Below are 60,948 nucleotides of genomic sequence, written 5' to 3'. Positions count from 1 at the left end.
GAGAAACTTGAGGCGCAGGTCGGCGAGGTGCAGCAAGAGCTTCAGGCTCTCATGAAAAAACATGAGAGTTTGGAGCTCGACTCGAAGACGCGAGCGTCCGAGCTTGCTGCGGCCCTTAAAACTGCCAAATCTGCCAAGGCCGAAGCCCAGAAGGCCCTCCAGGAATTGGATGCGGTGAAAAAGATAGCGGCGGGTAAAACAATCTCTATGCAAAGCAGACATATAAAAGTAAACTACTTGTTACTTACCCGAATTCGGAGCTCTCCAGGGGCATTCACAGATCTTCCCCGCAGCGTATCCGATGCCGCCGCATTCTACCGAGCCGAGGAAGGCAGCTCGACGGAGAAGGTGTTCTGGTCTCAGTACACTGAGGCCGGACACCTTGTGCCCTTGAGCGACCAGCTGAAGCAGCTAGTCGAGCTCCACAAGGCGGCCGAACAGGCCCTGAAGGGCTTCATAGTTCGGCTGTGGCCTGGAGAGGCCCTGCCTGGGAGCTACTTCGGACTGGTGCGGCGGCTGGTGGAGGCTTGTCCAAGGCTCGAGGTCATCAAGCGCTCTGTCTGCATCGAAGGTGCCCGTAGGGCCCTTGCCCGTGCAAAGGTGCACTGGGGTAAGCTGGACGGTGAGAAGCTTGTGAGGGACGGGCCGCCGATGGGGAAGGAGCATCGCAAGCCCGAGAACTATTACAAGGATGTTCTGGCCGGTGCCCGCCTTATGGCGGATGAATGCACCAAGGATGTAATTTTTGAATGAACTCGCTCGTGTTATCCTGTGCGCTGAAAACTTGTTCATATGCGCTAAGCAATGCTTGAATTTAAAATATTACTTTCTGTGCGGCCGTTTAAAAAATTGAGAGATGGCCAGTCGTCGGCTTCTGCCCCCATGCCACTAGTGCTGGGGTGTTCGGGATAAACCTGGGCACTCTTTTTCCCATGATTGGGTCCGTCGAGGGAGGCGCTCAGCACAACGAACAAGGCAATCAGACTATAATGCTTGAACACTCTCACTTAGCCATATAACTCTATAATTTTAAATTTCGGCGAAGCCCCTAGTATTCGGAAGACCGAGTTCAGGGCGCTATCCACGCCTTGGCCGGACAAAGCCGGTTCCTCACTCGAAGCGGCATAAGTCTTTAAGGACTCGAAAAACCTCTCGAACAGCGACCGGTCTCTCGCCTCATCATGAGAGTCAGTTTTAGCTTTCTCTACTGAGGTGCTCAGCCCAGCTCAACTGGGGCACAATCGCAGTAGTTCTCCTAGTGCTACCTTAGCCGATATAGCGGAATGTAAGGCACCAAAACATAGGAGCCGGGCAAACCCAACTATTGACCCAAATCATGATTCGGAGCCGATGCATATAGTGCTATAAGTTCGGGGTGCCGCACTTGTGAAAGTGTACGGACTTCTCACGCCATATTGATGGGTACTGAAGCCCCTGGCGTATTTTTGCCGTACCACAGTGTACGGATGCAACATGTTATTGATAAACATATATATAAAAAGAGGATAATGCAAAAAATAGACAAAAAGCTATGCATTGTTTATAGAAAGGCTGCTATGAAAGCAGAACGATACAAATAGTGCGATAAGCAAAAGAAATTGGACTATTTAACATGTCCTGGCCAGGGGCAGGCCACGGAATTGTATTAAAAAACAGGTATACTACTCGCAATAGAGACCACCTGGGAGTTCCATAATGCGGCGTGGCTTGTCTGCTTTCCTGGATCTTGCATCGTTTGTGCGGCAGTTGAATTGCCGAATGGGTCATCCGAAGTATGGAGTCCTGAGAGTAAAAGAAAAAAAAGGAATCCGGCAGCCCCTGGTGTGGTTTAAGCCGTATTTCGGGCGTGCCGTGATAGTGCCCCTTCCCCTGTGCCCATGGTATTTCAAGAGCGTAGTTATGTACGCGAAGCACTGGTTTCGCTATATCGCGAGGGCTAGGGTTGGGGCTGCATTGCTACGCTAGCTCAGAACATGCCAGGCGGTCTTGTTGTAGGGTACTCCGGGCGCGCTTGACAGTGTCCGGCTTTTTGAAGGCCGAACTGGAGAACTGCCTAGAGAGGCTGCCTTGTACTTCTGCTGCGAGCGCTGCCGTGTGCTCCTCCGTTCGGAGGGAGCGTTCAGTGTTCCCATTGACCGTGATTACTCCTCTAGGGCCTGGCATCTTGAGCTTGAGGTATGCATAGTGTGGTACCGCGTTGAATTTTGCGAATGCGGTTCGAGCAGTGCGTGATAGCCACTGCGGAACGGGACTATGTCGAAGATTAACTCCTCGCTTCGGAAGTTATCCAGAGATCTGAAGAACACTTCCAGTGTGACTGAGCCTGTATAGTTGGCTTCTACACCTGGTATGACACCTTTAAAGGTCGTTTTGGTGGGCTTGATCCTCGAGGGATCTATGCCCATTTTTCGCACTGTATCCTGGTAAAGCAGGTTCAGGCTGCTGCCGCCGTCCATGAGGACTCTTGTGAGATGAAATCCGTCAATGATTGGGTCTAGAACCAATGCAGCGAAGCCGCCGTGGCGGATGCTAGTGGGGTGGTCCCTTCGATCAAAGGTGATCGGGCAGGAGGACCATGGGTTGAACTTTGGGGCGACTGGCTCTATCGCATATACGTCCCGTAACGCACGCTTCCGCTCCCTCTTGGGGATGTGGGTTGCGTATATCATGTTCACCGTCCGCACTTGCGGGGAAATCCCTTTTGTCCACTGTTGTTCGGCGGCCTGGGCTCCTCCTCGTCGTCGCTATGCAGCCCCTTGTCTTTGTTTTCGGCTCTTAACTTGCCTGCCTTCTTAAACACCCAACAGTCCTTGTTGGTGTGATTGGCTGGCTTTTCGGGGGTGCCATGTATCTGGCACAAGCGGTCGAGTATTCGGTCCAAACTGGACGGGCCCTGAGTATTTCTTTTGAATGGCTTTTTCCGTTGACTGGATTTGTAGCCTCGGAATCTGGCATTAACTGTCGTATCCTCGTTGCTGTCGCTGCTAATGCGGCGCTTTTGTTTGTTCCGACGCGACCTGTCGCTTTTGTCCTTGGTATTCGAATTACCAGGGTTCTTGGTTAAATTGTTGCTGCGAGCTAGCCAGCTGTCTTCTCCCGCGCAAAAGCGGGTCATGAGTGTCGTGAGGGCTGCCATAGATTTCGGCTTTTCCTGTCCCAGGTGCCGGGCAAGCCACTCGTCACGGATATTATGCTTGAAGGCCGCTAAGGCCTCTGCGTCCGGACAGTCGACTATCTGGTTTTCTTTGTTAGGAACCGTGTCCAGAATTGCCTGGCCGATTCCTCTGGCTGCTGAATTATGTGGCTTAGGTCATCAGCGTCCGGTGGTCGCACATAAGTGCCCTGGAAGTTGTCAAGGAATGCGGCTTCCAGGTCCTCCCAATAACCGATTGAGTCTACTGGCAAGCTGTTAAGCCAATGCCGGGTCGGTCCCTTAAGTTTGAGTGGGAGGTATTTGATGGCGTGTAGATCATCACCGCGGGCCATGTGGATATAAAGGAGATAATCCTCGATCCATACCGCAGGATCTGTTGTGCCATCGTACGATTCGATGTTTACGGGTTTGAAGCCCTCAGGGATTTTATGATCCATTACTTCATCTGTGAAGCATAGTGGGTGTGCGGTGCCTCTGTATTGGGCTATATCACGACGCAGCTCGAAGGAGCTTTGTCTGTTGAGTTCGGCCCGGCCGGATTTATTGCATCCGGAGTGACGATCACCGTCACGTGCCGTGGGGCGCCTGCGCGATCCGTAGATCGATCTTGTTTGCCTTGCCTTGTCCTCCAGTATGTCGCGTAGGTCGGGCGCATTTTCCCGTGCCTTGGTATGCTTGACGCGGCGTCGGGGCATGGCTTGAGCGGAGGGCCAAGAGGCCTCTCTGTTGCGGCCACGAAGTGGCCAGTCGGTCATGTCATGCGCTGGTGATGTAGGTGCTTCCTCCTCTAGTCGGGGTAGCAGCCTGCGCTTTGGGTAACTCTTGGAGGGGCATTCGAGTTCATACTCTTCGGCCGCAAGGACTTCAGTCCATCTGTCAGCTAGCAAATCCTGATCAGCTCTAAGCTGTTGCTGCTTTTTCTTGAGGCTGCTTGCCATGGCCATAAGCCTGCGTTTAAAACGCTCTTGTTCGGCGAGATCCTCTGGCACGACGAACTCGTCGTCGTCGAGGCTTGCCTCGTCTTCGGAGGGAGGCGTATAATTATCGTCCTCAGCCTCTTGGTCCGCCGCCCTCTCATGAGGGCTGGCTTCTCTGTCCTCCTGTGTTGAATCTTGCTGGAGGGGGTGTTCTTCGGCGCTATCCGGAGTAGTATTATCTCCCGTGCCGGAATCACCGTTTTTGCTTTGGCGGGATTTAGAGCGGCGCCGCTGACGCTGGCGCTTGGGCTGTTTCTTAGAGGTATCGTCCCCTGCTGTTCCATCGCCATCTCCATCTTTGGAGTGTCCACCATATATATGTCATATGACGAGGTGGCCTTCCAGCGCCCTACAGGTGCTGGTTCTTGTTCGTCTCCTGCATCGTCGTCCATGCCGTCGATGTCTTCGGAGTCGAAGTCAAGCATGTCGGTTAAGTCGTCGACAGTGGCTACCAAGTGGGTGGTGGGTGGGTTTTGAATTTCTTCATCGTCCGTATCCCAACCTTGCTGACCGTAGTCCGGCCAGGGCTCTCCTGATAAAGAGAGAGACTTTAGAGAATTCAGGATGTCGCCGAAGGGCGAGTGCTGAAAGATGTCCGCGGCAGTGAACTCCATTATCGGCGCCCAATCGGATTCGATCGGCAGGGGCGCGGGGGGCTCGGAGTTCGGAGAGGAATCCGGCTCCTCGGAGTCACGGGCCATGCGGAGTGCGGGGCTGGAGTTCGGCTTGATCGCCTCTGAGATCGCAGCCCCTGAGGCAGTGTCCAACCGCTGATCCTCGATCGGCGCGGTAGGCTCCGAATCAATGGTCGGAACTGATGCGTGTGCGGCCTCCAAGGCGCTGTTCGGCGGCAGAGCTATATCATGCCCATCGAGACAGTGCGGCGCGCTTGGCTGTGGCTCGAATCCGTCGAAAATCAAGTCCCCGCGGATGTCAGCCGTGTAGTTTAGGCTTCCAAACCTGACCTGATGGCCTGGGGCGTAGCTTTCGATCTGCTCAAGGTGGCCAAGCGAATTGGCCCGCAGTGCGAAGCCGCCGAAGACGAAGATCTATCCGGGGAGAAAAGTCTCACCCTGGACTGCATTACTGTTGATGATCGAAGGAGCCATCAGGCCTGAAAGCGACGACACAGAGGAACTCTCAATGAAAGCACCAATGTCGGTGTCAAAACCGGCGGATCTCGGGTAGGGGTCCCAAACTGTGCGTCTAGGCCGGATGGTAATAGGAGGCAAGGAACACGATGTTTTACCCAGTTTCGGGCCCTCTTGATGGAGGTAAAACCCTACGTCCTGCTTGATTAATATTGATGATATGGGTAGTACAAGAGTAGATCTACCAGGAGATCAAGGAGGCTAAACCCTAAAAGCTAGCCTATGGTATGATTGTTGTATGATGAAGTTGTCCTACAGACTAAAACCCTCCGGTTTATATAGACACTGGAGAGGGTTAGGGTTACACAAAGTCGGTTACAATGGTAGGAGATCTTGAATATCCACATCGCCAAGCTTGCCTTCCACGCCAAGGAAAGTCCCATCCGGACACGGGACGAAGTCTTCAATCTTGTATCTTCATAGTCCTGGAGTCCGGCTGAAGGTATAGTCCGGCTACCCAAACGCCCCCTAATCCAGGACTCCCTCAGTCCTCATCATCATCATCATCATCATCATCATCACTTATCCACCGAGTATGGCCATGCATGAAACCATGCATGAGCAGGTGCGCCTTGAAGTTACCACCCTCAAAGGGGTCGAGCCTGACTCTTCCTTTGCATTTTCGACATGGATATAAAACATCCTTCAGTCTTTTTTCATACATGTCATCCACAGCGGATTGCCAGTATCTTTCCACCTTCCTTCCATTGACCTTCATGATCACCTGCGCGGGAAGCAAATATTTTAAACACGTATATATGCATGCATGGATCAAATTCATACAAAAATTCGGCATGACCTTCCCTAAATATAGGACATATTGAGTTTGCATGCCCGAAATTCGCCGAAACAGAATTGAATCGACATTTCGGCATAACATAGGCAACTCATGTCACTCACAGCCACACACAATTCGGTATATTCATATTGCACATAGTTTCGGTCCTAATCGCAAACACAATATTTCCATTCTTGCACAACTCTTTTTTTGCTCACCAATTTGTCGAGAGGAATATCGGGTACCTTCTTATAATTAGCTAGTAGCTCTAGATAGAGCTATGAGAGGGAGGGGGGAGGGCATTAATGGAGGGGTGGTGGAGGGGCAAAGAAGAGAAGGGGTGAAGGGGCAAAAGAAAGGAAGAGGAAGGAGGAAGGGCATTAATGGAGGGGGTGGTGGAGGGGCAAAAAAGAGAACGGGAGGAGGGGCAAAAACAAGTAAGAGAAAGGAGGGAGGGCATTAATGGAGGGTGAGAGGAGGGGCAAAGAAGAGGGGGAAGCATTGAAGGACAAGCAAGTGCAAGAGGGAGGGGGGAGAAAGAAAGGGGGAGGAAGAAGAGGGGGGAAGGTGGCAGATATTTTGGCTGGCGACCATAGCAGTAGCGCTGGGCACCAAAGCGCGCTACTGCTATATGTGCCAGCCAAAATATCTACTGGTACATAAAACTAGCTATAGCGCTTGCCCAAAAAACACGCTACTGCTAAAAGATTACACATAGAAGAAGTAGCAGTAGCGCTTCTTGGTGGCACCGCGCTACTGCTATTTTCTTAACAGTAGCGCTTGTTAGGGTACCAACGCTGCTACTATTTTTTGGCCGGGGGGTGTGGTGTGGCGAACTTACCAGTAGCGTGCCTTCTAGAAACCAACGCTGCTGCTAAGTTCTACCAGTAGCGCGTTTTGTAACACATGCTACTGCTAATTATCAGTAGCTCCAAAAAGCATGCTGCTGGTAAACTTCTATGTATAAGCCTTTTCCTAGTAGTGGGAGGCTTTGCTCGTGCCGGGTTCGGCTGTCTTGCACTAGTTGTTGAGGCCGAGGCGACGCATCTTGCCGGGTCGGCTAGTCTGGCCGGCTTGCGGGGCTTGGCCGGGTCAAGCGACCCAGCCAAGCGCGTGCCGGTATTGAGGGGCAGTGCCAACCCTGTTATTTTTGAAGAGGATCCGGGTTCCGTTGCCTGCCCGGGGTCCATCCCCCCGACAACCCTTGACTCGCAATTGGGGCTCAAACCTTTTCTGTCCGAGTTGCAAGTTCACCATCAACTCGCAACTAGGGCCCAACCTTTTTTGTCTGAGTTACAAGTCCACCCTCGACTCGCAACCGAGGTCCAACCTTTGTTGTCCGAGTTGCAAGTCCACCCTCGACTCGCAACTGGGGCTTAAACCTTTTTTGTCCGAGTTGCAAGTCCACCATCAACTCGCAACTAGGGGCCAACCTTTTTTGTCTGAGTTGCAAGTCCACCCTCGACTCGCAACTGGGTCTGAATTTTTTTAGTCCCAATTGCAAGTCCACCCTCGATTCGCAACTGGGGCCCAACCTATTTTTTGTCCTAGTTGCAAGTCCATTGTCGACTCGCAACTGAGCCTCGCCCTTTCCTTGTCCAGTTGCATGTCTACCCTCGACTCGCAACTGGGGCCCAACCTTTTTTGTCCTAGATGCAAATCCAAACTCGACTCGTAACTGGGGCCCAACCTTTTTTAGTCGCAATTGCGAGTCCATCCTCGACTCGTCACTGGGGCCCATCCTCGACAGCAAACAAACCGCAGATGAGCCGCCCACGTAGCTAGGATATGTGTTTTGTTTTGTTTTGTTTTGTTTCATGTTTTTTCTGTTTTTTACTTTGTTTTTTTTCTTCATTGATTTTCCTATCCTTTTAATTTTTCTATTTTTCAGAAGTTGATCTCATCTTTTTGCTTATTCTTATTCTTTTGCTCTTTTCATAAATTCAAAAATTTCAATAAATGTTCCAAAATTCTTAAATTTGTTCATTTTACTAAAAGTGTCTGTGTTTACCAATTTTTTTAAAAAAATTCAGAATGTATTCTTTTTTATTCTCTTCTTATTTATCTATTTTCTCTATTAGATTTTTTCCCTGTTCGCTTTTAGTTCAATGCATATAAAAAAGTTCGCTTTTTTAACTCATCGTATATGAAAAAGTTCACTATATACTAAAAACATGTTCAATGTCTATAGCAAAAGATTTAGTGTGTATTCAGAAAATGATCATCAAATATTAAAAGATTTGTTCACCGTATATTAGAACATTTTCGGTATTTGGTAACATTTTTTATAATTTGAATTTTTTTAATGTAAATTCATGAACATGTTTTTTGAAATATGTTTTGATCAAACTTTGTTCCTTACTGAAATTAAATATAAAATATAAGAGTGAAAAGCGAAAAAAATCAAAAGGCAAAAAAAATCATTGGTAGTGTAGAAGCTAGTGATGAGAGACGTACTTGTAAATGTATAGTGATCAAACGTCAAAGCTAGCAAATACTCCTCCTAAATATTTGTGTTTCTAGACATTTCAACAAGTGACTACATACAAAGCAAAATGAGTGAATCTACACTCAAAAATATGTCTACATACATCCGTATGCTGTAACCATTTAAAATGTCTAGAAAGACAAATACTTAAGAACGGAGGGAGTAGATATTAGCACTAGTGAGTTTTTTTTTTTTGTATGAGTAGCTAGCGACCAGATTTATAAGCCGGCCACCCAGGCGGACACGGGCGAGCTGGTTTTAGTTTTGGGCTTTGACAAGACAAACAGAAGAAACAATGAAAAAAAGTGACGCTGACATCATACTTAGATGTAAGGTATTATCTCACATCTAGATGTGACATAGACGGGCCTTATGCAATTATGCCATGATCATACTCGTAAAAAACTGCAATTGAATCGATACACAATTATAGTTTGCTCACGATGCCATGTCATCTTTTATTGAAGAATGCCATTAGTGAAATTATGAATCCCAGTTCAGTACTCCCTCCGTCTGAAAAAACTTGTCCCTTAAATGGATGTATCTAGCACCAAATTAGTGTTAGATATATCAATTTGAGAAACAATATTAGGACAAGCTTTTCAGACGGAGGAAGTACATCGTTATTGCTTCCAACCTCTATCAAACAATTTTTATAATTCTTTGATTGTGCTTCTTTTGGTGCAATCATTACTTTAAGACAACAGTTGTTTTAATCCTCGCACTAGTGGGGTTTGTAAGACTGATAATCTTACTAGTTTCGTTAGGGGCCGATTCATGTTCTTTATTTGTGTATGCAATTATGATCATTGGTAGCAATTTAAAACTCTCACTGTTTCGATAAATCTTAAGATCATCCACTTGAGAAAAAATGCTGCTTGACTACAAATTTTTGCACTTGCAGGCCGAAGAATTCCTAGATTGGAGGAAGCACTAAGCTCCCTAGATTTGTGCCTCGTGGTGCGTCAAGGGCTGTGGGCATTGGGCTCGCCTGTAAGAGTGGGTGTCATTGGTTAAAAATTCTTGTTAGTTTTTCTTTTATTATTTTTTCACATTTTCTTCCTTTTGTATTATTTATTTATTTGTTCACATTTTAAGTCATGACCATTTATTATTATTTTTGGATGTTTTCTTAAACCTTAATTTTTTAATTCATGATTTAAAGTTTGTGAACATTTTTAAAAGTTGTCAACTTTATCTCAAATTTGTGAATATTTTCTAAAATACATGGTTTTCCCACTACATCATTTTTAACGTTTCATTTTTCTAAAAGAAAATCCAAGGGCACATTTTGATTTCACAAACGTTATTAATCTATGATAGCAGGCTTTTTACAAGATAGTAACGAGCGGGAAAAAATGCTAAGCAAACGAGTGGAGCAGGGAGCCGAGCTGAGCAACTGGGAGCTTCATGGGCCTGACCATGTAAACTTGATTATAACAATTCGACGGTTTCAGCGTGGAATAGGAGCACACAATGATCACCAGCTGACACAAAGGTCAAAATATGTAAGGACAGCACAACCACGTACTTCCCCAATGCCTCTCATTCAAACCAAGTGAGTTTATGCACATGTTTCACTATATAGGAAGACTCATCTTGCTCGAGATGTCAAGGAAAATGGGTAAGTGCAGAATAAAATCACATGTAACTAAAGATGTCAACTGCATGCCATATATATAGTTATAGCAATTTTTCTGAGAAGAGGTAAGCACCACTTGACTATAACTACAATATAACAACGTTAAGGAGTGAGGGGAGCTTCTAGCCAAGCATATATACATGGGGGAGGGGGGGGGGGGGGGGGGGTTGAGAACAAGTGAATGAGTTTGTACTTGATAGATAATACTATTTAAGTCACTTTACAAAAGGATTGTATATATAAGAGGGGCATGGGGGCGTCGCTGAAAACAAGTGAATGAGTTTGTACTTGGTAGATAAAACTATTTAAGTCAATTTACAAAGGGTTGGATATATACTAGGATCATTATGAGGGGGGGGGGGGGGGGGGGGGGGGTCGTTGAGAACAAGCGACTGAGTTTGTGTACTTGGTAGATAAAACTACTTAATTAAGTCAATTCACATAGGGTTGGATATATAAGAGGAGCATCTTCCAGTTAACACCTTCCAATCCATGGAAACATTTCAATATCAATTAACCCCCCCCCCCCCCCCCCCACCACCACCACGTGCGTGTGAAGGAGAGAGATATCGTCATATTGTTCACATATCGAGAAGATGATAGGGTTGCATAAGGTTATGATTAATCATTATTGTTAGGCTTATATAATGCAGATGCACACAACACACGGTCGGTAAAAGGTTCAAACATGTGCGATGAGACACATATTGCTAATAAACACTTATAAACACATCTTCTATGTCTAACTAGCTAGCCCTCACTAATACATTTCTCTTAACATGCAAGTATGCCACCTCAGCATGCAATATGCATTGAAAAAGGCCCACCTGAACAAGCACTCATTTACAGAAAAAATCCACCTCGACATGCAAGAATGCATGATATTTTTATTATATTATGCTATTTATATTTAATAATTATTTTTAAAATATACAATAATCAAACACAATAAATCATTGGTATTATCAGTTTTAATTATCATATTAGTACTCCAAATATTTATGCTCCATAGAAACAAGTCTCATTGAAATATTTGCAAAGCATTCCTGCAACAATGTGCGAATTATGATCTAGTCTTATAAGTGTATTGGCCATGTGAAGAACCAAATGGGTATCAGGTATTTTCTTATTGTCGTTCATTACAAGCAAGAGGTTTTGTACCTATGTTTCATAGCCATCTCCATGTTATAGAGTAAGATCGGACTACATCAAGAATCAATGAAAAAATGAAAAAAAATAGAATATTACCAAATGTTGATCTATCATGAAGAGTAGATTCTTCTACAGAACACTTGGAAAAGAGGCCCTCGTGTCATCCGCTTGGTCAAGGTTTTGTCAAGGTTTAATGATTTGTTTGTTGTGGAGTTATGACCAGATAATGCGAAATATCGGAAACAAGCAACTATTAGGCAAGGCAAAGAACAAGCTAATCTGCAAGGTAGGCAGGATGCTGTGTTCTGTAGTGCATCAAGGATCATTGAGTATGTTGTCTGGGATACTTTGCAGCTTAACTCCTTAAGACTTATCAAAAATATGATGGGTCTACATTAACCTGTTGCCTTGTTGGTGACAGGAAAGTATTACAAAAACACTGTAGAAGGCCGAGACTTGTTATGCTCTATCTTTGTGCTTCTCAATTTGCATTTAGTACAAGAGTGCTTTAATCAGCCGGTATGGCAGTGGGTTTTGCAATTTTTTAAGATTTTCCTTATTTATCGTTACTATTGCCATATATTATTGCTGGTTAAAAGTTCTTTTCCTGGCGTCAAGAGAGAAACCAAAACATGTACAGTAATATGGAGTTTCAACAAGTATAAATCCTGGCAAACATACCCTGATGGTACTAGTTGTGGCCAAGTTATGTACTGCTGTGTTTTAGCAGATGTTGACTTGTCTGCATCTGAATATGCGTCACTTTCTACATGTGTAGTATTGTTAACTCAGCTTAATCTGTCACTAGTGTAATCCTCAAACATATGACTACACAATACATGTCAAGCCTGCCACTTTTAGTTCTTTGTAGCATGTGTTGTGCTGTAAATTCAGTTAAGCCTGTCAGTGGCATAACTCTCAGGGAATTTGTGGCTGCTGACAGCATCAAGCCATGTCATGTTTGCTTACCTATGTACTCCCTCCGTTCCAAATTACTTGTCACAAGTATGTATGTATCTAGATGTATTTTAGTTCTAGATACATCCATTTCTGCGACGAGTAATTTGGAACGGAGGAAGTATAAATAATCATCATCTGGTGCCTTGTTGGTGTGGTCATCATCTATAAACAAGCAACATGGTGGAATGGTCGCTGGTGGTTGTGTGCTCTTGTGCAACCACCACAGTGTGCAAGATAGGCAGGATGGTAAGTTCTATAGCCCATGAAGAATGAAATATCATCGAGTATGTTATCTGGGCCTTATATTCTGCACCTTAAACTCCTTAAAGACTCTCAAAAGATCTTATTTATCCTGTTTCTGAATCAACGTTGTTACCTTGTCGGTGTCTGTTATGAACGAACTGATCATAATTCAGCGCGACAGCGGGCAAGAAAGTCTTACGAATACAGGAGTGGTGTAGCAGGCTGAGACCTGCTATGCTCTAATATTTTGTGCTCCCTTCAATCTTAATTTAGTACAGCATTACTATGATCAGCTGGAACAGCAGCAACACTTACAATGTCATGTTTTCCCACTTTTCCCTTGTTTACTGTCTTACCATATTCATTGCTGACACAAGAGTTTACTCCCTTTTAGGCATGAATGATTAAAGGATTTTTGTCCTGAAGTGAAGAGAAAACACCAGATCATGTACACTAATACGGGATCTCAATCAGCATGAATCGTTGAAACTGTACCCGGATGGTGGCAGTCGAGGCCTCCCAAATTCTTCTTCTATATATCTACTATTGTTAGATGCTTACTTCTCTGACGCATCTGAATATGTGTCCCTGTCTACTGTAAATCCATTGTGGTCTGCCACTTAACTTAACCGGTTAGGATGAGCGCTGGAATTTGTTGAGATCTGATCGTCAGAGCACCATGCCTTAAACACATCTGAGATTGGTAAGATCAAAGAGCGAAGAGGTAGTAGTTGTTCCTTGTGCAGAACAAGAACAATGCCATTTTCTTATATTTGCCTCATCAATCACTTCACTTGGCAGCTGGCCTCAGATCAGAGGACCGAGTGCATGACAGACCTTGAAACATATATCTCGATTTACAAACCGTGGATACTTATATCTCGATTTACACATCATTCATTCACGGATAGCCAAGATGGGAAGGGATAAAAATGGAGAAGCAGAACAAGAATGTGCTATTAGTGCTAATCAGTTTGGCCCCCAGCAGACGATGTGGTACGCCTTGTGCAGCTTCTCCTCCTCGGAACGCCTGGGCCGCGCAGCCCTGCCGACGACGGCCACGCTGCCGCTGGCGGCCTGGGAGGAGGAGGAGAGGGACGCCGGGACGGCGCGGCGGCCGATGACCACGGCACGGTGGTAGAGCGAGCGCAGCGCGTAGTCCCAGCGGCACAGCCCCGCCTGGTCCTTGAGCGCCTCCACGGCCGCCATGCTCGTCGCCACCACCATCGACACCCCCTTCTTGGCCGCCGACGAGCTCATCTCTGTCTTGTGCTTCCTAACTCTGCTTCTTGTGTGCTCCGGTTGAGTAGACGCTCTGTACCGACTACCGACGAGCTTGGGCGAGGCGTTTATATACGCGCGCGTGGGGACTCTGCGTGCAGCGAGAGACAGGGGAAACAGGGGGCTTCCGTCGCTGGTTTCGGGCCAGTAGACTGCTGACCAGAACCAGGGTTCCCAAAAACCGGGGGTCGGGTTGGACCACCAGTGGGTAGGTGGGTAGCTTCGACAAAGTGAGGGCGAGCTGTGATGTTGATGTACTGGTACGACGACCCCGCTTGTGACGTCCACTGAGAATTCGTATTCACGCGGCAGATACGGGGAACCAGCAGATGGGAAATGAGAAACGGGTTGATCGTTCCGCTCCACCGCCTGGCCGGCGGCGAGGGCGCGCGTGGTTTTCGCTCGTGCAAAAAGCGGGCACAGAACCTTTCAGCGGTGCGAATATGCCTGCCGGCAGTAGTACACCACCGGCGTCCAGTTGCACGCCGCCGCGGAAGAAAGAAATGCGGCGCAGTACACAGGTCGCATGCCAGGTGCACCGGGTCGCGTCGCACCCACTGGTCTCCCGTCTCCCCGCTTTGGCGTCGTTCCTTGGTTCACGGCTACGCGCTGTGTCGTTCGTTCCTCGCTTCAGCCCGGCCGCACGGGCCGAAACCGTGGGCGCTCGAGCGTCTCCTTCACCTGAACGTGGAACCCAATAAAATCGCTTGTCAGTGTACGCTCCGGTCCACCGCGTTCGGCCCAGATGAACGGGTCAGTGCTCCGTGCTCTTCTATAAATAGATCACGTCGATGGCTTCAAGAGAAATAGAGCTCAAGTGCCCCTGCACTTCTACTTCAAGCTGGTCGGCTGCATCAGCGCGTCCGTGTCAGCAGGCCGGCATGTGCAACGGGCGGGGCTGCAAGCGGGAGTCCGCCGTCCGCGCGTCGCTGCGCCTGGGCGAGCGGGCGACTGCGTCCGCGGCCGGCGGCCTGGGGCGAGGCCGGCGCTGCGCGACGACGGGGCCTGAGGCTGGCGTTGATCTTACGGTGGCAACGAGGACGAGTCCGTCCAAGGCGGAGCCCATGGCGCGGGAGCCGCCGCGTCCGGCAACGGGAGCTGAGGCCGAGATCGCCAGGACGGAGAAGCTCCTGCACTTGCTCCTATGGGGGCCGAACTAACTGACCCCCCGACCACCCGGTCTGTCACGTCTGCAACGATCCGTGCACCAAGACCCGTCTCAGTAGGGTGCAATGTTTGCTAAAAATTTTGTGTGTGATCAGTAGGGGGGCAATGTTTGCTAGCTGTTCGATACATGATCTTATTTAGGACTTACGAGCGGAGGTACAGCCTACGGACTGGATTTGTGTATTGTAAAGTCCATATGGCCATATGGGTATCTGATCTAGGAGTACTTGGCACAATCGGAAATCTCTTGTACTACATACTTACCGTTTTAATAGGATTTGATTTGATATGCAAAGTTTTACCATCTTCCAACATATATGTCCAAACATGCTTTTTTATAACTATATAAGTGAGCAACATCAATGAATAATAGACAATACGTGAACGCTGAGAGAAACAGAGTACATGCGTTCCATCCAAGTCCCAAACCCTGTGCCACCCTGCTTTGGTGCCACGGAGGAAACCCTAGTCCGCCGCCTCCTCCCTCCTCCCTCCCCCCTTTCCATCAACTAGCCGACACCAGAGGAGCCGTCGGTGAAGCCCATGCCAACTCAAGGGAAGGTGGCAGCGAGGCACTTTGTTCCTCATGAGGAGTTCTGGTTGACAGGTAGGGGGTAGCGGAGCTACTACATGGCGTCGGCATGCGCGGCATCGTTCCCTCGCGCAACGGCGTGGCACAGCTGGCATATATAGGTGGCACGGTGGTGGCTTCCCAGCGGTCGGTGGTGACCGGTGGATCTGGCATGATGGACTCCAGATCTGACATGGTAGTGTTGGAAATATGCCCTAGAGGCAATAATAAATTGATTATTATTATATTTCCTTGTTCATGATAATCGTTTATTATCCATGCTATAATTGTATTGATAGGAAACTCAGATACATGTGTGGATATATAGACAACACCATGTCCCTAGTAAGCCTCTAGTTGACTAGCTCGTTGATCAATAGATGGTTACGGTTTCCTGACCATGGACATTGGATGTCATTGATAACGGGATCACATCATTAGGAGAATGATGTGATGGACAAGACCCAATCCTAAGCCTAGCACAAAGATCGTGTAGTTCGTATGCTAAAGCTTTTCTAATGTCAAGTATCATTTCCTTAGACCATGAGATTGTGCAACTCCCGGATACCGTAGGAATGCTTTGGGTGTACCAAACGTCACAACGTAACTGGGTGGCTATAAAGGTACATTACAGGTATCTCCGAAAGTGTCTGTTGGGTTGGCACGAATCGAGACTAGGATTTGTCACTCCGTGTAAACGGAGAGGTATCTCTGGGCCCACTCGGTAGGACATCATCATAATGTGCACAATGTGATCAAGGAGTTGATCACGGGATGATGTGTTACGGAACGAGTAAAGAGACTTGCCGGTAACGAGATTGAACAAGGTATCGGGATACCGACGATCGAATCTCGGGCAAGTATCGTACCGATAGACAAAGGGAATTGTATACGGGATTGATTAAGTCCTTGACATCGTGGTTCATCCGATGAGATCATCGTGGAACATGTGGGAGCCAACATGGGTATCCAGATCTCGCTGTTGGTTATTGATCGGAGAACGTCTCGGTCATGTCTGCATGTCTCCCGAACCCGTAGGGTCTACACACTTAAGGTTCGATGACGCTAGGGTTATAAAGGAAGCTTGTATGTGGTTACCGAATGTTGTTCGGAGTCCCGGATGAGATCCCGGACATCACGAGGAGTTCCGGAATGGTCCGGAGGTAAAGATTTATATATAGGAAGTCCTATTTCGGCCATCGGGACAAGTTTCGGGGTCATCGGTATTGTACCGGGACCACCGGAAGAGTCCCGGGGGCCCACCGGGTGGGGCCACCTATCCCGGAGGGTCCCATGGGCTGAAGTGAGAAGGGATCCAGCCCAAAGTGGGCTGGGGCGCCACTTCCCCTAGGGCCCATGCGCCTAGGGTGAAAGGGGAACCCTAAGGAAGAGTCCCAAGGAGGGAAGGCACCTCCTAGGTGCCTTGGGGGGGAGGGAAACCTCCCCTGGCCGCCGCCCCCTAGGAGATTGGATCTCCTAGGGCTGGCGCACCCCCCCCCTTGGGCTCCCTATATATAGTGAGGGTAGGAGGGCCTCTTGAGACACCCCTTATGCCTTTGGTGCAGCCCCTCCCTCTCTCCCAAGTTCTTCTCCTCTCCCGTGGTGCTTGGCGAAGCCCTGCAGGATTGCCACGCTCCACCACCACCACGCCGTTGTGCTGCTGCTGGATGGAGTCTTCCTCAACCTCTCCCTCTCTCCTTGCTGGATCAAGGCATGGGAGACGTCACCGGGCTGTACGTGTGTTGAACGCGGAGGTGCCGTGCGTTCGGCACTTGATCATCGGTGATTTGGATCACGACGAGTACGACTCCATCAACCCCGTTCACTTGAACGCTTCCGCTTAGCGATCTACAAGGGTATGTAGATGCACTCTCCTTCCCCTCGTTGCTGGTCTCTCCATAGATAGATCTTGGTGACACGTAGGAAAATTTTGAATTTATGCTACGTTCCCCAACAGGTAGCAACCCGGTGTGCCTCGCAACTGCTTGAGGCTGGTCCTAGCGACTAACATGCATGCTAGTGCGGCACGTCCACAACCACCCGTAACTCTCTCATCGGCATTGTGAGGCGGCTCTCCTCCTCACAATGGGTTACAAGTTGATGGCTTGTTTCCTTCCCTCGCGATGGCGCTGCTCCGGCGGTATTCTAGGGCTATGGACCAGGTCAGGGAGAAATCCTTGCGCGACAAGAGCCGTTGCAGATGCCGATGCCGCCTGTGAGTCTTGGTTCCTCTTGGAGACGTCATCTTCTCCATGTTCGTGTCGTACCAGGGGAAACCTTAGGCAGGCTCACTGGCTAGGAGGAAATGTGTTGGAAATATGCCCTAGAGGCAATAATAAAAGGATTATTATTATATTTCCTTGTTCATGATAATTGTCTTTTATTCATGCTATAATTGTGTTATCCGGAAATCATAATACATGGGTGAATACATAGACACCAACATGTCCCTAGTAAGCCTCTAGTTGACTAGCTCGTTGATCAACGGATAGTCATGGTTTCCTGACTATGGACATTGGATGTCATTGATAACGAGATCACATCATTAGGAGAATGATGTGATGGACAAGACCCAATCCTAAACATAGCACAAGATCGTATAGTTCGTTTGCTAGAGTTTTTCCAATGTCAAGTATCTTTTCCTTAGACCATGAGATCGTGTAACTCACGGATGCCGTAGGAGTGCTTTGGGTGTACCAAACATCACAACGTAACTGGGTGACTATAAAGGTATACTACGGGTATCTCCGAAAGTGTCTGTTGGGTTGACACGGATCAAGACTGGGATTTGTCACTCCGTATAACGGAGAGGTATCTCTGGGCCCACTTGGTAATGCATCATCATAATGAGCTCAAAGTGACCAAGTGTCTGGTCACGGGATCATGCATTACGGTACGAGTAAAGTGACTTGCCAGTAACGAGATTGAACGAGGTATTGGGATACCGACGATCGAATCTCGGGCAAGTAACGTACCGATTGACAAAGGGAATTGTATACGGGGTTGCTTGAATCCTCGACATCGTGGTTCATCCGATGAGATCATCGAGGAGCATGTGGGAGCCAACATGGTTATCCAGATCCCGCTGTTGGTTATTGACCGGAGAGCCATCTCGGTCATGTCTACATGTCTCCCGAACCCGTAGGGTCTACACACTTAAGGTTCGGTGACGCTAGGGTTGTAGAGATATAATATGCAGTAACCCGAAAGTTGTTCGGAGTCTCGGATGAGATTCCGGACGTCACGAAGAGTTCCGGAATGGTCCGGAGGTGAAGAATTATATATAGGAAGTGCAGTTTCGGCCATCGGGAGAGTTTCGGGGGTCACCGGTATTGTACCGGGACCACCGGAAGGGTCCCGGGGGTCCACCGGGTGGGGCCACCCATCCCGGAGGGCCCCATGGGCCAAAGTGGGGAGGGGAACCAGCCCATAGTGGGCTGGTGCGCCCCCTTGGCCCACCCCATGAGCCTAGGGTTGGGAACCCTAGGGTGGGGGGCGCCCCACCTGGCTTGGGGGGCACTCCACCCCTTGGCCGCCGCACCCCCTAGGAGATCCCATCTCCTAGGGCCGGCGCCCCCCTAGGGGAGCCTATATAAAGGGGGGAGGGAGGGGCAGCCGCACCCTTGAGTCTTGGCGCCTCCCTCTCCCCTGCTAAACCTCTCCCTCTCGCAGTAGAACGCCGAAGCCCTGCTGCGGTGACCCCTGGATCCATCACCACACTGTCGTGCTGCTGGATCTTCATCAACCTCTCCTCCCCCCTTGTTGGATCAAGAAGGAGGAGACGTCACGCTGATCGTACGTGTGTTGAACGCGGAGGTGCCATCCGTTCGGCGCTAGGATCTCCGGTGATTTGGATCACGTCGAGTACGACTTCCTCATCCCTGTTCTTTGAACGCTTCCGCGCGTGATCTACAAAGGTATGTAGATGCAATCCGATCACTCGTTGCTAGATGAACTCATAGATGGATCTTGGTGAAACCGTAGGAAATTTTTTGTTTTCTGCAACGTTCCCCAACAGTGGCTTCATGAGCCAGGTCTATGCGTAGTTCCTTTTGCACGAGTAGAATACAATTTTTTGTGGGTGTAGATGTTGTCAACTTTCTTGCCGCTACTAGTCTTATTTTGCTTCAGCAGTATTGTGGGATGAAGCGGCCCGGACCAACCTTACACGTACGCTTACGTGAGACCGGTTCCACCGACTGACATGCACTAGTTGCATAAGGTGGCTGGCGGGTGTCTGTCTCTCCCACTTTAGTTGGAGCGGATTCGATGAAAAGGGTCCTTATGAAGGGTAAATAGAAGTTGACAAATCACGTTGTGGCTTTCACGTAGGTAAGAAAACGTTCTTGCTAGAACCCTATTGCAGCCACGTAAAACTTGCAACAACAATTAGAGGACGTCTAACTTGTTTTTGCAGCAAGTGTTTTGTGATGTGATATGGCCAAAGTTGTGATGAATGATGAATGATATATATGTGATGTATGAGATGTTCATGCTATTGTAATAGGAATCATGACTTGCATGTCGATGAGTATGACAACCGGCAGGAGCCATAGGAGTTGTCTTTATTTTTTGTATGACCTGCGTTTCATTGAGAAACGCCATGTAAATTACTTTACTTTATTGCTAAACGTGTTAGCCATAGTAGTAGAAGTAATAGTTGGCGAGCAACTTCATGGAGACACGATGATGGAGATCATGGTGTCATGCCGGTGACAAGATGATCATGGAGCCCCAAGATGGAGATCAAAGGAGCTATGTGATATTGGCCATATCATGTCACTATTATTATTTGATTGCATGTGATGTTTATCATGTTTTTGCATCTTGTTTACTTAGAACGACGGTAGTAAATAAGATGATCCCTCATAATAATTTCAAGAAAGTGTTCCCCCTAACTGTGCACCGTTGCGACAGTTCGTTGTTTCGAAGCACCACGTGATGATCGGGTGTGATAGATTCCAACGTTCACATACAACGGGTGTAAGACAGATTTACACATGCAAACACTTAGGTTGACTTGACGAGCCTAGCATGTACAGACATGGCCTCGGAACACAGAAGACCGAAAGGTCGAGCATGAGTCGTATAGAAGATACGATCAATATGAAGATGTTCACTGATGTTGACTAGTCCATCTCACGTGATGATCGGACACGGCCTAGTTAACTCGGATCATGTTATACTTAGATGACTGGAGGGATGTCTATCTAAGTGGGAGTTCATTGAATAATTTGATTAGATGAACTTAATTATCATGAACTTAGTCTAAAATCTTTACAACATATATTGTAGATCAAATGGCCAACGTTGTCCTCAACTTCAACGCGTTCCTAGAGAAAACCAAGCTGAAAGACGATGGCAGCAACTATACAGACTGGGTCCGGAACCTGAGGATCATCCTCATAGCTGCCAAGAAAGATTATGTCCTACAAGCACCGCTAGGTGAAGCACCTGTTCTCCCTGCAGAATAAGACGTTATGAACGCTTGGCAGACACGTACCGATGATTACTCCCTCGTTCAGTGCGGCATGCTTTACAGCTTAGAGCCGGGGCTCCAAAAGCGTTTTGAGAGACACGGAGCATATGAGATGTTCGAAGAGCTGAAAATGGTTTTTCAAGCTCATGCCCGGGTCGAGAGATATGAAGTCTCTGACAAGTTCTTCAGCTGTAAGATGGAGGAAAACAGTTCTGTTAGTGAGCACATACTCACTATGTCTGGGTTACATAACCGCTTGACTCAGCTGGGAGTTAATCTCCCGGATGACGCGGTCATTGACAGAATCCTTCAGTCGCTTCCACCGAGCTACAAGAGCTTTGTGATGAACTTCAATATTCAGGGGATGGAAAAGACCATTCCTGAAATATTTGCAATGCTGAAATCAGCAGAGGTAGAAGTCAAAAAGGAACATCAAGTGTTGATGGTGAATAAAACCACTAAGTTCAAGAAAGGCAAGGGTAAGAAAACCTTCAAGAAGGATGGCAAGGGAGTTGCCGCGCCCGGCAAGCAAGCTGCCGGGAAGAAGCCAAAGAATGGACCCAAGCCCGAGACTGAGTGCTTTTATTGCAAGGAAAATGGTCACTGGAAGCGGAACTGCCCCAAATACTTAGCAGACAAGAAGGCCGGCAAAACGAAAGGTATATGTGATATACATGTAATTGATGTGTACCTTACCAGTACTCGTAGTAGCTCCTGGGTATTTGATACCGGTGCAGTTGCTCACATTTATAACTCAAAGCAGGAGCTGCGGAATAAGCGGAGACTGGCGAAGGACGAGGTGACGATGCGCGTCGGGAATGGTTCCAAGGTCGATGTGATCGTCGTCGGCACGCTACCTCTACATTTACCTACGGATTAGTTTTGAACCTCAATAATTGTTATTTAGTGCCAAGTTTGAGCATGAACATTGTATCAGGATCTCGTTTAATACGAGATGGCTACTCATTTAAATCCGAGAATAATGGTTGTTCTATTTATATGAGAGATATGTTTTATGGTCATGCTCCGATGGTGAATGGTTTATTCTTAATGAATCTCGAGCGTAATGCTACACATATTCATAGTGTGAGTACCAAAAGATGTAAGGTTGATAATGATAGTCCCACATACTTGTCGCACTGCCGCCTTGGTCACATAGGTGTCAAACGCATGAAGAAGCTCCATGCAGATGGACTTTTAGAGTCTCTTGATTACGCATCATTTGACACATGCGAACCATGCCTCATGGGTAAAATGACCAAGACTCCGTTCTCAGGAACAATGGAGCGAGCAACCAACTTATTGGAAATCATACATACTGATGTGTGCGGTCCAATGAGTGTTGAGGCTCGCGGTGGTTATCGTTATGTTCTCACCCTCACTGATGACTTGAGTAGATATGGGTATGTCTACTTAATGAAACACAAGTCTGAGACCTTTGAAAGGTTCAAGGAATTTCAGAGTGAGGTTGAGAATCAACGTGACAGGAAAATCAAGTTCCTGCGATCAGATCGTGGAGGAGAATACTTGAGTCACGAATTTGGCACACACTTAAGAAAATGTGGAATAGTTTCACAACTCACGCCGCCTGGAACACCTCAGCGTAATGGTGTGTCCGAACGTCGTAATGGCACTCTATTAGATATGGTGCGATCTATGATGTCTCTTACCGATTTACCGCTATCTTTTTGGGGCTATGCTTTAGAGACTGCCGCATTCACTTTAAATAGGGCTCCGTCAAAATCCGTTGAGACGACACCGTATGAGTTATGGTTTGGAAAGAAATCTAAGCTGTCGTTTCTAAAAGTTTGGGGATGCGATGCTTATGTCAAGAAACTTCAACCTGAAAAGCTCGAACCCAAGTCGGAAAAATGCGTCTTCATAGGATACCCTAAAGAAACTATTGGGTATACCTTCTACCTCAGATCCGAAGGCAAGATCTTTGTTGCCAAGAATGGATCCTTTCTAGAGAATGAGTTTCTCTCGAAAGAAGTAAGTGGGAGGAAAGTAGAACTTGATGAAGTATTACCTCTTGAACCGGAAAATGGCGCAACTCAAGAAAATGTTCCTGAGGTGCCTGCACCGACTAGAGAGGAAGTTAATGATGATGATCATGAAACTTCAGATCAAGTTGCTACTGAACTTCGTAGGTCCACAAAGACACATTCTGCACCAGAGTGGTACGGCAACCTTGTCTTGGAAATCATGTTGTTAGACAACGGTGAACCTTCGAACTATGAAGAAGCGATGGCGGGCCCGGATTCCGACAAATGGCTGGAAGCCATGAAATCCGAGATAGGATCCATGTATGAAAACGAAGTATGGACTTTGACTGACTTGCCCGTTGAGCGGCGAGCCATAGAAAATAAATGGATCTTTAAGAAGAAGACAGACGCGGATGGTAATGTGACCATCTACAAAGCTCGGCTTGTCGCTAAGGGTTATCGACAAGTTCAAGGGGTTGACTACGATGAGACTTTCTCACCGGTAGCGAAGCTGAAGTCCGTCCGAATCATGTTAGCAATTGCCGCATTCTATGATTATGAGATATGGCAAATGGACGTCAAAACGGCATTCCTTAATGGTTTCCTTAAGGAAGAATTGTATATGATGCAGCCGGAAGGTTTTGTCGATCTTAAGAATGCTGACAAGGTGTGCAAGCTCCAACGCTCGATTTATGGGCTGGTGCAAGCATCTCGGAGTTGGAACATTCGCTTTGTTGAGATGATCAAAGCGTTTGGGTTTATGCAGACTTATGGAGAAGCCTGTGTTTACAAGAAAGTGAGTGGGAGCTCTGTAGCATTTCTCATATTATATGTAGATGACATACTTTTGATGGGAAATGATATAGAGCTTTTGGACAGCATTAAGGCCTACTTGAATAAGAGTTTTTCTATGAAGGACCTTGGAGAAGCTGCTTATATATTAGGCATCAAGATCTATAGAGATAGATCAAGACGCCTCATAGGTCTTTCACAAAGTACATACCTTGATAAGATATTGAAGAAGTTCAATATGGATCAGTCTAAGAAGGGGTTCTTGCCTGTGTTGCAAGGTGTGAAATTAAGCTCAGCTCAATGTCTGACCACGACAGAAGATATAGAAGAGATGAGTGTCATCCCCTATGCCTCAGCCATAGGTTCTATTATGTATGCCATGCTGTGTACCAGACCTGATGTAAACTTTGCCGTAAGTTTGGTAGGTAGGTACCAAAGTAATCCCGGCAAGGAACACTGGACAGCGGTCAAGAATATCCTGAAGTACCTAAAAAGGACTAAGGAAATGTTTCTCGTTTATGGAGGTGACGAAGAGCTCGTCGTAAAGGGTTACGTCGATGCTAGCTTCGACACAGATCTGGATGACTCTAAGTCACAAACCGGATACGTGTATATTTTGAATGGTGGGGCAGTAAGCTGGTGCAGTTGCAAGCAGAGCGTAGTGGCGGGATCTACATGTGAAGCGGAGTACATGGCAGCCTCGGAGGCAGCGCATGAAGCAATTTGGGTGAAGGAGTTCATCACCGACCTAGGAGTCATACCCAATGCGTCGGGGCCGATCAAACTCTTCTGTGACAACACTGGAGCTATTGCACTTGCCAAGGAGCCCAGATTTCACAAGAAGACCAAGCACATCAAGCGTCGCTTCAACTCCATTCGTGAAAATGTTCAAGATGGAGACATACATATTTGTAAAGTACATACGGACCTGAATGTAGCAGATCCGTTGACTAAACCTCTCCCTAGAGCAAAACATGATCAACACCAGAATTCCATGGGTGTTCGATTCATCACAATGTAACTAGATTATTGACTCTAGTGCAAGTGGGAGACTGTTGGAAATATGCCCTAGAGGCAATAATAAAAGGATTATTATTATATTTCCTTGTTCATGATAATTGTCTTTTATTAATGCTATAATTGTGTTATCCGGAAATCATAATACATGTGTGAATACATAGACACCAACATGTCCCTAGTAAGCCTCTAGTTGACTAGCTCGTTGATCAACGAATAGTCATGGTTTCCTGACTATGAACATTGGATGTCATTGATAACGAGATCACATCATTAGAAGAATGATGTGATGGACAAGACCCAATCCTAAACATAGCACAAGATCGTATAGTTCGTTTGCTAGAGTTTTTCCAATGTCAAGTATCTTTTCCTTAGACCATAGATCGTGTAACTCACGGATGCTGTAGGAGTGTTTTGGGTGTACCAAACGTCACAACGTAACTGGGTGACTATAAAGGTATACTACGGGTATCTCCGAAAGTGTCTGTTGGGTTGACACGGATCAAGACTGGGATTTGTCACTCCGTATAACGGAGAGGTATCTCTGGGCCCACTCGGTAATGCATCATCATAATGAGCTCAAAGTGACCAAGTGTCTGGTCACGGGATCATGCATTACGGTACGAGTAAAGTGACTTTCCGGTAACGAGATTGAACGAGGTATTGGGATACCGACGATCGAATCTCGGGCAAGTAACGTACCGATTGACAAAGGGAATTGTATACGGGGTTGCTTGAATCCTCGACATCGTGGTTCATCCGATGAGATCATCGAGGAGCATGTGGGAGCCAACATGGGTATCCAGATCCCACTGTTGGTTATTGACCGGAGAGCCATCTCGGTCATGTCTACATGTCTCCCGAACCCGTAGGGTCTACACACTTAAGGTTCGGTGACGCTAGGGTTGTAGAGATATAATATGCAGTAACCCGAAAGTTGTTCGGAGTCCCGGAAGAGATCCCGGACGTCGCGAGGAGTTCCGGAATGGTCCGGAGGTGAAGAATTATATATAGGAAGTGCAGTTTCGGTCATCGGGAGAGTTTCGGGGGTCACCGGTATTATACCGGGACCACCGGAAGGGTCCCGGGGGTCCACCGGGTGGGGCCACCCATCCCGGAGGGCCCCATGGGCCAAAGTGGGGAGGGGAACCAGCCCATAGTGGGCAGGTGCGCCCCCTTGGCCCACCCCATGCGCCTAGGGTTGGGAACCCTAGGGTGGGGGCGCCCCACCTGGCTTGGGGGGCACTCCACCCCTTGGCCGCCGCCCCCCTAGGAGATCCCATCTCCTAGGGCCGGCGCCCCCCCTAGGGGAGCCTACATAAGGAGGGGGAGGGAGGGGCAGCCGCACCCTTGAGTCTTGGCGCCTCCCTCTCCCTGCTACACCTCTCCCTCTCGCAGTAGAACGGCGAAGCCCTGCTGCGGTGACCCCTGCATCCATCACCACACCGTTGTGCTGCTGGATCTTCATCAACCTCTCCTCCCCCTTGCTGGATCAAGGAGGAGACGTCACGCTGACCGTACGTGTGTTAAACGCGGAGGTGTCGTCCGTTCGGCGCTAGGATCTCCGGTGATTTGAATCACGTCGAGTACGACTTCCTCATCCTCGTTCTTTGAACGCTTCCACGCGTGATCTACAAAGGTATGTAGATACAATCCGATCACTCGTTGCTAGATGAACTTATAGATGGATCTTGGTGAAACCGTAGGAAAAAATTTGTTTTCTGCAACGTTCCCCAACAAAATGGCGTCATCCCATCCAGGAGGTGTTGCCTGGGTGCCCATAGAGGCTACCGGAGTTGTTTCTGCAAGTGGTGGCCCTCATCAGCTCTTTGGCAAGGATTGGGGCAATGTGTCGTTTGATGGTGGCTATTGTTGTGGGCATGGGCTCTCGGGGCACAATGTACGTCGTCATCATTAATCTTGGACGACGTCTTCTTCAAGCTTGGATGGTTCCTATTGTTCACTCCCTGATTCCTAGTTCGTGGAGGGTGTGTTCACCCAACCTGTGATTAAATTGGGTCATGCGGTCCCCCCGCCCTCTGTGGCTTGAGGTTCGACAGACGAGTTGTATTGTCATTATAGTCGTAGTGTTGTGAACAGCATGCCGAAAGGCGTTGTCTCTGCCGATTGGCTCTTCTATGATTATGTACTTTTGTACGGTATACCCTTGAAACAATATAGACAAAAAAAAAATTTGGATTTGCCAAATCTCATTTGGCCTCTATACCATTTGTTTTACGGGAAAATTTGTGTGGACATTGTATTTCCTATATGATGCGGTTTATTTTTCTTGCGCATGCCGAGCGTTCGTGCAGTTTTCAAGCAAAAGAAAAAAAAAAGAATCAGGGGTGACAAAAATCAGAGGGGAGGAAAAAATAAAGGGTCAGGGCTGCAAGAAAATCAGGAACCCGCCGTTTGAAATCCTGCGGCAACTGAATGGTTCTCATCTGCACCCCCTCTGTATAAAAACGTGTAAATCACTAAAGAGAGTGTTTAGACCACTACTTTAGTTATGTAAATACTCTCATACTATTTCTTTACGGAGGGAGTATCTTTTTTTAACACGGTTATGATATGTATCCAAGTGGCCACTGCTCACCAATTACTGCAGTCCAGTCCCAACGGTAAAGGAGTTGCAAACATTACTCCCTCTTTTCCGGTTTATAAGGCTCAATTCAAAAATCTCACCAACCAAGATAGATGAGTGATGGAATATTTTTTGTAGTTTGCAAAAGCATCCAATTAATGCTCTTATTTTTCTTAAAAAATTGTGCTTATGAATGCATTAATTGCAATGCATGCATGCATTAATTGCAATGCATGCATGCATAAAATGCATGCATTGGTCAGTTTTCTCTTAATACTTGCATGCAATGATTTAATGCATTTTAAAGTCTGAACATGTGATGGGGAACAACCAAATTGAACCTTATAAAATGAAAGCCTTATAAACCGAAAAGGAGGGAGTAGCACACAATTGTTGCAAAAAATAAATAAATAAATTAACCAGCAACTATTAGATCAATTTCATAGAGAACTCATTATGAGCTCAACAATTGGCAAAAGGAGTACTAGCTTTCACTTGCATGTCAAGATCAACATTAGTCCAGTCGCTGGGCCATGACACTAGCACAATGTATCACATGTCTGCAGCTTTTCCCTGAAGTACTATACCAATGTAAGATAAAAAGTGCACGCACGCATGCACAGGGGAGCCCATGATCGGCGAGAGGAGCCATTTCCTACGATCCGTAACCGGAATGGCCTTGGTGAATATCTCCATTGGCACGGTGATATCGCACCTGACGCTGAAGCAATCGCCCTTCAGCCAAGCCGACCTCTCCAGGTCGCTCCTCGTGATGAGACGATATCCCAGCGCATGGCGCGCACCCTTTCTAGCGGTGAAGGCGCGCAGTGTGCTACTCATGCTGTGTGACGGTACCTTGCTACCGTCTTGGTCGAGCAAACTAATCGTGAATCTAGCTTTGACTTCATCGAGATCAGCGCGATCAAGAAGCAGGACGACGGATATCCAGTCGGAGTCGCTTGAGTTGAGGCTGTCGGGGTGGTAGAGCAGACGCCAGCGATGCCCGCCGACGGCGAACGCCTCGGAGGCGATGTATTTGCCGTTGCCGAGCCCCTTGGTGAGGGAGTAGCCGTCGATGCGGAGGACTTGCGACCCGGACTCGGCTGCGGCGACGATGGCCGACGCGGTCAGCGACGGCTCTCCGCCGGCGATGGACGTGGCGAGGCTGAAGAAGCAAGAGAGTACGACTAGTGCTGTGATGGGTATCATACTAGCCGATGGACATGGAGCAGTACTAAGGTACATCAATGGGAGATGGAGAATGACAGGTGAGAGGGAGCTCGTGGCGTTCTTATGGGGTTTTTTTTAGGGTTCGTGGCGTTCTTATGTAGTACTGCGACACAGAATCACTGTGGCCGGCCCATCACACGAGCAGTCGGGCGGCTCGCGAGTCGCGACCACCAACCGAGGAGATGCCAGCACGCGTAGCATACGAATTGCCGCCTTGCTTAATTACCGACTGCGTAGATCGAAGCGGCCATCAGCCACGCGTTTCGTCTACCTGTCTCCGTTTAAGAAAAGTTTTTTTTTTTGAAATGGAGGCAAAAGAATTGCCTCATAGATTAATTAAGAAGAAGAGAATTGCCCGGTTAATGTACGAAAAACCGGGCTAAAACCGATACAATCGGATCATAATTGGGTTACTCGCCAATCATGACCCCACGAGCACACGTGCAACCCGCCAAACCCTCCTAACACACAATAACTCCTCATGCTTGTACACCACAATTTTGAACCCGACAAGAACATCCCAACAAAAGATAGTGAACCACGCCGAAACCACAATGACGACCCGAACCGTGAGGATGAGCCGAGGGACCGGGAATCATCCATTAAGCAGCTGCAGGCATCTTACCTATGGCGCCACTCTTTTTGCCTTTGTACCTTAGTGACTTCTCCTTCACTATACCAGTCCGAGGGCAATCACTCACCTTGTATTTGCCCTTGAATGTCGTTCCCGTCAGGAGGCAAGCAGTCGCCCTTCCAGTTCCAGGGCTAATAGCCTCCACGCTAGCGAGCAAGTCACAAAGCTCTTTTGCAAAGAGAGCATTGGAATTATCCGTCGGCGGGGGTGGAATGGGTGCAGAAGCCACATGTGAGCGCGCAGGCGAGTTCACCTCACTCGACTCACATGTCAAGGTTGAATCATGTCCCTCACACGTGGTTGCCTGCGTGTCCACCATTATATGCTCCATTGATAGAGGCGAATCAGAGCTCGCACATAACACTTGAAGCTCGGGCATCACCTGCAACACCGGAGGCACAACCTCGGGAATGGTCCCGTCCTCAGCGGTAGACATCACAGTGGGCAAGGAAGACGGCGATGATGAGTTGTCCATAGCTCTGGGGGAGAAACAACCATAGAGCTCCTCAACCCTGTTCTCCACTGAGCCACCAACATCAACCTCACTAGGAGGATGTGATATAGGAGCGGATTGCAACACAACCGGCACAAGAGAGAGCTTTCCCAGAGCAGCCTCCACTCGCTCCAGAAAGCTCCCAACGCGCACCAGGAGCTTAGCCTGGGCTGCTAGAGTGGACTGGAGCAGTACTTCAGATTGGGTTGCCGACTCAGCGTGAGCGGAAACGACCGATGCCCAGGACCTTTGGTGAAGCACCTTGGAGGGGAGTTGGGATACCATCGGACCATCACAAGGAGTTGGAGCTCGGTAATGCTCGGTGTCGAGGCGAGACCGTGGCGGCATGGCATGGCATGCAAGTGAGCTGAATGGACGCCAAGCATTGCGACACCCACACGCCCAGTGGCTGTTCTCCAAGCAGCGGAAGCACCTCAAGGGATCTCTGCAATCGGCCGCTCGATGACCAGGAGCAAGACATCTGCAACACCTACCAAAGAGCCAAGCCGGAATGGGACGAGGGGGCAATGCCGGAGCTGGCAACTCCAGACAGCGCCGACCACGCCGAGGCAGCACATCTTGCCATCCTCCACTCGCCTCTCTCTTGTGCATCACACACTGATCAGTACGCTGAGCTGCCGGGACAGAGCTTTTGGCAGCCGGTGGCGTCAATAGGGCCAACTCCTCCTCTTCCTCATCGTCAACATCCTCGTCACCAAGGGAAGCCCAGGACACATGCCGCCCCATGTCTAAGTCAGCCGGGGACGCGTCGACGGGTGCTGTCGGGGACGAGTCGCTGATGAGCACTGCTGGAGACGACGGTGGTAGGACGGAGGCCGCACCGGCTGTAGCGGGAGCGGAGGGCTCTGTCGAAGCCGAAGATGTCGTCGCCTCCTCCCCGAGGAGCGTATAGGCCACCCTCCGCCCTTGGACGGCTGGTTCGGCGCGGCGGGAGGCGAGGGCGGCCGTGGTGAGAGTTGACGCGGGAGCTGGAGCGGGAGGCGGCGGACAACCGACGCTCAGCACGGCAGGAGTGGCCGCCGCCATCGCGACCGACGCGGATGCGGGCCGAGGTCGTGGGTCGGGGCGGCGAGAGGCGAGGGCGGTCGCGGGAACTGGAGCAGCGGGCGGCGAGGAGCCGACGCTCAGCACGGCCAGAGTGGCCGCCGCCGTCGCGGCCGACGCAGGCGCGGGTCGAGGTCGTGGATAAGCACCCATGGCGTCACCCCGCGGGAAGAAGCACGTAGGCTGCAAGAGGGCGTCGAGAGGATGCCGGATCTGGACCGGGCAGTTGCAGGGGAGGCCGGAGAAGGGAGATCAGGGCGGCGGCGCCGCCGGCGCAGGCGGGCTCGCAAGAGCCATGTCCGCTCGTGTGCCTTTAAGAAAAGTTGAAACGAGCCTTGGTTGATCACAGCTAGGGCTATAAACGAGTCAAGTTCGAGCGAGTTAAATTAAGCTCAACTCAACTTATACTAAAATTTGAGCAAGCTCAAAACGAGCGAAGCTCAAGTCGAGCTATAGAAAGTGGCTCGTGCTCAGCTTGTAACAGTCTTGAGTCGATCTCGAGCTAGTTTCGGGTTAAATAATATGATTTTTTTATAATTTAAGAAAAAAATTTATGAAACAAGGTAGTTCAAAATAAGAAACCATTATATATTTCAACTTATTCTCTGTGAACTGAAGACTAGTGCTTAGTAGCAAAAGATCATGGATGAACTAGGAAGAAGAATACGAAGGTGTGTCTTCTCTCAGACTTTGGTCAAAAGAACATGATAACACATGGCTGACCACATACCATATTGGGGCAAAAATTTCTCCGTACTTAATTAAGCTTTCATGTTTAGTAATAGGTAAAATGGAGAAAAATTGTTCTTACTATCTATATGGTAGTAATGATCCAATTTATTTTTAATACATATCAAAATTATGTAGTATATTATATAATATTGAGCTATCGAGTCAAAATTAAGCGAGCTAGTGTTGGTGCAATATCACCTCATTTCTCGATTGAGCTACATAAAATGTTCGTATTCAACTCATTTCTTTTCGAGTTGATCTCGAGCCAAAATATGAGTTGATCTCGAGCGACTCATAAGCCGTGAGCGTTTCTTGCAGCTCTAATCATGACAACAACTCGATCTGGTTCTCCTAAGAGCAATAGCTGTCCTATTTACTTTTGGACAACAGTCGTTTTTAGGGAAGCCGGAGCCAAAAAAGTAGCCTCCAACAGCTGCCCTATCATATTCCGCAAAAAGTAATAGTTGTCCTATCATAAAATTTTGGCAAAGTATTTTGTAGACAACCTAAAATACGGGCAAATTACCACTACGCCCGCCCGTGGCCGCTTTTTTGTTAGCGAATGCTTGACAGCAAATACGCATGCACTTCGCGAACACTATGAACGAGACACATGGCCTGCTTGGTTTGCAATCTAAGGTTGCCACGCCTGACTTTAGGCATGTTATAATATTCTAACCATGTGTTTGATTCATTGCCACATTTGTGACTTGCCATAATTTTTTTGCCAAATTTTGCCACACTTTACATAAGCTTAATTATGGCAAAGTTAGTCACGAACAAACAGGCCCATAATCGTTGGGCTTGCGAGGCCGCTGATTCATGACCAGGCGACCTAGCACGGCCCAATTGTAAATGGGGGGCCCTTGTGCAGATTTTTAAAGAAAAGAACAAAAGGCGCACACACCTAGTAAAAAAAAGAACAAAACCTGCATTTTCCTAGAGAGAGAAAAAGACCCAGCCGCGGACACCTGCCGCCGTCGCTCGACTCTCTCCTCCGCCGCAGATCGACTCCAACCGCGCGCAGCGCTCGAAGCCGCAGCCGCATCTTGACTCTAACCGCGCGCAGATTGCGCCGCCACTGGTATTTCCCTGCTCCCCTCTCCGTGTGCTGAACTGGACAAATTGTATTATTTCCATGGGCCAAACTTATAGAAGTAGGATGGTCCTTGTTGCCTTGGAGACATTGTGTTGTGGTTGAGGTTGGAGATGCAGAGCTTGGTGCAGCTGCATATGGATAAAGTGTTTCCGCTTGTATCTTATCATGCGCTTCCAGGCAGAGATTAGAAGTAGAAGGTGTTGCTTGTATTTTCCATGCAAATCTACAGGCATGTTTATCCATTTGTATCAGTTCTGAACTTTAGTGATTAATTAGGAGATGACCGAGGCTGTGAATTTGTTCGTGTACTCTCGATCTTTAGCTCTGAATTTCAGCTAGACTCAGTTTTGCGGCGTTTAGTACACTGCTATTTGTCTATTTGAGCAGGCCAGCAAACATTTGCTTCAGTGATTGTTGAGGTCTACTTGTACTTAGAACTTGCAAATGAAGGTTGGTTTGTTTATTGGTGTTAGGTAATATTAATGCATCATTGCTCCTCTGCCAGTCACGATGGACCCTGATGGCCAGAAAGAAAAGCACATGAAGAAGTTCCGGGCAACATCGAGGATCGGGAGGATCAGTATGGGATTGGCGAGGTCTGACAAGCACTTGGGCAGTCGAAAACTCGAGAAGGCGCAGCAAGCTGTTGCCGTAAGTCGGGGGGAGATGTCGAGTGCCTCGCGTCTGTTCAAACAGCGGGGATCCGTCAACGTGCGCAGGAAGCCTAAGGCGAGGCGTCTGAAACTGAATTTTGATGGCTCGTCCAAGCACGAGGAGTCCAAGCGTGCCAGCATCGGGGTCGGGGCATTCGGCGGCGTGTTCCGCGATTACAAAGGCAAGTTTGTCTTGGGCTACGCGGGACGGATCAACAAGGCCACGAGCTCCGTTGCTGAGCTGGTCGCGCTCAGGCGCGGCCTCGAGATGGCTCTGCACAACGGGTGGCGCGACGTCTGTATCGAGGGCGACTGCAAGGCCGCGGTTGAAGCGATAAGGAGCCGCGTGCGTGTCCGGTGCGAGCAAGGACAAGGAGCAGTTCAGGGCGATCACCGCGATGCTCCCGCGGCTCGGTGTGTGGGCCGGAAACGCAACACGGTGGCGGACCGCTTCGCCGAGCTCGGCCACGAGGCGGGGACGCAGCGGGTGTGGCGCAGCGTTCCTCCAGACGAGGTACTCCTGCACCTTCGGCGAGATGCAGAGCTGCGAATGCAGATTAAGGTAAAGAGGAAGATGGTGAAGTGAAGTGAAGCAGATGCATCACTGGGTGTGCAGGGTTCAGGAGTAGTTGATGCACATTTGGTCGGCGACCACGAGCGCTGTTGCACTCGATCATGTCTTTTGTTGGTTCCTCTTTGATTCTTTCAAACCGAAGATTGGCGAGGTTCAAGAGCTAACGGGGAAATTACCATCTCTTTTAATTTTTGCTTGGGGTCAAATATACTCCATCTCGATTTACACGGCATTCATCAGATAATCAAGAGGCAAGAAACATGTTGAACATGTGTACATGTACGTAGGTCTGAGTACCTGTTGTATCTGTCTCCCTCCGTATGTACATGTATCTTAGGAGATAAGATACCGGTCGCACCCCTTATACACGATCAATCAATTATCAATGCACCAAATCATTCTCTACATGGTATCTATCACAAGTCGATCTTCCCGCTTCCGCTAACCCTAGCCGCCGCCTCGGGCCGCCGCCGCCGCCCCAAGCCACCGCCTCCACCTCTCCTCCCCGCGCGCCCTCCCTCCACCGCGCGCCTCCTTCCCCACGCCGCGCAGCCCGTCCCCGCCGCGCCGCCTACCTCTCGCCGCCGCGCCGCTCCTCTCCAGCCGCGCCGCCGCCTCCCTCCCACGATCCCGCCGCCATGTCGTCCAACACCTCCACCTACTCCAACCCCTTCGCCGTCGACCCCGCCGAAATCCGCGACATCAACGTCCACGCACGCGTCCCCGTCATCCTCGACGCCTCCAACTCCACGTACTTCGCGTGGAAGACGTACTTCACGCTGCTCTTCCGCGAGAACAATCTCGTGGACCACGTGGATGGCACCGTGGACTCCCGCGCCATGGTGGATGACGCCGAGTGGACCGCGATCGACGCCACGATCATCCGGTGGTTCTTCACCACCATCTCCAAGGACTTGTTCCACACGGTCGTGAGCGCCGGCGATGACGCCCGCGCCCTGTGGGTCAAGCTGAACGGCCTCTTCACCAACAACAAGCTTCAGCGCCGTATTTTTTTGCAGCATGAATTTTTTGACTGTCACCAGGATGAACAGTCCATTGATGACTACTGCCGCCGCCTGAAGACGTTGGCGGACGAGCTCCGTGACATTGGAGCCAAGGTGGACAACGACCTCCTCCTCAGCACGCTCACCGCCGGCCTCAACGAGGACTTCGACAACGCCGCCTCCAACCTATCCTTGATGCCGGAGCCCTCCTTCCCCAAATTTGTGGCGTACTTGAGGTTGGAGGAGCGCCGGATGAAGGGGGTCAAGAAGCGCGTGCAGCACCACGCCCTCGCCGCCGGCACCTCACGCGGCGCCCCTCCACCGGCCGCCCCACCCGCGCCGTGCCAGCAGCCGCCGCCACCCCCCCCCCCCCCCGCGCCTCCGGGGTACTTCCCCCTCCCGCCCGCGCCTCCCGCTGCCCCCCAGCAGCCGGGTGGCGGGCGCCGTGGCAACCGCCGCGGGGGCGGCCGCAAGGAGCAACAGGCGCCGGGGAGGGGGGGGCTCGTCAGCAGCAGCAGCAGCAGGTGACTCCCTCATGGATGTACGGCACCAACCCGTGGACCGGCGTCGTCCACGCGTACTCCATGCCGGTCCCTCGGGCTCCGGCTCCGGGCATCCTTGGGCCCCGCCCGGCGGGCCACCAGGCCCTCTTCGCCGCGCAGAACGCCGCTCCTTACAGCGGCTACGGTGCCCCCCCGCCAACGCCGGCCTATGGCGCCGCCGCCGCGTCGGCTTATGGGGCCGCGCTCGCCTATGGCGCCGCCGCTTCGGCCTTCGGGGCTGCTCCCGCGCCGGCCTACGGAGGTTCCTACCCTCCTCAGGTGTCGCCGCCGTGGGACCCGGCCCTGCTTGCTGCCTGCACTCCGCCCCGTCACCAAGCTTCTACGGTGGCGGTGGTGCCTGGTACATGGACTCGGGAGCCACTGCTCACATGACTGCTCATCCCGGTAACCTCACGTCTCCCACTCCCGTTCATACTCCCACTCGTATCACCATTGGTAACGGTTCCTCCCTACCCATTACTCACGTTGGTCATATGTCTTTTCCTTCTACTTCCACTCATGTGCATATGTCTAATGTTCTTGTGTCTCCTGACTTAGTCACCAATCTCGTCTCTGTTCGTCGTCTTGCTCGTGAGAATCCTATAACTGTTGAATTTGACGATATCGGTTTTTCTGTGAAGGACGCCCGTACACGGATGGTGCTCCACCGATGTGATAGCCCGGACGAGCTTTACCCAGTGCATCCCTCCGGCGCTACCACCACCCGTCGCCCCGCCGCCTTCGCCACCAGTGTCGATCTTTGGCATGCCCGTCTTGGTCATCCCAACTCCACCGTTATGCGTCAGATTCTTCAGAGTTTTTCCTTCTCATGTAACAAGGTCGACGATCACACTTGTGAGGCTTGCCGTCTTGGCAAGTACGTTCGACTTTCCTTTAGCGAGTCTACAAACATTTTCACCTTTCCGTTTCAGTTATTGCATAGTGATGTTTGGACGTCCCCGGTTGCTAGCAACACGGGCTATTTATACTATCTGGTGATATTGGATGATTTTACTCATTATGTGTGGACCTTTCCTCTCCGTCGCAAGTCCGACGCTCTTGCCACACTCACCGCCTTTTATTCATATGTCACCACACAGTTTGGTCGTCCTATTCTCGCCTTGCAAACTGACAACGGCAAGGAGTTTGACAACGTCGCCGTCCGCAATTTACTTGCGTCCCACGGCACCATCTTTCGCCTCACCTGCCCCTACACGTCTCAGCAGAATGGTCGCGCCGAGCGCGTCCTTCGCACGCTGAATGACTGTGTCCGCACGTTGCTCTTTTCACTGCTACGTGCCTCCTCGGTTCTGGCCGGACGCGCTTGCAACCGCCAGCCTACTCATTAACATTCGCCCCTGTCGTTCCCGCTGGAACTACACCCCTCACCAGCTCCTCTTCGGTGCGGTTCCATTTTATGATTGTCTTCGCATTTTCGGGTGTCTCTGTTATTCTAGCACCGCGTCCACTGCTCCTCACAAACTCGCGCCCCGATCCCTTCCTTGCATCTTTCTTGGATATCCTCCCAACACCAAAGGTTACCGGTGCTATGATCCAGTCTCCCACCGCATTTTCACTTCGTGGCATGTGTACTTTGATGAGCTCGTGTTCCCGTTTCAGCAGGTACCGTCACCTTCGGAGTCTTCTGCGGTGCTGTTCATCCCTGCCCCCACCTCTGGCGGACCGCCCAGCCGCGCCCCGGGTCCGGCCCTGCCCGCGTTCCCCGCGCCGGCGGCCCCTGGCGCTGCGGCCCCCGACTCCGCAGCCTCCTCTGTCGCCCCCACCGCGGCCCCCGCCGTGGACCTCGTCGCGGCCCCCGTCACCGCGGACCCCTCGGCCGGCCCCGCTGCGGCCCCCGGCACCGCGGCCGCACCCCTCACCGGTGTGGTCACTCGGACTCGGACTGGGACGCTGTGTCCCAGCACGCGCTGCCCGTCGGACGAGTACGCGTGCGCGACTTCTACCTCGACACCGTCCCCGCTCCCCACCTCCGCTCGCGCAGCCCTTCGGGATCCGAACTGGCTAGCTGCGATGTGTGAGGAGTTTGACGCCCTACAGCGCAACCGCACATGTCAGCTTGTCCCGCGGCCACCCCGTGCCAATGTCATCACTGGCAAGTGGGTCTTCCGCCACAAGACTCGCCCCGACGGTTCTCTCGAGCGCTACAAGGCGCGTTGGGTGGTGCGCGGCTTTCGCCAGCGCGCCGGCGTGGACTTCACCGACACCTTCGCTCCCGGTCGTCAAACCGGGCATGATCCGCGCTGTTCTCCAGCTTGCTGTTTCTCGCGCTTGGCCTGTTCACCAGCTCGACGTGTCTATGTTGGGTTTCGTAGTAATTTCAAAAATTTCCTACGCAAGATCATGATGATGCATAGCAACGAGAGGGGAGAGTATGATCTACGTACCTTGTAGATCGACAACGGAAGCGTTTGGTTGATGTAGTCGTACGTCTCCACGGTCCGACCGATCAAGCACCGAAACTACGGCACCTCCGAGTTCTAGCACACGTTCAGCTCGATGACGATCCCCGGACTCCGATCCAGCAAAGTGTCGGGGAAGAGTTCCGTCAGCACGACGGCGTGGTGACGATCTTGATGTACTGCTGCAGCAGGGCTTCGCCTAAACACCGCTACAATATTATCAAGGACTATAGTGGAAGGGGGCACCGCACACGGCTAAGAATATGATCACGTGGATCAACTTGTGTGTCCATGGGGTGCCCCTTGCCTCAGTATATAAAGGATGGAGGAGGAGGAGGCCGGCCAAGGCTTGGTGCGGCCAGGATGTGGAGTCCTACTAGGACTCCAAGTCCTAGTAGGAGTCCACCAAGAGGGGAGGAAGGGAGAAGGAAGTGGAGGAGAAGGAAAGGTGGCCGGCCCCCTTTTCCCTAGTCCAATTCGGACTAGAGGGGAGGGGGTGCGCAGCAGCCCCTTGGCCCTTTCTCCTCTTCCCACTAAAGCCCATCAAGGCCCATTGCTTCTCCCGTAACTACCCGGTACTCCGAAAAATACCTGAATCACTCGGAACCTTTCCGATGTCCGAATATAGTCGTCCAATATATCGATCTTTATGTCTCGACCATTTCGAGACTCCTCGTCATGTCCCCGATCTCATCCGGGACTCCGAACTCCTTCGGTACATCAAAACTCATAAACTCATAATATAACTGTCATCGAAACCTTAAGCGTGCGGACCCTACGGTTCGAGAACAATGTAGACATGACCGAGACACGTCTCCGGTCAATAACCAATAGCGGGACCTGGATGCCCATATTGGTTCCTACATATTCTACGAAGATCTTTATCGGTCAGACCGCATAACAACATACGTTTGTTCCCTTTGTCATCGGTATGTTACTTGCCCGAGATTCGATCGTCGGTATCCAATACCTAGTTCAATCTCGTTACCGACAAGTCTCTTTACTCGTTCTGTAATACATCATCCCGCAACTAACTCATTAGTTGCAATGCTTGCAAGGCTTCAGTGATGTGCATTACCGAGAGGGCCTAGAGATACCTCTCCGACAATCGGAGTGACAAATCCTAATCTCGAAATACGCCAACCCAACATGTACCTTTGGAGACACCTGTAGAGCTCCTTTATAATCACCCAGTTATGTTGTGACGTTTGGTAGCATACAAAGTGTTCCTCTGGCAAACGGGAGTTGCATAATCTCATAGTCATAGGAACATGTATAAGTCATGAAGAAAGCAATAGCAACATACTAAACGATCGGGTGCTAAGCTAATGGAATGGGTCATGTCAATCAGATCATTCAACTAATGATGTGATCCCGTTAATCAAATGACAACTCTTTGTTCATGGTTAGGAAACATAACCATCTTTGATTAACGAGCTAGTCAAGTAGAGGCATACTAGTGACATTCTGTTTGTCTATGTATTCACACATGTATTATGTTTCCGGTTAATACAATTCTAGCATGAATAATAAACTTTTATCATGATATAAGGAAATAAATAATAACTTTATTATTGCCTCTAGGGCATATTTCCTTCAGTCTAATGCTTTCTTGCATGGTCATCTCGACGAGCAGGTGTTCTGTCAGCAGCCGACTGGTTTCGTCGACACCGCCTATCCGGACCACGTGTGCTTGCTCTCCCGTTCTCTATACGGGTTGAAGGGCGCCTCGGGCCTGGTACCAGCGGATCGCAGCCTTCCTCCAGCAGCAGGGGTTCCGGTCCACATGGTCCGATGCCTCCCTGTTTGTCTACCACCAGGGCCCCGCCACCGCGTACCTCCTACTGTACATCGACGACATCATCCTGACTGCGTCCTCGCCAGCGCTTCTTCAGCAGATCACAGCTCGCCTCGGCACCGAGTTCGCCCTCAAGGACTTGGGGGCTCTCCACTACTTCCTCGGCATCGAGTTCGTGCGCCGGGCTACTGGCTTCTTCCTGCACCAGCAGAAGTACGCCTACGAGCTTCTGGAGCGAGCGGGCATGCTTAATTGCAAGCCTGCTTCCACGCCTGTCGATACGAAGGCTAAGGTGTCCGCCGTCGAGGGCTCTCCGGCGTCCGACGCTCCTTTCTACCGCTCCATCGTCGGTGCGCTTCAGTACCTCACACTGACGCGTCCGGACATTCAGTATGCTATCCAACAGGTGTGCCTTCACATGCACGCTCCTCGTGACACCCATTGGGCTCTCGTGAAACATATACTTCGGTACATACGTGGCACCACAGCCATGGGTCTCACCCTGACGGCCTTGCCGGATACCAGCCTTGTCACCTACTTCGATGCCGATTGGGCTAGGTGTCCCGACACTCGACGCTCCACTTCTGGCTACTATGTCTACCTCGGGCCCTCTCTAATTTCGTGGTCGTCTAAACGACAACCCACGGTCTCACGATCGAGCGCCGAGGCCGAGTATCGGGCCGTAGCCAACGCCGTCACGGAGTGTTAATGGCTACGACAGCTACTTCAGGAGTTGCTATGTGAGGTCACCAAGGCGACGCTCGTCTACTGCGATAACGTCTTCGCGGTGTACCTAGCTGCCAACCCTGTCCATCACCGACGGACGAATCACATCGAGCTCGACATCCACTTCGTCCATCCACTTCATCCGGGAGCACGTTGCAGTTGGTCGTGTTCGTGTTCTACATGTGCCCACCGATCAACAGTTCGCCGATGTGATGACGAAGGGACTACACACCTCGACTTTCGAGGGCTTTCGGTCCAGTCTTTGTGTCACCGGCGACATTTCGACTGTGGGGGGGGGGGGGGCGGGCGGGGGGGGGGAGGGTTGAACATGTGTACATGTACGTAGGTCTGGGTCCTGTATGCAGTACCTGTTGTATCTGTCTCCCTCCGTATGTACGTGTATTTTAGGAGACAAGATACCGGTCACACCCCTTGTACCTATATATATGTGCCTAGTGCACGATCAATCAATTATCGATGCACCGGACTCACAACAAAAAGGGCGGGTCCTCTAGTGCTAGTCCTAAGCTGCTAGCACGAATCAGTTTGGTCCCCAGCAGACGACGTGATACGCCTTGTGCAGCTTCTCCTCCTCGGATCGCCCAGGCCGGGCAGCCCTGCCGACGGCGCCCGCGCTGCCGCTCGCGGCCTGGGACGCGGAGGTGGAGGAGAAGAACGACGCGTCAGCCGGTGACCACGGCGCGCTGGTAGAGCGAACGCAGCGCGTAGTCCCAGCGGCACAGCCCCGCCTGGTCCTTGAGCGCCTCCACGGCCGCCATGCTCGTCGCCACCACCAGCGACGCCCCCTTCTTGGTCGCCGACGAGCTCATCTTTTCGGTCCTGTGCTTCCGATGGACGGGTCGATCTCTCTCGCGAGCCGAGGTTGTGCTTGTGAGGGCATCTCCAGCCGCGCCCCAAGGAAGGCCTCCCCAGGCGTTTTTTTGCGCCGGCGCCGAAAAATCGGCCCAGTCGCGCCCCCAGGAGCCCGATTTTCGCCGCCTTGGGCCGAAAACAGCGCCGGCGGAGCCAGGCCGAACCCGGCGCGCTGGGGGGCACCCGGGGGCGCCGGGGCGAACTGTTTTGGCACGAAACAGCCGTGGGCCCGCCGCGTCAGCGACTCTACCCTCTTCTCGCCCCTTCGTCGTCCTCATCGCCTCGTTTCCCGCGGCGAATCAATGCCAAAGCTGTCGCGCTGCCGCGCCGGTCAGCCTGTGCCATTGATGCCTCACGGGCGGCGCAGTGAAGACCGGATGACGCGCGTCCCTCGCCCTCCCTCGCCCGCCACGCGTACTCACGGCGGCTCGCGCACGGGCGGCGCCTCGGCCTATATAAGACGCGCCCCAGCGCACTCGGCGACTCGCAATCTCTCGCCGTCGTCGTTCCTCCCTCTCCTCTCTCTCGCCGTCTCCAGTTCATCACACCCATGGCCGAGCGCTTCCCAGGCGACGGCGCGGCGGCGAACGGCTTCGGCCGCCGCCATCTTCATGAGAACGAGGCTCGCCTCCTTTTCGAGGCCGAGTACCCGGTCCCGCCGGACATGCGGGTGCCCGGGGCATGGAGGATCAGCGCCGGCGGCGTGCCGGTGCCCCCGATACCCACTAGCGCGGCGCAGCGTGCGGAGATCGCACGCATCCGCTCGTCCCTGCCGCGTGCGGCGAGGGAGGGGCCACGGTACGTCCCCGACAGCCCGCTCTGGGAGCCTTATTTCCGCCGCCGTCACGCCGAGCAGCTCGAGGCCACCAACGGCGTCGAGCCGTCCGGCAGGCTCAACGCCGTCGGCCGACGTCGGTGGTGGGGCGTGCCCGGGCGCACGTTGGAGGCCGTCCTCGAGTACATCGAGGGCGGCAACACGCCGCGCCTCGAGTACCCCGCTCCCCCGTCCTTCCCACGCCGCCGGGGAAGCTCCTGGACCCCGAGGCGCATGGAGACCGGGGGGTCCTCCTCCTCGTCTGGCGGCTCCCCCTGCCTCCACCTCCGCCCCGTCAAGCCGGAGCCCCAGGGCACGCCTGTCAGCGCGCGCACCCGCCGCTCCGGCGTCCGCATCGGTGACAACGCCTCCCCCACCGGCCGCTTCGTCCTCGTCGAGCCCAAGCCGGAGCCCGGCCTCCGCGCGGAGTACGAGAAGGTAGCCCGGCGTGTTTTCTCCGACGAGGACGCCCTGCGGTGGGCGCGGGATGACTACCTCCGCGACGATATGGCCCGGCAGCGCCGGGCCTTGGAGGAGATCGCCGCCCGCAAGCGTGGGCGCGAGGACGAGCACGACGTCGTGGTCCTCGACAGCGACGACGACAACGACGACGACCCCGGACCGTCCAACCCGCCACGCCAACCGGGGGAGGGATGCAGCAGGGACGGCGGAGGCGTCGGCGGGGGCGACGACGACGGCGACGACGGCGGTGACTACACGCGGTTCTACAGCCTCGTCGGCATGTAGAACCGCGTGGGCGGGCGGCGAGGCGGGCGGCGAGGGAGACGGCGGGGGTAGCCCGCGGTAGTTTTTTTTTTGTAAAATATGTTTAAATTTGAACGAACTCGTCCGTATTTGTGTTATGTTTGTGCCGAATTTAAACATTTTAAAAACCCATGAGGGCCGCGACTGGGGGGCATCACGCCTTCAGTGCGCGGTTTAGCGCCGGTGTGCCTCTAAGAGGCAATTTTTTGCCTTTCCTGAAGGGCCAACGGCTGGAGATGCCCGAGGAGCTAAACTCGTAGGTTGAGCCGACGTGTGTACCGACGACAGCGAGCAGGGACGAGGTGTGTTTATATACGCGCCCGTGGGGAATGGATTCAGCGTGGAGCGAGATGCAGGGGAAACAGGGGGGCGGGGGCTCTGGTCGCTGGTTTCTGGTTTCTGGCGGGTAGGCACAGACCACACCCGGATTCCCCAAAACCCGGGGGTTGGACCGGTGGGTTCGCTTGCTAGGCAAAAGTGAGGCCAAACGCGGGGCGTGCACTGAGCACACGCACTGACGCACGGCACCGCCCACCGGTTTCCCGAGTTCCCCGTGGTCGTGGACGCTCGATACCTCGCCGGACGGATCCAAGACGGCGGCGTCGTCTTCACTTAACATGCAGGGACGCGTCGTCTTCCACAAGTTGTCACGACGCACACCCTCACTTCATGAGCTGCGCAGCCGGGTTCCATGGTACTACTAGTACTCAGGTCCACAGCGTTTGGCCCAGAGAAACAATTTTAGGTATAGTTCGACACGTCGATGGTTTCAAGAAACAGATCGCTGTATCAGCGCGTCGGTGTCAGGACGGAGCTGCAAGCGGTCCGTCCTTCTTTTTTCAGAACTTAAGCACGATCTGACTCTGGTTCCGAACATTTCTATGATCTGACATTTTTGCTACCGCGACAAGGAGGAGGACCAGCAGTCGTCCCACCTAGCGAAGGCCGCGGCGATGGACGAGGAGTACCAGCAATACCTAGAGCTCCTCCTCGAGCGGTCACCCCGCAACCGTAGTCCGATGCCTCCCTCGCTACTTCCCCACCACGTCGAGGAGGAGTTGGCGTCACCCCTCGCAACCAAGTAAAGTAGGAGACCCCCTCCCCCCCTCCCATGAAATTGCGGCGTCCAAACCGAACGCCGCGTGAAGGAGGAGCCCTCCTCCCCGCCACATAGCATGTTCGGGCGTTTCGACTGACCGGTGTCACCGCCACGCTACAACTAGCGTGACAAGCCTGTGAAGGAGGAGGAGCCCTCCTAGGCAGGCGCCTCCTGCATTACCTCAGGCGCCGCGGCAGCACGTCATCACGCATCACCCTAATGATGCTCGAGAGGGTGGCGCGGGAGGAACGACGAGAGCGGCGTAACACACATTGTTGGGCCACATTCACCACGTTGGGCATCGCGCCAAAGTGGGTTCATAATGACCCCGACCACACCGAGTCCTGGGCCCTCGACTGGTCGAGGACTACCGTAGAGATGCCGGCATCGCATTAGCGACTAGCTGGTCAATGACCCATACGAGGTTATCGTCTAGTACCTCGTGCAGTTTTTTTTATTTAAGTTCAACGGACAAAATATTGCCCAGTTTACGTAAATATATATCAAACTTTTATCCAGTTATATGAAACTTGTTTGGTTTACATGAAATTTCTTCATTTGGTTCAATTTACGTTCGAAATATGCGCGCACGTTTACGATATCGTCCATATAAGTTTGAAATGTCCGAGGACACTTAAGTTTGATCCTTTTTGCAAAAAGAACAAAGAGTACAGATTTACCCAATAAAATAAACACCTCAAAATTTCTTTTATCCATATATGTGGTTACGTAGGGCTCCCAAACTATTTCCACTTAACCAAATAAACAAATTTGACGTTACGGGACTATTTTTGCTCTAAATTTTTTTTGGCGCTACAAATTGTTTTCTTTACTGTGCAAAGTTCTGGCGCCTTTCTTTCCTATCTCCATATATTACCAGATATTTTTTGTCGGCGCCATCTCCCCACCTTCCCATTTATCCAACCTCCCGATTCCAATATGCGCCGTCATCACCATCCCTCGCGCTGCCCATCCCCCCCCCCCCCCCCCCTGCGATGGCAGCCTCACCCTCAAGATCCGCCCTCCGATGCTAGCTCTGCCCGCCGCCGTCTCTCATTTTCCTCCATCAACAAGCTCGCTACTTCGAGCCCCAGAAGGGTCCGTCATCCTCACCGTCACAAAGTCGTGCTCCTTCTGACATCGTCCTCACCGTCACAAAGCCGCATCCATGCCGGTCTCATCCTTCACCCAAAGCTTCGCCGCGTGTTCCGTCAGTACACTGGCCCGCAAGCAGCTCTCGCCTCCATCCAGCACCTTCAGCCTCCGCCACGTCAAGCAAGCGATCCTTTGATTCCCATAGCCCCTACAGTTTTATCATTAATTCAACCAAAGTGGCCTCCTTCATTTACGCATCTCAAAACTCAATCCTCTTCTCCTTTGTCTCCTTCCTTCCTGTAGGCAATGCACTCTAAGTGTTTGGTGAATTCTTGCTTGCCTAGAATTCAATTCTGGCAGATTTTCTTGAAAATATGTGAGCAACTGTTTGGTCCAATCAAATTTTACATGGCAAAACTCAACAGTGGCACAAGTGGTGTTAGATAGACGGGCCAAATAACCTCACATTCCATTTATGCTGGAGCATAAAACATGATATTGTTTGGTTGTACATGCTCCAACATACATTGTTATTTTGTAGTAATTTTATTTTGTCCTATTTCCTGTCTCATCTTAGTGCAGTACCACTACTTCGTTAGTTTTGATTCAACTAGGTTTGGTACCAACCACAATAATATCCATACTAGACATTAACAAGCCCAAGCACAACCCTAAAATGCATCATGCATTAATTTCACCACAAAAAGAGCAAAAACTAGGGTTTGCACAAAAATGAGAAATGCCACCAAATGAGATGATTACAACCAACCAAAATAGGGGGGGGGGGGGTGAGAGAGGTACCTTGAGTTATGAAAATACTCTGGATCCACTAGACAAATCTCAAGCAATGGAGAGAGATTTGAGAGGGCCCTGGGTGAGGGACGGAGGTGGAAGAAGAGAGTGTGGGGTGAATGGGTGGGTGGGGGCCTAGCCCCCCCCCCCACACACCCCACTAACTTATCCAGTGCACTACCCTACCGCCAGAGACCCCGACGGTAGGCAGTTATCCACGTCAGTGTGGCTGCCAGAGTTGTTTGCGTTTGGGCTGTGCTAACCTATTTGGCTGGCGGCGCCATGCCTCTCATCGCTGGCGTGACGTCGTCCTTCCATCCCGCCGTGATTGGCGGCGCCACAGTCGCTGCCTCCGCTGCACTAGGCTTCTTCTCGGCCAAGATGACGAGGAGAATGGCTGCGGCGAGAGGTGTCCGGGTCTACCTGTGCAGCACTGCGTCACTAGTTGCTGGATACTTTATACTGAGCGTGTTTCCACGTCTTCTCCACGACAAGGTTACCGTGTAAGTACATTCCAGATGCGGCTGAAATCACGGTTCTGACCCTTTTTCAAAACTTAAGCACGATCTGACCCTAGTTCCAAACTTCTTGGCGATCTAACCTTTTTTCCTACTGCCACAGTCCCTAATGGTAGGGTAACACACCCTACCCCTGAGGTTCTCGGCGGTAGGGTTAACGGTAGACACAAACAGGTCAGACACTACACCGACGTGGATAAGTGCCTACCGTCAGGGTCTCTTGCTGTAGGTCGTGATACCCACCCTGGTGGTAGGGTAGCGTAGTGCAGTGGATAAGTTAGTGAGGTGGGAGCCGTGATACCCACCCATTCACCCTCACACTCTCTTCTTCCCCGAGCACAACCCTTCTTTCACCTCTCACCCTCACCCAAGGCCCTCTCAAATCTGGGTGACCACAGAGGGAGCAGAGGTTGCCGATCAAGCGGTGGCGGCAAGTACGAGCCCGTGGAAGGCGCAGCGGGAGCTGCTGCAATGGACGACGGGAGCGGCCAAAATCGCCAAGACAGAGAAGCTCCTGCTCTTGTGGGGGCCTAACTGACGTCTTACATTATGGGGCGGTGGGATTAGCTCGGATCAGTGCGTTATCAAAGGGCCTTCTTTTATTTACGGAAATTTGACGTCATATTTTTAGGCCTGGCATATCAAACGTTTTTCATGAAATTTTTATTAACACGAGGATGACAAATTTAGTTGGGACTTGGGAGCACGGCAATTTTGTGGCAAAATATGAACTAAGGCGGATTTACCATCCTCAGCTAACATAATTTGCAATGAAAAATGTTTGATTTGTCATGCCTCATTTGTTGGATATTCAGTTACTTTATTTAGGGTAGAATGGATAAATGAATAATACTAGCATCATATAACACATTTTTGCAAGCTATGTTAGCTTGCAAAAACGTCTTACATTATGAGAGGAAGGGGATTCAGTAAAAGATAACTGGGCTGCAAAGTGAGAGGAGATGCCTTGCCAAGATTTTCTCAAGGTCCACACATTTTCGCAATCCTGCTACTTTTCTCGGGCCATATAAGTTCTAGATAGATTTTCTCAAGGTCCACACATTAATCTGTTATACACACACACGTCCCAGAAATACCACATTTCTAAATTGCTTGGATTTAACAAGGATGGGAATAATCATTATACTATACTACAATGTTAATTGATCAGTAGACAGGAAACAGGGATCAAACAATATCAGTAGAAGTAATGCAATAACGATCTATCTAATACTTTTACTCAGACAGTAGAAAAGAAAACCACGTTCGAGTTTCACATTCACAAATCACAATGACATTTATGCAATTATGCTCAACTGATACAGGGAGCCGTGAAGCAACTGCAGGCTGAATCTGGAAGAGATTACAGAAAGCTATTCCGCATTTTCAATCTGGATACCGCATAACCAGTGTTGGAATCTTGGTATAATACACTAATCCTAGAAGTAGTAGTCAGCCATATGCATCCATCTAAAGTTCAAACTTATCAGGACTTCAGGATTCTTAAGCCCAAAACAAATAGATGAGCAGTTGATATACTTTACCACACACAAAATCTCTTGTAGAGGCTGCAAAATCGCAAGACCGGGCACGTCAAAACTAGCAGAAGCAGATAAAATGTGCGCCTATTTAACATCCTTACTCATCAGGAGTTTAGGAGTTCAAGGACGAATCACAGATGAACGAACGACATGCTTATCTGAAGACAAAAACCACTAGCAAGTGCAGGCTACTTTCTTCTAGAAGGCTGTAATTTTCCAAAGCGAAATGAAAAGAAAAAGGAGAAGTTCTGGATTCAGTCTCACATTGGCAATGTCATCTATACTATACAGGAAATGGAGAAGCAAGTGCAGGCCATCCATGAAACCTGAATATTGCATAGCTGGTTTCGGAATCTTGGCAACATGCTAATTTTGGAAGAGATAGACAGAAATATGCACCCATCTAACATCCAATACTTATCAAGACTTCGAGATTGTTGTATTACCTCCATATCAAAATATAAGAAGTTTTTGTATGCTAGTTTAGCCTTAAATAGAAGTCTTATATTTTGGTACGGAGGTAGTAGTAACTAGTAAGGTCCAAACAGTAGATGAACAGGCAGTCGATATGCTTTTCTACAGACAAATCTCTTGTAGAAGCTGCGAAAATGCAAGATGGGAAAAAATAAAACTAGCCTAAACAGATAAATGTTCACCTAGCTAGCATTTTCAATGATCAGGAGTTTCAGTTCAATGACGAATCATACAGATGAACAAACGACATGCTTATCTGCAGACAAAATCACTAGTGCAGTGCTACTAGAAGCCTCCCTGCTGGAATAATATCTGGGATGTTGTATTAGGCTGTGATTTTCCAAAACGAAATGAGAGAGGAGAAGTTTGTGCTTCAGCTTCATATTCACAATATCATCTACACTTCTATACGCTGAACTGATACAGGAAGTGGTGAAGTACGGGCAGGCTGAATCTGAAAGAGATTACAGAAAGCTATGTTCAATCTTGATAGTGCATAATTTGTTTTGGAACATTGGTGATACACTAATTCCAGATGAAGTAGACAGAACTGTGCATCTAAACATCGAAAACATATCAGGACTTCAGAATTTTCCAGTCAACATAATAGATGAACACCTGATGAACTTTTCTACAGACAACATTTCTTGTAGAAACTCAAGATGGAAGCATAAAAAAGCAGAAACAGATAAATGTGCATCCATCTATCATTCTAACTGGACAGAAGTCTAGTTGAGAAAAGGGTCCATACATTAGGCTAACATATTCCAAAACAAAATGAGAGAGGAGAAGTGCTGGATCCAGATTCATATTCACAATGCCTATACTGAACTGATACGAGAAGAGATTACAGACTGCATTTTAAAGAAATACAGAAAGCTATGTTGAATCTGGATACTGCATAACAAGTTTTCGGATCTTGGTAACACACTAATTCTAGAAGAAGCAGATAGAAACATGCATCCACTAACATCCAAACTTATCAGGACTTCAGGATGTTTTAGTTCAGACAATAAAGGAACAGGCAGCTGATATGCTTTTCTCTACAGATAAAATCTCTTGTGGAAGCTGTGAGATGCAAAACGGGGAGCATCAAAATGGCAGAAGATTAATCTGAAGATAGGAAACATTAATAGTTTCTGAAATGGTTGGATTTAATAGCAATGAGAAGAACCATTACATTATATTAATCTGAAGATAGGAAACATGGATCAAACAACAACAATAGAAAAATTGTGACAACAATCTATCCATCTAATACTTTATAACACTGCAGGCTGAATCTGAAAGAGAATGCAAAAGGCTACTTGGAATTTTCAATTTGGATACTGCATAAATAGTGTTGGAATTTTGGTAATACACTAGTTCTAGAAGAAGCAGACAACATATGCATTCATCTAAAATTCAAACTTATCAGGACTTCAGGATTCTTTAGCCCAAACAAAGAGATGGGCAGTCGATATACTTTTCTACACACAAAACGTCTTGCAGAGGCCGTGAAAATGCAAAACCGGACACATCAAAACTAGCAGAAGCAGAAAAAAATGTGCATCTATTTAACATTCTTACTCATCAGGAGTTTTAGGAATTCAAGGACGAATCACAGATGAACAAACAGGTATGCAGACCAAAAACCATCTATCAGTATTTTGAATCTGAAATAGATTACTAGAAGCTACTCAGTATTTTGAATCTGGACACTGCATAACTAGTTTGAAAAGAATCTTGGTAGCACACTAATTCTAGAAGAAATAGACAGAAATATGCATGAACCATCTAACATCCAAACATTTATCAGGAGGACTTGAGGATTCTTTAGTCCAAACAGTAGATGAACAGCCGCCGATATGCTTTTCTACAGACAAAATCTCTTGTCGAAAACGCAAGACGGCAAACATCAAAACTAGCAGAAGCAGACCAAATGTGCATCTATTCTATCTAGCTAACATTCTCAACGATCAGGAGTTTCAGGAGTTCGACGAAGAATCACACCGACGAACAAAACGAGATGTTTATCCGCAGACAAAATCACTAGCGGTAAGAACTACTAGAAGTCTCGTGCAGAAACAAAGGTCGACCACGCTGCAGCACCAATGTGGTACCATGATCGGAAGAGGCTGGATGTTCAGGTGCAGCCCAGGATGGCCGTGGCGTACCAGGACTCCAAGAAGACGGCGGCGCTCATCTGGAGCGCGTCCTCCGCCGCCGCGGTGGCCTGGTGATGGGCGCGCGCGGCGTGCGACTCGGCCGCCTGTATCCACGCGTGCCGCTGCCAGATCGGGGAGTCGGCGGGCAGCAGCCAGGCGACGTTGACGTCGTCAAAGCACGCTGTGTCGTAGGAGACGGCGAGGCGAAGCTTCCGGGACACGTCGCGCTTGCGGTCCATGGCCTCGGCCCTGTTCACAAGCCACTGCTCCCAGCACGCGTGGGTCTCCTGCTCGAGGCGTGGGAAGAGGACGAGGTCCCTCTGAGCCGCCTCGCCGGGCAGCAGGAAGGCGAGGTGCTCGCCGTAGAGGGCGAGGAAGCGGGCGCCCGCGGTGTGGAGCTGGTGGTGCTCGCCGAGCATCGAGATGGCCTGGCTGAGGGGGGTCCAGGGGAGGACCGGCTGTTGGAGCGGGTCGGCGATCTGCCCGACCCCGGCCCTGTAGTTGGCCAGGTTGCCACGGCGCAGGTTGAGCGCGTCGGAGGCGCCGCTGATGAGCCTGGGGAGCCGCGCATCCACGGCGTGCTCGTCGATGGCGTGGACCGGGTGGAGGAACTCCGCCGCCCTCCCCGCCACCGCCTTCCACTCCTCCCCATCGCCGCCGGGCGACGAGCGCGTGCCCGCTCTCTCTCTCTCTCTCTCTCGGCGGCTTCTCTCTCCTCTCGTGTAGCGTAGCGGTGGTGGTGTGGAAATGGAATTCTGGATGTCGCCGGAGACGAGGGGGAAATTTATAGGAGGACGGTGGGGAGATTCGAATTGACCATCTCTGAACGGCTAGGCCAGGGGGATTTTTCCGTGGCTGAACTGACCAACCGTCACGGTGGTGGGGTCCATCTGGCCAGCCTGGCTGATCTGTTACGGCCGTCTGGGCGTCACGCTTCCACGCGTGCGTCAAGATTTGTGAAATCTCAGGGAGGTCTTACGGTATCCTTTAGCTTCTTCTCGGATTCGACATTTTTATTTATTGAAAAAATTATAATTAATCCTTTATACTTCTGGGTTATCAGGCAGCTAATGAAAAAGAAGACATATATATATGCTGTGATTCTTTCATAGCAGAAGCTTTGGCAGTTAGGTTTGGGCTAAACCGTGTCAAAACTGTGGGCGGTAGTAAGGTCATGATCAACTTGGACAGCCTGGAGGTAGTAGAAGCTTTGGGAAATAGCAATTCTTCTTCGGTGGCGAGCGCAATTATTTATGATGGCTATTTCATGTCCTCATATTTTTAATCATGTATCTTATGATTATTGTAATAGAGAGTGCAATAAAGTAGTGCATGAACTTGCTAGTCTAGTTAAATTTTATCCTCCTTCGGTATTGATGGATTCGATCTGCTGAAATGCTTTCGTTACTTGTAAAGGATGCCACAATTTTGCTAGATGAATAAAGGAGGAGAAGTTTTTCAAAAAAAGGATTGCTATGATTTTTTTTTGTCAATTTAGAACTTTATTCCAACTTCCAAGACAGGTCACTAACATCAGTGTGCAAGATTGCACACTAAGTGAGCTGATAACAGCTTTTACAAGGCAATTAGAAGCATCATGCCACACACCTAAGCAGGTACCAAAATCAAAAAGATTGTAAGCATCCTGAGCTTGCTTGTGAGCAATCCCGTTGTTCTTCCTTTTTAACTTGAAGATTCTAGCATTAGTTCCATGAGTGAATTGAATAAACCGGTGAAGACGAGGTCTTATCGTCCAATGCCTTAGGAACTTAACTGGGTTCATTTTTGTACTAGCTTGTGGAGCACTTGACTATCTATTAAGAAATTTTGCTCCTCTGCTTCCATTGCTTTCGCTACTTGTGCTTCCAGCTCAAATGCTTACGGCTCAGCCTGCAAAGGGGGACTCTGTCATGGAAGTCCCCTTAATGAAGATGGCACGCTTGTTGTCTCCATTATGCCATTGCACGAATACTCTAGGCCCCGCTTTACTCTTTAAACTTGAAAAATAATTGAATAGAGAGGTAGTATCCTTCCATGTCGCATCCGTAAAAACATTTGGTCCTTTAGAGATCATGTATTTGGCAACAAGCATGCCGCATACTGTATTTGCCAACAGAATAGGTGGTGGTAATATAAGTATTTATAGCTTCATTAGGAGGAGAAATGTTTCTTCTATCTTTTGTTCGCCACTTAGGTATTCTTAGAAGGGCCTTCGGTTCATATAGAACCCGCAATGGATCATATTGTTTGTTGTTGAAGAGCATGTTATTTCTTGCCTTCCATATAGACCAAAGATTACTAAAAAAATATGGCAACAAAGTGACCAATTTTAAAATTAATCAACATGTGATTGATTGCAATTCCCACTTCCGGAGAAGGGGCACCATTATGAACATCCTTAAGACCATAGAAAGAAGGGCCAAACTTTTGATAATGACTTTTGGAGGCACAAATTCTAGATGAGGTGAATTTACAAATTAACATGTCATCATTTGTATTAGCACCAACTATAATTTGTTAAATAATGTTCGCTTTCATATCACCAAACAAATTATTGGGGATCAAAAGGTTAGAAACAATGGGGGGATAAGTAAAACTTGAATCCTGTATAATAAGAGACTCATGAATGTTCTTCTAAAAGGTGCACCAGGGAGTTGCCCCAATGCTAGAATTTCATCTAGGAATTTGAATTTAAACAACGTTGATGAGCGGATCTCTTACCTTAAGAATTGAAGTCCAAAAGGCGGATTTAGGAACAATAGTAGGAAGCCTCAAAGAAGAAGTGTTAGGAAAAATACTTAGAATTTAGGATTCTTGAGATGTTGTTGTCTTGAGTAGTGACGATCTTATAGGCCACATTAACCAACATTGATTTTATTGACTGCTTCCGGATTCCTAATGCCTAAACCACCTAGCTTCTTTGATTTACAAATCTCTGCCCAAGCTTTTAGATAGAGATGCTTCACTTGATTTATCTTCCTACACCCCCTTTCACCATAAATCCGTAATGACAACATTCATTTGCAAGCATCTTTTTTGACAATAAGGTATTAGACATGTAGTACACAGGAAGAGAAGAAAAAAACATATTTGATTAAGCCAAGCTTGGCAGCATGTGACAGTTTATTAGCTTTATACCCATTCAATTTACTCTTGGATTTATTAAGGATAGAAGTAAAGGCACTAGCCTTGTTTCTAGCAGGCATAATAAGAGGATGACCAAGATGTGTATTATCATTGTTCATGTGCACCACTATGAAGATATTTTTATATTTATATCTCTTCTCGACTTTATAACATTCTTACTAAGAACAAAAGATTTGGCCCACTTAGGAGTCTAACCTGATATACGACATAAATGTTGTAAGGTATTTCAGATAGTAGTAGTTTCTTCTTGAGTAGCTGGACCACAAACTATCAAACCATCTGTAAAACATTGAGGAGTAAATGGGAGGGCGGTTTGGACCCAGTACTATTCCTTGTATATTTCTTCTTTGAAGTTTGTCTTGTAACCCTACAGCCATCTCGTTTATGGCCACGAAAAACAAATAAGGCGACAAAGGGCACCCTTGCTTTATACCTCTAGACTCCCTGAAACGGTCATGAAGATTTACATTAACAATGCAAAGAATTTAGAATTAGAAATACAAGCAAAAATAAGATGGACGAAATGATTACTAAAACCTTGTTTCCTATGGGCATTGAAAAGGAATTCCCATTCAAGTCTATCAAAGGCTTTAGCAGGATCAATTTTAAGCATAAAATTCTGATGTTCCAACTTGAGAGAGCGAAAAGGATTGATTGACCTCCTGGGCAATGATGACATTGTTAGTGGTTATTCTACTTTCAACAAAAGTCTATCGAGTGTTCAGAATTCTATTGGGCAAATGGAGTTTGATGCAATTTGTTAGGGATTTAGCAATAATCTTGTTAATAACATTACCAAGACTGATGGATCTAAAATCCTGAGATTGAACACACAAGTTATTCTTTGGAATTAAAGCAATGCTAGTTTCACTGAGTTGAGGGGGTAATGTACCATGACAGTACAAATTCTGAACTAACCTCGCAATGTCATCTCCAATCAATTGCTATGCAACCTTATAAAAATCAACACCGAGCCCATCTGGACCTAGAGAGGCGTCACTTCTTATGTTCTTTAGAATCTCCAGATCTCCTCTTTTTGTGGTATTGAGTTAGTAAAATCATCCTGGATGTAACCTGCATTAAAACCCTTAAACATTTTGGAAATTGGCAGAATTAGTGAAAGTGAAAATATGTTTGAAATAGTTAATAAATTGTTGAGCAATTTCCTCTAGATCGTGAGTGGTGTTCCCTTGAGAATTATTTAAGGAAACTACCATGTTCCTCCTTCTTTTGAGGATAGAAACATGAGAATATTTAGTGTTTTTGTCACCTTTTGTCGCCCAATGTGTCAGAGCTAAATCTAACATCTCGGGTAGGGGGTACCGAACTGGTAGTATTCGCTAGATGGTAACAAGGACACAAGGGACACGGTGTTTAGTCAGGTTTATTCCCTCTCGAAGAGGTCAACCTACGTCCTGCTTTGTTATATTGATTGTGGGTGGGGTACAAGTACAAGTGATCTACCACGAGATCGGATGTGTATATGCCTCTACGACCCTAGCATGTCGGCTTATATAGACACTGAGGATGCCTAGGGTTTACACAATGTCGGTTGTATCTAAGGGGCAAACGTGCCGAGGATTATCTCTACGCCTTGGAGTATACACTAAGGGTTTTTAGAAGAGAGTATACACTAAGTCTTTGTGTTATTCATTCTTGATGTTCCTGGCCGAGACGAACGAAGCCCACCGGTGATAAGTTTAGGGGGATCCTTGGCCCAACCCATGGACGGGCAACCGGCATGTCGAGCACCCCTTAATTTAGGACTCTGTCGCAATGTTTCTTCGCGCTTTGCTTTGTAAAATTGAGTAAGCTTGGTCCTTATATTCTAATAGGCAGTAATAAGTTGTTCCTCCTTTTCGTGGTCCTATAAGTGGAGTGGTTGTTCTTAAGTGTTTGCAATTTGTTGTTCAAGATGATGTAGTTGTTGTTGAAGAGGTATCTTTTTTCTCCACCAAGTCTTAAGCGAGCCAGCCAAATGTCCGTGATCTTTTCAAACACGAACACAAGTTTTGAAAATATTCATGAATTTTAGAAATGTTCACGGAATATTTGGAAAATAGTCATTAATTTTGGAAATTGCCTGTGTTTTTGTTAATTTTTAATAAATTGTAATTACATTCATATTATTTTCTTAAAATGTTTATTAACTATTTAAAAAAGTCACGACTTAAAAAAATGTTCATGGATTACATAAAGAAAAGGCAAAATTGACAAAAAATAAACATGAAAAGGAAAAACTTAAAGCTAGAAAAAAAATCGGGAAACTAGATAACCTATAATAACTAGTAGAACGCCCGTGTGTTGCCACGGGCTCTTGAAATAGCTTACAAGAGTTACATGTTAATTTCCACATGTACAAACAATATATAACAAACACAATTATTTAATAACTAAAGTCCATTTTTGCAATGTAAATTGATAACATAAAGAAAATTAAGGACATGTCCATGTAACAAACTGAGCGATGTTCCAACTAAACATCTATTACAAAACTATTAACATCTATATGATGCGCTTAAGAAATTCTTTCACAATATCAGGAAAGTTTCCTTTAGCTTCATTCCCACGATGTTTTAGCAAGTATAGTAAAAACTGCTTCCTCAATTCATTCCCATCCTGCACAAACAATACATGTAGTTAGTATGAAAATTTCACGCCGAAGGTCTTAAAACATGTAACGGACAATACTCACCGCGCAAATCGGCTTGACCAATTCTTTACCGTTCCACCAGAGCATAAAATGAAAAACAAAATAGGCAGACACATTCATGCAAAACTTTAAATTAATAATATAAAGAATATAGTGATAACAAAATTAAATATTTTTGTTATGAATTCATTACCCGTCTATAATCGTTGGAACACTAAATGGAAATAAACGTTGCCATTTAGATATATCATAATTCCAACCAGGCAGCTTTATTTCGAGTGCTTCTTTGAAATCCCTTGCAAAACTTTTTAATTTTAGTGCATGCCTCAAATTTTTTTCCTCTAACGACTGTGATGTTTGAATATGATCCATAATATATAGATGACGTGCCTCTTTGTCGACGACGTACAAGATGTATCGGCCGATGGATGCATACAGAAGATAAATTTAAAAGTGGAGCTATTAGAAACAACAATAAACAATGATAACAATGGACAAAATACTTTACTTACCTTGTTGCACGATGAGATGTCGCTGTCCATCCCAAGCCAACTATCAAATAATGTTGCCAACGTCTGGATAGTTTCCTTCTCGCAAAACTTCTGACCTCGTATTGACTCTAGCATCATGGACTAAGCAAAAAAAGAAATATTGTTTCAACATATTCATACTAATGACACATAGAATAAAGAGTTACGATAACTTACACAAAATCGTAGATCCATGTAGTGTACAGGAGGGTCTGTGAACAATACTCCCTCGTCACATGCCAGCATACGCACGGCGGTGTTGAAGCAATCATTGTCCATGGGCTGCTCCATGTTAAGTATGCATTGAAGTTTCTTAAGACTTAAGCCCATTGGATCGGGTGTCGAGCTCAGAACCCATACCTTCCTATAAATTGGAGGGTAAGAAGAACAATAATATACATCCGCACATTAAATATTGATACATAATACTTACTCCAAACACCCGGCATCATCGATCGACATGATGTAGTTGCAAAGGCCGGCAAGTAATTCACGTTGGTCCGTGGGTATGATAGTGATTGGGGCAGGACGTTTGCCTTTGACTACGTCAAATGGATTCTCCAGGATCTCGAGATCAGAATTAGCTAAAGTTTCTTCATCATCAGGTTTATGGTATATGGGACCTCCTTTTAGCTTATTCAGCTCTGAATCGTGCAAAATGACAGCTAATTTTTGTCGAAAATGTTTCATATCCTCCTACAAAATATATATAAAAACAATTTATATAATATTTTGAGATAAAATAATGAGATAATATATAAAAATGAAATACTTGGGTGAACGTGTCTGACAGTCCATGTGATGTCCGGTATTCCATATAATTTAGCATAAACAGTCCACATGATACGCTATAATATTATAAAATAATCCTTTAGAATACCACACAGATGAATCAAATAAACAAACCATTGTAACAAGTGCTTACCCATCGGTTTGTATTGCCTCATGAAACTGCTCTACAACCGTCCATTTTGTAACATTGAGATCGGGCCACTTATGACCTCTGATAAACTCCGGACTATACTCTACAAGTTTCAGACGCTTCTCGAGTCCTAGTAACTATTTTATATATGAGAAATATTAGGTATCAAGGCAAACAAAACATATGTTAATATGAGTTAAAAAATAGATAGTTACCGTAGTAGCAAGGTCATTGCGTTTGACCCGAGAACCAAGTGAGTCCAATACTTAAATCTCACGTTTTTTGGCATTGGCGACTGCTAGATACCAATGGTAGCCTGGCATGTTAATCGGAATGAATAACTGGTGTAAATATCATACAAGTCACGGTCGCAATTAGATATAAATATTAATAAATCATTATACACATGAATTAAATAAAAACAATCCATAATTATATGCATGGATAACGAGAAAAAAACTAACCACATCTTGTTGTAGATAAGTATTAACATGATGCACGATGCAGTGATATTTTGATGGGTCTATGTCTCTTTCGCCGTCTTCTTTTGTCTGGCCAGATACAAAAGTGCTAACAATGTGTACCTTTTCACCTGCCCTGTCTTGTAGATGGCCGTGAGCAAGCATGTAATATATGTAAGCATTTATCATCTGTAATCAACATTTAGATTATATTTATATTATATGATATTAAATATTGTTCATATTATTAATTACAAAGTATGTGAAATTGGTCTTACACCGTCATGTAAGAACGTATCATCTTTCATAAGGCATTCCAAATCGTCGGTTGATAACAAGGCATCTCCAATGTCCACGAACTGGGTATTCTTGGGGGCAGACTTGATTGATTCGATAACTGTAATATCCCAAGGGTACAAACATAGTCTGTCGAATTCATAAAAAAATGAGCCAACTTAGCAATCAAAATGAGCAAAATTAGTTGAATACAAAAGGCAATATCACAAAAATAAGATTGATAATAATATTAAAAATACCTTGTGGGATAACATGTAAATTAGCATCCTTTTTTGGTTTGTTATGAGATATAACCTCTTCAACATTTTTATGTTGTGAATTTTCGTCCCCTTTCAGCGACATCGCATCTGAACCCTTAATGGATTCTTTCCGCGCATCTCCAAAGTCCATATTCATGTCTCCTATATTCTGAAAAAAGAGTGATATAAAAATAGACCTATCGTGTTTTCATGTATAATATACATACAGAGGAAGGTTAGCTATATGCACCTCTTCTCGTGATGTTTCAGTGCGGTCTGTCATCGTTACATCAGTGCATATGTCGGAACCCATCACTTTGTACTCCCTCCGGTCCTTTTTAGTTCGCATATAAGATTTGACTGAAGTCAAGCCTCGTAAAGTTTGACCAGCTTTGTAGAAAAAAGTGTCAACATTCACAATCTGAAATCAATAGCATTAGATGTGTCATGACTTAAAGTTTTATATTATATAACTTTAGCATGGCAGATGTTGATATTTTTTCATATAAATACGGTCAAACTTTGTGAAGTTTGACTTCAGAGAATTTTAATATGCAGAGTAAAAAGGACCGGAGGGAGTATCTACGATGAAATATATATGATAAAATATAAATGATGTTTTCTACTGCATAATATAATCATATATAATATCTGAAAAAATAATAGTGAAAATAACACACTATTTTCTCTATAAAAACATATTTGACATTATTAGGAAAATATGTTGATTATATAATTTAAATAATTGTACTAACACAAAATTAGGGGAAAACAACAAACTGTAATGTTCATATATAATAAGTAGTCATATGAAAATTATTTAAATTATTTATATAGGCCTTGGAAATTTGTCCAACAAAATAAAAAAAACATGCAAACAAACATTCTTCAACCAAGTATATTTATTTATACATCAACCAAGTTTTATTGTGGTACCCTTAGTATATGAAAGGTAAATATAAAAAAAATTGAATCATATTTAATAAATATATATACTTTTATTGTTTCTGTGAGGTATGTATACTTTTAAGATATATATATTGTTTCGTTGAGCAAAATTTGCACACAAGGCCCAAATTAGCTACCCAGCACGGCCGAACCAGCACCCAAACTTAACCCCCTAAAACATAACTATAAAATAAATTACCTTATTAACATTATATTTTTTCTGAGGGATTACATTATACCTGGACAAATGGGCCAACACTTACCGGCCAGGAACGCGTGGTGGCCTCCCCGGCCCAGGCACGACAAAGTTGCCTAACGGGCCGGCTCGACGACCCACCTGGCCTGCTCGCGTCTGGGTTCACTGGCAACCCTAGCCTTATCCCCTCCCCCCGCCGCATCCAAACCCTAACCCCACTCACTCACCACACTCCCCTCCACTGACTCATTTCCTATTGCCATCTCCCCTTCCCTGCCGCGTGCCTCGACGAGCCGGCTGATACGTCCATTTTGCATCATGCTTTTATATCAATATTGATTGCATTATGGGCTATTATTACACATTATGTCACAATACTTATGCCTATTCTCTCTTATTTTACAAGGTTTACATAAAGAGGGAGAATGCCTGCAGCTGGGATTCTGGGCTGGAAAAGGAGAAAATATTAGAGACCTATTCTGCACAGCTCCAAAAGTCCTGAAACTTCACGGAAGATGTTTTCCAAATATATAAAAAATACTCAACGGAAGAAACTCACCGGGGGGCCACACCCTGCCCATGAGGGTGGGGGGCGCGCCCTACCCCCTGGGCACGCCCCCTACCTCGTGGGCCCCCCTGGTGGCCCTCCGGTGGCCATCTTCTGCTATATGGAGTCTTTCGATGGGAAAAAATCATAAGCCATCTTCTCGGACGAAACTCCGCCGCCACGAGGCGGAACCTTGGCGGAACCAATCTAGGGCTCTGGCGGAGCTGTTCTGCCAGGGAAACTTCCCTCTCGGAGGAGGAAATCATCGCCATCGTCATCACCAATGCTCCTCTCATCGGGAGAGGGCAATCTCCATCAACATCTTCATCAGCACCATCTCATCTCAAAACCCTAGTTCATCTCTTGTATCCAATTCTTGTCTCTAAGTCCGGGATTGGTGCTAGTAGGTTGCTAGTAGTGTTAATTACCCCTTATAGTTGATGCTAGTTGGTTTAATTGGTGGAAGATCATATGTTCAGATCCTATATGCATATTA

At 48.2% G+C, this 60,948-nt stretch overlaps 3 protein-coding genes and 3 pseudogenes across 3 annotated transcripts; 3 read left to right on the top strand and 3 right to left on the bottom strand.

The window, feature by feature from the left end:
- Nucleotides 1–13,270: 13,270 nt before the first annotated feature.
- On the bottom strand, nucleotides 13,271–13,883 carry LOC147961009 (uncharacterized). The gene has a single exon (XM_087535078.1). It carries the CDS (start codon nucleotides 13,803–13,805, stop codon nucleotides 13,515–13,517), a length of 291 nt encoding a protein of 96 aa, XP_087391204.1. The 5' UTR covers nucleotides 13,806–13,883; the 3' UTR covers nucleotides 13,271–13,514.
- A 674-nt stretch (nucleotides 13,884–14,557) lies between these two features.
- On the top strand, nucleotides 14,558–15,307 carry LOC147961008 (uncharacterized). The gene has a single exon (XM_087536179.1). The coding sequence runs from the start codon at nucleotides 14,618–14,620 to the stop codon at nucleotides 14,984–14,986; it is 369 nt and encodes a 122-aa protein (XP_087392305.1). The 5' UTR covers nucleotides 14,558–14,617; the 3' UTR covers nucleotides 14,987–15,307.
- Nucleotides 15,308–32,709: 17,402 nt separating this feature from the next.
- LOC147961007 (uncharacterized) lies at nucleotides 32,710–34,257 on the top strand (annotated as a pseudogene).
- Nucleotides 34,258–35,447: 1,190 nt separating this feature from the next.
- LOC147961006 (uncharacterized) lies at nucleotides 35,448–40,377 on the top strand. The gene is made up of 5 exons (XM_087533626.1): nucleotides 35,448–35,811; nucleotides 36,009–36,202; nucleotides 36,383–36,718; nucleotides 37,074–37,699; nucleotides 39,594–40,377. Exons 1-5 carry the CDS (start codon nucleotides 35,448–35,450, stop codon nucleotides 40,375–40,377), a joined length of 2,304 nt encoding a protein of 767 aa, XP_087389752.1.
- A 558-nt stretch (nucleotides 40,378–40,935) lies between these two features.
- LOC147961005 (uncharacterized) lies at nucleotides 40,936–41,224 on the bottom strand (annotated as a pseudogene).
- A 14,940-nt stretch (nucleotides 41,225–56,164) lies between these two features.
- LOC147961004 (uncharacterized) lies at nucleotides 56,165–56,941 on the bottom strand (annotated as a pseudogene).
- Between the last annotated feature and the right edge of the window lie 4,007 nt (nucleotides 56,942–60,948).

The sequence above is a fragment of the Triticum urartu genome, chromosome 7A (assembly GCF_056163025.1).
Source record: "Triticum urartu cultivar PI428250 chromosome 7A, HENAU_Tu73, whole genome shotgun sequence".
Lineage (NCBI taxonomy): Eukaryota > Viridiplantae > Streptophyta > Magnoliopsida > Poales > Poaceae > Triticum > Triticum urartu.
The sequence above is the reverse complement of the archived record's forward strand: the minus strand, read 5'-3'. Positions and strand labels throughout refer to the sequence as shown.

Bases quoted from the DNA above. Each gene is read 5' to 3' on its own strand.
- LOC147961009 (XM_087535078.1), bottom strand. From the start codon at position 13,805: ATGAGCTCGTCGGCGGCCAAGAAGGGGGTGTCGATGGTGGTGGCGACG.
- LOC147961008 (XM_087536179.1), top strand. From the start codon at position 14,618: ATGGCTTCAAGAGAAATAGAGCTCAAGTGCCCCTGCACTTCTACTTCA.
- LOC147961006 (XM_087533626.1), top strand. From the start codon at position 35,448: ATGTACGGCACCAACCCGTGGACCGGCGTCGTCCACGCGTACTCCATG. The intron at 35,812-36,008 runs GTACATGGACTC...CTCCTGACTTAG, and splicing joins TACGGTGGCGGTGGTGCCTG to TCACCAATCTCGTCTCTGTT. The intron at 36,203-36,382 runs GTCGATCTTTGG...TTTCCGTTTCAG, and splicing joins CCGCCGCCTTCGCCACCAGT to TTATTGCATAGTGATGTTTG.